At 31.3% G+C, this 72,089-nt stretch overlaps 1 protein-coding gene across 1 annotated transcript; it reads left to right on the top strand.

Moving 5' to 3' along the window:
- The first annotated feature begins 47,176 nt into the window (after positions 1-47,176).
- LOC139873435 (methyltransferase FGSG_00040) lies at positions 47,177-48,854 on the top strand. Its single transcript, XM_071861363.1, has one exon. The coding sequence runs from the start codon at positions 47,178-47,180 to the stop codon at positions 48,786-48,788; it is 1,611 nt and encodes a 536-aa protein (XP_071717464.1). The 5' UTR covers position 47,177; the 3' UTR covers positions 48,789-48,854.
- Positions 48,855-72,089: the final 23,235 nt, after the last annotated feature.

Raw genomic sequence — 72,089 nt, 5'->3', positions numbered from 1 at the left:
AATTACCCCCACGATGTATTGTATACGTATTGTCTTTGCATCAATCCAGAGACGTATTGTATACGTATTATCTTAGAATTTATCAAAACGTATTGTATACTTATTGTCTTAGGATTTATCAAAACGTATTGTATACTTATTGTCATGGAATGTACCAAGATTATTATATAAATATATATATATATATATATATATATATATATATATATATATATATATATATATATATATATATATATATATATATATATATATATATATATACAATCTCGGAATTAACTAAGATTATAATATTTTGTTATACTAATGATAACATGTCCAAATATATATAGGATATAGGAAAAGTTAGCAAGGATATGATTAATATAGTTTTTACAATATAAATTTCGTCCATACAACGTTAATTTTAGCAGATTTTGTTTTGCTCGCCAAATATTCATTACAACTCCGTTTAAAGTGAATCAAATTGATATGGATTCCTTAAGAAGTTAAGTTTTCAAAAACAATTCGAAAAGTTCAGCCCATGTATTAATATTCAGAGTTTTACCCTCTTTTTGTGCCGGTGGACAGATTTGGAAGAATCCCGGCACCCACCCAATATATGATTTTTGATAAAATACTTCCACTTTGTCTAAAATCATGAAACAAATACTGGAAGTCTTATTTACATATATTAACATATTTCCAAAGTCTTAGCCTTGAACTCAAATTCTAAGATAGGTTTTTAATTCCCAACCCAAAATAACCCGCTTTTTACCGAATGGAGATTAAACAATATATGTTAAGTTTCAAGGTGTTCTTCATATGTACAAGTTATAAGTTCTTATATTAACTTAATATAACATCATAATACATATAAATAAGTGTTATTAGAGTTAAGTTAGAAAGATTAGATTAGTTCTTCAAACAAGTTTAGAATCAACTAAACTATGTTCTAGTTTATAAACTCTTATATAGATAGCTATAAACATATGAATTGAACAAGAGTTGAAGTAGAGTTTTTACCTCAAGTTTAGAATGTAAAGTTGCTAGAAAGAAGTAGTAGAACAAAACTTGAGAGAGTTCTTGCAAGTGTGTGTGAAAATTGGAAGTAAAATTTGAAAAATGAATGTGTAAAAATGAGTTAGAAATGGTGCTTATTTATAGGCTTGAAAATTTGGCTTTTAGTGAAAATATCTAGTATAAGTTAAAAACCATTAGGTCATGCATGACGTATTATTCCATTATTGAAAATTTCTATTGGTATATACCAATTGTAAGTACTTCTAAAAGCTGCGTATAATACAGGTAAAAATACCGTATGAATGCGAGTAGAATTCTTGAGGAAATTGAACAGAAATACGAGTATAACTATCCTTTATATGTATTGGTATATTATAAAGTATATTCAATACTTGTAAGGATGTATTTACACTCGTAATACATTATATTTAAATACATTTTAACATAAGTTAATTACGTCGTTTAAATAGTAACATATATATTGTTCAAAAACTCTTTAAATTAGTAGTATGAATATATATATATATATATATATATATATATATATATATATATATATATATATATATATATATATATATATATATATATATATATATATATATATAATACTTTGTTAATATACTTAATGAGATATTTAATTATCATATTTTCAAGTTAAATATATATAAATCCATATATATACACAATAATTAAACAATTAAACAATTAAATCAAGTTATGACATTCGTGAATCGTCGGAATAAAAGGGTGACCAAAAGCTTGTGTAAAACTCTTTCCGGAGGTTCAAGACTTATCAAAATTTATCGCTTATCATGTCGAAATAATGTTATCATATAAAGATTAAGTTTAAATTTTGGTCGGAAATTTCCGGGTCGTCACAATAATATTAACAACAACGTTCTTGGCGAGTGCAAGACGAACCACACCCAAAGCTTGACGATCCAAGAGCATCCAATCGGCATCGTTCATGCCTTCGAGTTTGGTCTCCAACAAAGGTTGGTGAAGTTTCTTTTGATACAAGTAGTCTTCTATTTGCATCTTCTAAAAGGCGAAGTCTTTACCCTCAAACCGTTCAATCTTCAATTTACCGTCTTCCGCTATCGATCCCAACTCGAACCTTGAGCTCTAGATACCAATTATAAGGATTATAGGACCCAAACAATAAAGTAATTCCAGAGAATTACCCTTCCACAATCGACAAACGAAAGAACAATAATGAAAAATTAAAGAACGCGAGATTTAACGTGGTTATATGTAATCGAATGTCGATTACTTTAATCCACTGACCAACTAAGGAGATTTTATTGATATAATTCGTGCATGCACATGAGGGTTACAATAGGATGCTTATATAGGCCAAAAACAACAAGGAAACACTTTGGAGAACAAGAAAAATGTCAATATGGAAACTCCCCGTCAGACGAGCCGCGCCGCGGCTATATAGGGCCGCGTCGCGTCGTCAAGGCAAAATTTCGGACAGAAGTTTCTCGAATTTGATGCTTTATTTATGTATCGCGCCTCTCAAGGGCCGCGGCGCGCCTCTTCCTTCGAAACATTTTCTTCGACTTGTTTTGTTATCCTTTACATCCAACATTTTTGTGAGATCTTAAGAAGAATATAGCTATCTACACAAATGTGATATGAGGATCGGATTGACTAATCATTAACCTTGACTCACGAGCGAACAAATGGTGATTTATAACTCTTGACCAAACTAATCCAACTAATCCAAAGACATGGCAAGTTATTATTTAAAGGATTTTCTTAGAGCAATAGAAGTTATGATACTAAAAATAATATTTTTCAAGACACTAAAATTTGACACTGAAGTTTAAAGTGAGAAAATAATTCACTGTCTCATGCAATTTTAATATTTATTTTAATTATTATTATTATTATTTAATACTTTTTATTGTTATTTACCTATTGTTATTCAATTCATTTAAAATCATATTATTATTATTATTATTATTATTATTATTATTATTATTATTATTATTATTATTATTATTATTATTATTATTATTATTATTATTATTATTATTATTATTATTATTATTATGTACTTTATTCAAATATATAAAATAAATGAATAAAAGTATATTAGATGAATAAGAAAAGCTATAGCCTAATTTGTTTTAAATTAAACCAGCCCATGACCCCATGTTTAACCCAGGTATTTAATTTAGGTTCTTTTATCTTCTAACTTAATCTCCTTCATCTTATTTTCCCGCATATGTGTAATAACTAAAAAATCATCTAATCAACGTCGCGTATGCACGGAGGATGGCAAAAGCGAGAGTCAATGACCATTTAACGTTAGAAGGGAGTCGACAACGCACGATCCCGATGTCAGATTTTGTGGATGGTAAAAAACATGAATGACCCCAAGTGCTCTTAGAGGAGACACATGCATTTGATTTATTATAGTTTGATTTCTTATTATTTTATCTAATATTATATATAAACAATATATATATACATATATATATATATATATATATATATATATATATATATATATATATATATATATATATATATATATAATATTATAGTTTAAGTTGTTTATACTTTAAGGGAATCAGGTACCATTAATATTACGTACTTTTATCATCTCATAAAAAGTGTTCTGTTAAGTATTTGTTAAATTTAAAATATATTAATAAATTATCTAATTTGTTCTTCATTTAATGTTTTTATAAAAAGTAACTAAAAAATTAATTGTTATATTATATGTTAAATTTCCAATAATAAAAGCATCATACATGAACTTTAAGAATTTGTTATTGTTATTTAGAATAATTGTTAGAATATATATATATATATATATATATATATATATATATATATATATATATATATATATATATATATATATATATATATATATATATATATATATATATATATATAGTATTATAGTTTAAGTTGTTTATACTTTAAGGGAATCAGGTACCATTAATATTACGTACTCCTATCATCTCATAAAAAGTGTTCTGTTTAAATCTTTGTTAAATTTAAAATATATTAATAAATTATCTAATTTGTTATTCATTTAGTGTTTTTATAAAAAGTAACTAAAAAAATAAATTGTTATATTATATGTTAAGTTCCCAATAATAAAAGCATCATACATGAACTATAAGGGTTTGTTATTGTTATTTAGATTAGTGAGAACAATAATTTTGAGACAAACAAAAATAGTAAAGTGGACATCTTTTATGGATTGGATGGAGTAATATTTAATTTAATCTAATATGATTAGACGAATTGTCCAACTAAACAATATATACTCCCTTCGTCCCATAATAAGTGTCATGTTTGACTTTTCAAGGTACTGTTTTAAAATTTTGACTTCAAATATTTTTACTTTATGTTATGTAGTATTTGATTAAACTTATATGAATGGATTCGATTCTACAATGTGTATTCATTGATATAAGTTTCATAAAATATTAAATAACACAAACAAAAATATTGAAAGTGCAATTATATAAATAAGGTCTTGAAAAATAAAACAGGAAAGTTATTACGGGATGATCAAACATATTTCAGTCAACCCTTAATAGAATGGGTTGCCGTTAATAAGCTTGAGTGCAAAGATAAGTTGGCTGAAGTTGGGGGTGACTAGGTGTTCGCTCTTCGGTCCGGATACCGTGAATAACCCAGTTGGAGATGAGGATCTCTAAGGGGTAGCGGACAACTAGTTAATGTGTAAGTGAACTCTACTCGATTTGGACTGAGTGCTGAGTTGATAAGTGAGTGATGAGGAGATATTTTTAGAGAGATAAAGTATCTGGACTCATTGTTGGTGATGTGTCATTTCTTATTGGGCTTCAGCCAACATTGGGAGTTAGGCCCAAGCCATATTGTCTGTGATGAGCTTATGTGGAATACGCGTGTCCTGCGTGTGCACTATCATGTAGCTGGATTTGTACGTGCCAGTGTCCTTGTACCAGACAAACAGTGTCCTTGGGCTGGCATGTGTACAGACTTTGTCGGGTGATGGGCTTACATATGTACATTGCCATAAGATGGTCCGAAATGTACAAGTTGCCTATTGATGGGCTTATGTACGTACACTGCTGGGTGATGGCTCACGCGCGCGTTGATCATATACATACATATGTAAATGTATATTTTTAGTGAGAAAAGCTATTTAAAGTCAAAAGACACAAGATATTAAACCACGGTAAGTATAAATGTACGCAGTGGGACTGCGCGGAATATTAAAGAGTGCGTAGGCTTCTCGCAGTACTTGTGCGGAATGCCTAAGTGCGCGTGCATCTTACTTCCGCGCAGGTCTCAAACCTATAAATAGGGAGCTTGGCCTCTCATTTGAGGTTGTTGATTCTGGAAGGATTGCCCTAGCCATATTGATCTCTCTTGTGAATTTGCCCGAGACTTGATCTTTGTTGGCTAAGGTAATTTATGAAGACCGGAAAATGGTTGATGATCATTTAGCACTTAACGAAATATGACAATAAGGTCCCAAAATCCTAATCGACATCCATTATACCCCCTCATTGCAATCAATCCTTGATTAGCCTTAATTGGATAATCTAGGATTGATCAATTGGCGCCATCCGTGGGACACGAATAGAATTGAAATGAGAAATTCACGTTCGTTTTAATCGAGCTATTAAACTCATTTCTTAATTCTAATCATGTTATTCTCTTTGTTACATTGCAGGAAAACATAATCTCCTTGACAAAAGCTATAGACTACAACGAAATGAAAAAGCAACAAAAGCTTTTAGCCACAAAAAATATTGTGAAGATAACAAATACGAATTTGAAGGTGCATAAGACGCACAAATCTTTTGCAGCCAAAAATTCAACTAAAGTGCTTCAAAACGTGCGAGATGCGAAAATAATAAGCACAATTCACAAGAAGAAAGGGCTTAAAAAGCGAAAAGCAGCAGAAATGCTTGAAAAATGGCAACTCGCGCCCATAACTTTCCCATTTGAGCTAAACTGTGATATGTTCGATAAGCCGTTAGTCATATCATGTAAGGTCGCGAATACTGGAATGACAATTATGAAAATACATGTCTACACGGGTAGTAGCATAGACTTGATATACGAGCAATGCTTTTGCAAATTGCCAGAATGCATTAAAACTGAACTAAAGGCAACTGCGATATCTCTGTCTGGTTTCGCGGGTGAATCTGCATGGCCTATGGGGCAATTATCACTAAAAATTGAGTTTCACGATGAAACATACATCAAATTGACAAGACAAGCGCAACTAGACTTTTATGTCATACGATTAGCTTCGCATTATAACATGTTGTTGGGAAGATCCACATTGCGTAAATTCGACATAGTACCATCTATAATACACGGAATGGTTAAATTCAACACCTGTAAAGGTGTGGCAACAATCAACTCCATGACTGTGCAGCCAATTTGTGCGGCTATAAGCACGTAAGGCGCATTTGTTGAACATAATATCGCAGAAGATAATATGGTTGTTATAAACCGTAAATATCCTGATCAAAAAATAAAAATTGGCAATGAATTGGATTAAGAAATAAGAAAGAAGATTATACACTTACATGTCGCGTATATGGATGTGTTTGCTTGGAGTGAGCAAGATACGACCGGAGTTCCGCGTGAAATTGCGAAACACAGATTAAACGCCAATCAGGCGCTAAAGCCCATCGTGCAAAAACGCAGAGGAATGGCTTCTTATCGCATGAAATGGTTATGTGCGAAAGTTACCAAGTTAGTCAAGGCAGGCATTTTGCGCGAAGTAAAATATCAAACATGGGTTACGAACCAGTATTGGTAAAAAAGCCTGATCATCCGTGGAGGATGTGCATAGACTTTAAAGACATAAACAAAGCTTATCCAAAGGACAACTATCCATTACCTGAAATAGATCTAAAAGTGGAATCTCTGCACGCTTACCCTTACAAATGCTTTTTAGACGCCGCAAAGGGGTATCATCAAATCCCAATGGCGCAAGAGGATGAGGACAAAACCACTTTCCATACTGGAAAGGGCATTTATTGCTATATTAAAATGCCTTTTGGACTCAAGAATGTGGGAGCAACCTATCAGCGATTAATTGACAAGGCATTTGAAAGCCAAATAGGCCGCAACCTTGAAGCGTATGTTGATGACCTTGTCATAAAAAGCAAAATGCAAGAGCAAATTTTGCTTGACATGGAAGAAACATTTGAAAGTTTGCAAAAGATTAATATGAAGTTGAATTCGTCTAAATGCAGTTTTGGAGAAAGAGAAGGCAAATTTCTAGGATACTATGTCACTGAGCAAGGCATTCAAGCCAATCCTAAGAAAATAGCTGCAATTGAAAATATAACAGCGCCTAAGACTGTTAAAGAGGTGCAAAGTTTGACTGGAAAGTTAGCGGCTTTGACTAGATTCTTGTCCAAAGCTACGGAAAGGCAGTTGCCTTTTTTCCGCACACTTAAAGGGTGTTTGAAGCAGAAGAACTTTGTATGGACAGAAGAGGCAGATAAGGCATTTCAAGAAATGAAGCAACTGCTTGTTACGTTACCTACATTAATTGCGCCTATAGATAGTGAAATATTATACCTTTATATTTTGATAGCGAATGAAGCATTTGGTTCAATGCTTGTTGCGGAACGGAACAAAATCCAGAAGCCAGTTTACTTTGTTAGCAAGGCTCTCGCGAGAAGTGAAATAAACTATGCGCCTATTGAAAAATTTATTTACGTGTTGGTTTTAACATCAAGAAGGTTATGCAGATACTTTCAAGGTCATCCAATTCATGGTTTAACCGATTTACTGGTCAAACAAGTTTTGGTTACACCTGCAGTATCCGGAAGACTTGCCAAATGGGCAATTGAGTTAGGGGCATTTGAAATAACATACTTGCCGCGCACATCAGTGAAAGGCCATGTCTTGGCGGATTACCTTACAGAAATGACGGGTGAGCTTGAAGTAATCCATGAAAGAACGCAACTAAAGCCTCTTCAACATGAAATCTGGGACTTGTATACAGATGGTGCGTCGTGTGTTGAAGGTGCGGGTGCAGGATTAGTATTAAAAGCCCAAATGGTGAAGAACATACATACGCGTTGCGTTTTAATTTTGATGTAACGAATAATGAGGCTGAATATGAAGCACTTCTCGCGGGATTAAACATGGCGCACAAAATGAATATTTTACAGTTTTGCGCATATGTAGATTCGCAGTTAGTAGCAAATCAATTTAATGGCTCATTTAAAGCTCACAAGTTGTCCAGGCAAAAATACTTGAAGCTAGTGCAGGAAGCTGCGGAAAGATTTGAATTTTTCGAATTAACACAAGTATCAAGAAGTCAAAATAAAAATGCGGACGCACTGAGTAAGCTTGCTGCATTGACTTTTTCGCATTTCCAAAAACAAGTCTGGGTAGAAGAACTTCCTAATAAGTCCATCGAGGGTAATCTGATTGTTGCGGCTTTAGAAGAAGTTCAAAATATATGGATCCTATAGTGAATTATTTGCGCAACAATACATTACCAGAGGGTAAGAAAGAAGCTCTATTAGTGCGTGAAAGATCCCCTATGTATGTGATTGAAAATGATATGTTATATCGTAAATCATATTTGGGACCATTAATGCATTGCGTAGGACCCGCAGAGGCTGCAACGATTATTGAGGATGTGACAACCCTGAAATTTCCGACCAAATTTAAACTTAATCCTTATATGTTTCCGACACGATAAGCAAAGTCTGTAATGTTAAAATCTCAAAAACTTTGAACTAGGTTTATGTATTCACTTACCCTTCGACCAAATTCCGAAAATTCACGAACCATCATATAATATATATATATATATATATATATATATATATATATATATATAACTTGAAAATGTTAACAACGTATTAAATATATAATACCTTACTTGAACATATTTGTTTCAATGTGTTTATCGATGGAATTAGAAGATAATATCAAATGATTGAAAAATCTGATACATTGTGATATGATTAAGGGTCTCTGTTGTGAGGTCCACGTTGATTTGAGAAATCTTTCCATTTTAACAATATTCGGAAAATGGTAAAGTGATTTGCATGTAAGAACAAATGTGTCAATTAACGATAACTGGACAAAGGTTATTAGAAATTCCTACTTAACTTTTAATGCAATGATTGCCTCGTGTCTTTTGATAAGATATTATTTAGTTCAAAATATTGAAAACATTTTATGTTATAGATGAAACCTTTTAAAGAATAAATTTGGATATATACAATAAGTCAGAATGTTAATTGATAGAACTAAATATATAAATGATTTGCTAACATATATTTAAAACGTGTTTATTAAATATATATGATTTCAAATTAGTTAAGCAAATGATAGTAACACTCTCTTAGTGATTTAATTGATTTATAGATAGGTTAATTAGAACGTTTGAGAAGTTAAATTAATTGATGACATATAAATAAATCATAAATTAAGTTCTAGAGAGTAAACCGTTAGGTGATATAATAATGTCTATTATTTAAACAATTTTAAATATATTAAACTTTGAAATATAATTAGTTTTTGAAAAACTAAATATTATATTAGTAAATAAATATTTCTAAAATATATAGGTTTATATTTTTAAATGATAATAAAATTATTTTACAAAGTAATATAAATAAAATATTAACTTACTCGTAAAACGTTTTGGATTTAAAATAGTATTATTGGTAAATAACGAGACGTCGAGTTATAGAAGCAAATGACCAAAACACTCGAATATTCAAGTTACACTTTGAGTGGGATAGTTTTTCATTGATTTAAGTCTATATTTTGAGAAGGGTACGAGTCACGAAACGCAAAATGCTAGTTTTCTTAGTGTACGAAATGTCGTTCGAGAAACCGGAACCAGGACATTAGTTGAGTGACAACGTACAAGTCTTTGGAACTAAGATTACAATTTAACTGCGCACGTAAATATAATATATTATATATATATAATTATATAAATTAAATATATTATATATAAAATAATAATAAAACTGTCGCCAGCCCATTTGAATTTCGTGTATGAGCTGGATGAGAGGGGGCCGCAATCGCGGCACTTGCAAGTAGAAAACCTCCGCAATCGCGGAGCTCAAGGGACCAGGTCGAGGACTATAAAACTCGAGCGTAATCTGGTTTCAATTTAATTCATTTATCTCTCTATACTCCGTAATATATATTTAATTATTATTATTATTATTATTATTATTATTATTATTATTATTATTATTATTATTATTATCCTTTTTATTGTTATTAGTATTATTGTTATTATTATACATAAAATATTACGACGAGGTCATGAGCGAGTTATTTCAAAACGAGTTTTTCGAGCGGGATAAGGCTAAGGAAATTACGGGTTATGGCTATGGAGGTTATGGGTAATGTTCGGGGGTATGCTCGTGAGGTCAAATTAGTGTTTATCATCTCTGTTGCGTATACGTACTTTCCTGCAATATTGAATTACAATATTGATACGTGAGCACTCATAACTTAACTTTTATATATTAATAGTGTATCCTTGACTAGTGCTCGAGTATATATGATTATGCATACTTGTATGTTTAATTTCGTCATTTAATAGTTTATGATAGACCATGAATTTAATACATATATTACTAAGATAAGGTATATGACATGCATGTCGTTAGAAAGCTGGCGAAAAATTAATAACTTTTCATTTAGAAGTCGTGTGATTTCGATGAACGGGTTAAAAGATATAGACAACTGAATTATTATTAATTCTATTATTATTATTATTATTATTATTATTATTATTATTATTATTATTATTATTATTATTATTATTATTATTATTATTATTATTATTATTATTATTATTATTATTATTATTATTATTATTATTATTATTATTATTATTATTATTATTATTATTATTATTATCGTCCTTATTGTTATCGTCATTATTATTATCATATAAAAGTTATTATTGTTATTATCATTATCGTTATCAATATAAGTATCATCATTAAAATTGTTATTGTTATTATTAATACTATCGTTATTATCACTGAAGGTTATTATAAATATTAATTATTAACATTGATTTTATGACTGAAATTATCGTTATTATTAAAAATTAACATTTTATAAAAACTATTATTTTATTATTTTTATAATTATTGTTATTATTAAAAGTATCATAAATATTAAAATTATCACTTTTATTTAAATTATCATTTATAATAAAAATATCATTTTTATTATAAAATATTATCATTATTATCATATTGGGATTATTATTATTAAGGATTATCATTTTTGATAGAATTATAGTTATAAAATATTATTATTACTATTTTTATTATGGTAATTATTATATATAGTAAATATTATTATTATTAAGATAATTATATTTTTACTAATATTAAAGTATCGATACTATCAATTACCATTTAAAATTTATCATTGTTATTAAAACTATCATTCTATTAAAATTATTATTATTATTATCGTTACTACTAATTTTATTAGTATTATTAATGTCATAATTATTATTACCATTATAATTAAAATTAAAATACTTTTAATAACATTATCGTTATTATTATTATCATTATTATTATTACAAAATAATATAACTTTTACTCATTATTATTATCAATAGTATTTTACGTAATACAAAGATATTTTTACCACACGTAATAGAATTACATTAATAAAACATACCACTATATTTTTATAATATTAAATGAACTTTATAAATTTTATTACTTGAGATATATAAAAAGTATATTTTTATCATATATAAACTTTAATATAAATTTTTTATTTATTAATAAATGGTTTGTATTATTTACTATAATAAAATCTGATAAATATATTTATATATATATAAACGACTACATTTAAGTTATATAATAAACATGTATAGTTTTTTGAAAGTTATTTTGGGTCAAATTGATTTTTGTTGACTTTTGCATGTCGATCTCGAGCATTAGGATTGTGATACATTACGACTTGACCTTCGTAATCTACGAAATCTTTTGCTCTATATATATAGATATTCTATGTAATTAGAATATCATCCGATAGCCGGAAATCATTTCATATCAAAAAATCCTTTATTCAATCGTACGAAATAGAACTCACCACTAGTTCAAGTTCCTTGGATTCCGATATGGAGTTTTACTCGAGCTCCGAGAGCAGTGTGACCGGAATGGACCAACCAATTGAAAGGACCCGTTCATATACATTATAAACAATTCACAATAGTTGATTTCATTGCGAGGTATTTGACCTCTATATGATACATTTTACAAACATTGCATTCGTTTTTAAAAGACAAACTTTCTTTACATCGAAAATTGACAGGCATGCATACCATTTCATAATATCCACTATCCAACTATAAATTGATTTAATAATAATCTTTGATGAACTCAATGACTCGAATGCAACGTTCTTCGAAATATGCTATGAAAGACTCCAAGTAATATCTTTAAAATGAGCAAATGCACAGCGGAAGATTTCTTTAACACCTGAGAATAAACATGCTTTAAAGTGTCAACCAAAAGGTGGGTGAGTTCATTAGTTTATCTTAATCATTTATTTCCATCATTTTAATAGACCACAAGAATTTCATTTCCAGTTCTCATAAATATACGTCCCATGCATAGAGACAAAAAAAATCATTCATATGGTGAACACCTGGTAACCGACATTAACTATATACATATAAGAATATCCCCAATCATTCCGGGATCCTCCTTCGGACATGATATAAATTTCGAAGTACTAAAGCATCCGGTACTTTATATGGGGTTTGTTAGGCCCAATAGATCTATCTTTAGGATTCGCGTCAATTAGGGTGTGTGTTCCTTAATTCTTAGATTACCAGATTTTAATAAAAAGGGGCATATTCGATTTCGATAATTCAACCATAGAATGTAGTTTTAATTACTTGTGTCTATTTCGTCAAACATTTATAAAAGCGCATGTATTCTCAGTCCCAAAAATATAAAGGGTAAAAAGGCAAATGAAACTCACCATACTGTATTTCGTAGTAAAAATACATATAACGTCATTGAACAAGTGCAATGTTGGCCTCGGATTCACGAACCTAAATTAATTATATATATTTATGTGTTGGTCAATATTTGTCTAACAAATTAGGTCAAGTCATAGTGTACCACAATCCTAATGCTCGAGACTAATATGTAAAAGTCAACAAAAGTAAATTTGACTCAAAATAATTTCCAAAAATCTATACATGATTAATATATAGTTTAAATATCGTCGTTTTATATTTTTAAATATTTTTAAAAGATTTATTAGAGTAAATAATATAATTTATTTATTAATAAATAAAATTTTATATTAAATTTATATAATAAAATATACTTTTATATATATTAAGTAATAAAATTTATAGGGTTCATTTAATATCATAAAGATAATATGATAGGTATTATTAAATAAGTTATTACACATAGTAAAATATGTTTGTATCACATATTTATTTGATAAAATAATATCTATAATGATAGTAAGTAAAAGTTGTATTATTTTGTAATAATAATTATTATTATAAAAATATTAATATTTATAATTACTAAGATGACATTATGATAAAACGATAATTCTAATTATGATAACTTTAATATTTACGATAATTTTTAATATTATCTTTAAAATAATAATTCTATTTAAAATAATAATAATAATGATATTTTATAGTAATAATGACATTTCTATTAAAATGATAATTTTTGTTAAAATGATAGTTTTAATACTAACGATACTTTTAATAATAATAGTAATGATAAAAATAATAAGAACGATAATTTTATCTAAATCAATATCTTATAATATTTTAATTTCATCATGATACTCTTACTCATTATTTCCTAATCGTTTCGTTTAATAGCTTTTAATCGTCTTTTATATCGTGTTCATAATAATGATAATAATAGTAATCAAAATAATTAGGTGTTACAAATATTTGTTTTAATTACACTAATATTAATAATGATAGTTACTATAACATTATTAACGATAATACTAATAATTATCTTAATGATAATATAGTAATAATAATAATAACAATAACAATAACCATTTTTAAATAATGATATATATATTAATAATGATAATAATAATAATAATAATACTAATAATAATAATAATAATAATAATAATAATAATTGGATAATAATAATAATAATACTAATTATAACTTTAACAATAATAACGACAGTAATAATAAAAAAATAACAATTTTTAATGATAAATCCCTTTTATTGATAAAGATAATAATAATGATAATAATAAGATAAAACTTAGAACGACGATAAAAATGACAATAATAATAATCATTTTTAATAAAAAGATCGAAAATTCAATTGATTATAACTTCTAATCCGTTCATCAAAACCATTCGATATCTAAAGGGAAAGTTCTTAATTTTTCGCTAGCTTTCCAAGGACATGCATATCTTATACCTTATCTCAACCGCAAGTGTAACTAATTCAAGATTCAACCTAACATGTCTAAGGGCAATATCAAAAGTACAAGCATGCATAATCCTAAATACTCGAGCACTAGTCAGGGATACACTATTAGTATGTAAAAGTTAAATTATGAGTACTCACGTATCAATATTGAGATTCAATATTGCAGGAAAGGTACGTAGACGCAACAGAAATGATAAACACTATATTGACCTCACGAGCATACCCATGAACCATACTCAATCACCTCCATAGCTATAACTCATAATTTCCTTAATCCTATCCTACTCGAAAAACAATTTCGAAATCACTCGGACAGCACTCCGTCGTAATATTTTATGTATACTAATAATATCTTGAAATAATACTGAGTAAATATATATATGTAAATCGATTGAGAGAGTTTAGAGAAAAATATTTTCAAGTTTCTATGAAATAATGAAACATATTGAATTCTATTGATAATAGATTTTTGAATTATTAAAGTGAATTATTAAAGTATAAATTATTAAAGTGAATTATTAAAGTATGAATTATTAAAGTGAATTATTAAAGTATGAATTATTAAAGTGAATTATTAAAATATGAATTATTAAAGTGAATTATTAAAGTATGAATTATTAAAGTGAATTATTAAAGTTAAAGTAAAGTAAAGGTAAAGTTTAAGTATAGTAAAAGTATAAAACTATGTACGTATAATACGCGTATAAATATATATAATATTAATTTAAATCGTTATATATATTTAATAAAATAAAATATAAATATCGTTATCTTTATCATACTAGTTAAGTAATGAGTTGTCAAAAGTGGTTCTAGATATTTATAAAAGTTATATACGTTTTAATAATAAAGTTCTTTTTAAACTGAAAACGTTTTTGTACGTTTGAAACTAAATAGATCAATCGAGTCTTTATGAGATTCAATCTTCCACTATCCTTTGTCTAGTTCTCAATGATTGATAATTTATTCTTATTTATAAATCACTTTACCATTTTCTGAATATTGTTAAAATGAAAAGATTTCTCAAATCAACGTGGGCCTTTCAACAGAGACTTGTAATCATAATTCAATATATCTGAAAATTTAATCATTTGATCTTATCTTCTAATTCCATTGATAAACATTTTGAAACAGATACAATCATATAAAGTATTTAATCTAATATTTTATTTACGTTTCAAGTTATAATATATATACACATATACATATATAATCATATTCGTTTAATGGTTCGTGAAACGTTGGAACTTGGTCGAGGTTGAATGAATGTATGAACATAGTTTAAAATTCTTGAAATATAACTTAACAAATATTGCTTATCGTGTCGGAAACATATAAAGATTAAAGTTTAAATTTGGTTGGAAATTTCCGGGTTGTCGCAGTACCTACCCGTTAAAGAAATTTCTTCCCGAAATTTGAGTGGAAATGTCGTGAATGATAATAAGTATGTTTTCATGATGCATACGGGCTGAAAATTAGAGTTTTATCATCAGCGAATAATATGGATAAACAATCCATTTATATGAAGAGTGCCAATGAAGCTAACATCGAAGAGTGAAATGAGTAAGTGTAGATTCATCTTATCATTTGACGTAGATATGATTGATTCCCAGATTTCAAGGGATTTGAAGAAAATCTTCTTAATAAGATTTGACTCTCCGGTAATCAAGGGAATTAGGATCCGCTTTAAATGCGATCGTCCATTTTAATTGTTCTGTCGGAGATTTTCTTATAAATTCACCTCCTTCGTTTCCTTACAACTCACACCTTCTGTTGATACATTTTATACAAGTCCCTCGACATTTACCCACGTCCATTGCAGGTACAACAGTTTACAGGCCACCATGATTGCTCGTTATTATCCTATCCGTGTTTGTATGTGGTTACAGGAACTGCAGGAACGAGATTTAGATGTTTGACTATGTTAGACTTAGTCAGACGTACGAGTGAAGCCTCACTAGTATGGCTGACAGGCTCATATGCATGGTTGATGCTGAGCTAAGTCACAATTACAACCTAAATGAGAAGACACGAGTGAGTGATCACCCGTACGGCTGATGAAGCCAACTCGTACGTGTGATGAATGAATCGTATGGGTGAGTCAACAGCAGGGGTATATAAAGTCTTATGTTCTTCATTTTAGGTTAAGCCTCTCATTTGTTACACACACTCAGATCTAGTGAGCTCTTCCGATTCTCTCTCATTCCAAATCACCCAGGTGGTGAATAATAGCTCTAGGTGTTGATCTAATCACACTTGATTTAGTTGTGGTTTGACTAAATTAATAAAAAAAAAATTTAACCTATTCACTAGAGGGTTTGATTCACTTATTCCGCCATTGTGTGAGTTAAATCTATTGATTTCTAAGTTCCTAGTCATGTTTTATCACCTTCTATTCTTTCCCCATCAACTCATATTTTAAAGTATTCATCAATATGCTCCATCCAGTTCTGATTCTCGATATACTTCTAACTTTCATATCGGTCATTCTTCTTTTTCATCTACCGCCGGAAGAATCTATTTACTTCTACTATACTCTTGGGTTTATAGTGTTTCTTGTTTTCCCGTGTCTTTATATTGCTATATGCATCGATATATATGGTTTATAATTTCTGGTTTGTCGTTGGGCTTTATATGTTCCCTTATATTTCAAAGTCTCTGCTTTTGTCTTCTATAATCATTATCATTCACAGTTAATGCTCTCTTTTATTTGCTGCAATTTATACCCCAATTTCTATTTCAGAGTTTTGTCCTTTCGTTTCTTCTTCTTGCGATTAAGCACCGCTTGTAATGGTCCAGAATTCACAGATATGAATTTCGGAATGAACATTGTTAATGTTCTAGGAAGGAAATTGTGATGGCACGATCTTGACTTGTCAAATTACTAGAATACCTTGAAAAAGGCCGAATCATCAAGAAATATTTTCTTGATATTTTAGAGGATAAATAGAACACAAGAGTCGTATAACATGGCACATGATGATGTTATGATCTGTGAATCATCACATTCCATTTAGAAACTCAGCATGACTTACTATAATATAATAACATTGATCAAGTGTCATTATATTATACTAATTCATGCTTCAGTTCCCAACACTACTTCAAAATATTCCTATTTTAAACTTGAATGTTTCAGAATTTAGAAACTAAAATAGTTTCTTTTATGATGTAATACAGATAGCGCGAAGAGGTAAATGATTTCAAATAAGAAAAATTAAGAAAATATCTTCAGAAATATGGAGGATATTTATAATGAAAGATATGATAATATTTTAGAATTTCTAATATCAGAGGATGATGAAGAATATTGTCCGCAGGGGTTTAGAGTCAGGAGCAAGGTATTCGTTAATGACTTCAGCAGGTACTGAATCATTTGGATCCTTTGAAGTCAGGTTCAGTCTTTGTAATTTCTCCACAGCCTCCTTCCTACTTTGCTCAATCCGTTTTCCAGTTCCAAAACTTCTCTTTTTCTGCGCTTTGCCAGCACACTTCATCATTATCATCCAGCTTTTACCGTTTAAAGTCGTTTATAGTTTTTGCTGCTTCATCAGCATTTTTTCCGTTTTTGGAGTACCAATTCGTAGTTCGGAATGTTTTTCAGAAACTTCACATTCAAATTAAGTCCAGAAGATAACGTTATATATACACATATAACTGTTGGCGTAGACATGCTGCGAGATTTTAAAATACTGATTGCTAATTCCCAATTATTCGTATGGCAATTCTCATTACAAGATGCGAATGAGTAAATGATGGGGTTTCATGAATAATTATAATGACTTTTTGGAGAGGATAAAGTCAAAGGGTAATGAAGTTGTTGGTACATCTGCTAATAATGTGGTGGAATGTAAAAGGTTTCCTGGTAACGATGGTGTATATCTCAAGGTTATAATAAGGTTAGTCTGACTAAAAAGTCGAAGTTGACTTGCTGGAGCTGTGACAAAACTGGCTACTTTGAATAGGAGTCGCAAAGTTATTTTTACTAATAAATGCCAAAGAATCTGACGCGGATATGTTGTTTAAACTTTTACTTTGGTTTCAAGAGTTTTTCTGGTACATAACTGTCGGTAACATGTGGTTGGATCATCATCTCGATTGCTCATCATTCGAAGTGTCTTCAGAAATTTTTGAAGGGTTTGAACACAGATTGTAATCGTTAACATACATTTGATATTCTAACACAGTTTTGAAGTCAAAATATAGCTTGTGAAAGATGTAAGGATCTAAGAGTGATGATTTTGGTCATATCTCAAGTTGAATTTTGAGATTTCAAAATAAGAATATGTAATTAAATTTTGAATGAGTATGGTTGTTTTGATTTCTATAAAAGAATGTATATTGTTGTGAAAGTGGGGAGTATAATAGATGATTTGCTGAATCAGATTCGAAGAATGTAACATATTAATTGTGAATTTATATATCTCTCGGGTATTACCTACCCGTTAAAAAAAATTTCACAATTAATATTTTGTACAAAAGAATTTTATTACAGTCTTTATGAAAATATATATATGTATATTTTCTTCAGATGTAACATAGATTTAATGAGTTAATGTTAAATTAAACTCATTTGATTTACAGTTGAAACTAGAATTGAATAATCCCTAAAGGCTTTAAAAAGTACATAACTTTTACGCAGTATTTCTTTAATGACATTGAAATTATGAATCAATACTTCGTTATTTGTTGATGTATGATGTTCGGTTCGTGGAATTCTTGTGAATTTCGCAAAGTACGAATGATGTTATCTGAAAAGTTTCGGGTACATCGATGATGAAAGTGTAAAATCAAATATATACTTGATTTATTATGAATTGGAATTTGTTGAATTGACAGAGATTGTAGTTAACGCTGGTTAAGTTGCGGTCGAAGGACGTACATTATTGCATATTTGTAATATGAATTAACCTAGTAGTTAAGATTCACACACAATAGCTTAGCACGGAAAGATTTATTTCAAAATATATATATATATATATATATAATATACTTATAATTTCTTCATAGGGAATGAGTTAATTCTTCATAACTCGTTGATACAATATACACGTTATTGATTCGTAATGATGTCCACATTGATTCTTGAACTGACGGAGTTTGTGATGTTATCGGTGTTGTTGATTCGGATGTTGACTGTACTGACGATGCTGGTAACGCTGATGGTATTGTTGATGCTGTTGGTAAAGTAAGTTTAGCTTGTTAATCACACACCATTTTTGTCAGGGTTTCTACTCTTCCTTCTATCATTTTGGTTCGCTTAACTGATTTATGGTTAGGGTTAGATTAGATAATCTCAATGACTTTAGAGATTACATAATCGCCGCGGAATGTTTCTCCAATGAAGTTATGAATTAATACTTCGTCAGTTATTGTTGTTGGTACTCCTTGGTATCTATGGTGCGTATGACGTTGATGCTCGTGGGACAGATTGTGAAGTTGAGGTTTACGACGCGGTTGTGGTTGGAGGTAGTAATGGTACTGTTGGCGTTGATGATGGTGGTACTGGTTATGCTGCTGATGCTGCTGCTGGTGTTTGTAATCTCTGCACCATATTCTCCAAAGCCACTACCCGAGCGCGAAGCTCGTTGACTTCTTCTATTACACCGGGGTGATTGTCGGTTCGGACGAGCGGATAAATAAAATCTAAAATTTGATGTAATATATAATCGTGACGAGATACTCTGGAAATGAGCGAGAAAATGGTGTTTCGGACAGGTTCGCTGGTAAGTGCTTCAGGTTCTTCGTCAAGAGGGCAATTTGGTGGATGGAAGGGATCACCTTCTTCTTGTCTCCAATGATTGAGGAGGCTATGAACCCATCCCCAATTCATCCAGAATAGGTGATGACTGATTGGTTGATCTATTCCGGTCACACTACTTTCGAAGCTTGAATGGGATTCCATTTCGGAATCTGAGTGACTTGATCTGATGACGAATTCCATTTCGTACGATTGGATAAAGGATTTTTTTTTTTTTTTTTGATATGAAATGATTTTGGCTAACGGATGGTATTCTAATTACATAGAATATATATATATATATATATATATATATATATATATATATATATATATATATATATATATATATATATATATATATATAAGATTTCGTAGATTACGGAGGACTTTGCGGGATATGTCAGGCAAAGTTTAAAGTAACAGATACGATAAGATATGATTTAGCAGATATGCTAAGATATAAATTTTTGTCTATACACTATTCATGCAATCAATGCAGCAAGACGTGTCTTAGACTAAAAATGATAAGCAGGTAATTTGCTGAGGATGATAAGTAGTTAATTTTTGACATTGAATGATAAGCAAAACTTTTGACATGCAGACACGGTCGAAGTCCAGACTCACTAATGCATCCTATCGACTTATCAGTTAGACACACTAATGCAGACCTGGTTCGCTAAGACCACCGCTCTGATACCAACTGAAAGGACCCGTTCATATACATTATAAACGATTCACAATAGTTGATTTCATTGTGAGGTATTTGACCTCTATATGATACATTTTACAAACATTGCATTCATTTTTAAAAGACAAACTTTCTTTACATCAAAAATTGACAGGCATGCATACCATTTCATAATATCCACTATCCAGCTATAAATTGATTTAATAATAATCTTTGATGAACTCAATGACTCGAATGCAACGTTCTTCGAAATATGCTATGAAAGACTCCAAGTAATATCTTTAAAATGAGCAAATGTACAGCGGAAGATTTCTTTAACACCTGAGAATAAACATGCTTTAAAGTGTCAACCAAAAGGTTGGTGAGTTCATTAGTTTATCATAATCATTTATTTCCATCATTTTAATAGACCACAAGAATTTCATTTCCAGTTCTCATAAATATACGTCCCATGCATAGAGACAAAAATAATCATTCATATGGTGAACACCTGGTAACCGACATTAACTATATACATATAAGAATATCCCCTATCATTCCGGGATCCTCCTTCGGACATGATATAAATTTCGAAGTTCTAAAGTATCCGGTACTTTGGATGGGGTTTGTTAGGCCCAATAGATCTATCTTTAGGATTCGCGTCAATTAGGGTGTCTGTTCCCTAATTCTTAGATTACCAGACTTTAATAAAAAGGGGCATATTCGATTTTGATAATTCAACCATAGAATGTAGTTTCAATTACTTGTGTCTATTTCATCAAACATTTATAAAAGCGCATGTATTCTCAGTCCCAAAAATATAAAGGGTAAAAAGGCAAATGAAACTCACCATACTGTATTTCGTAGTAAAAATACATATAACGTCATTGAACAAGTGCAAGGTTGGCCTCGGATTCACGAACCTAAATTAATTATATATATTTATGTGTTGGTCAATATTTGTCAAACAAATTAGGTCAAGTCATAGTGTACCACAATCCTAAAGCTCGAGACTAATATGCAAAAGTCAACAAAAGTAAATTTGACTCAAAATAATTTCCAAAAATCTATACATGATTAATATATAGTTTAAATATCGTCATTTTATATTTTTAAATATTTTTAAAAGATTTATTAGAGTAAATAATATAATTTATTTATTAATAAATAAAATTTTATATTAAATTTATATAATAAAATATACTTTTATATATATTAAGTAATAAAATTTATAGGGTTCATTTAATATCATAAAGATAATATGATAGGTATTATTAAAGTAAGTTATTACACGTAGTAAAATATGTTTGTATCACATATTTATTTGATAAAATAATATCTATAATGATAGTAAGTAAAAGTTGTATTATTTTGTAATAATAATTATTATTATAAAAATATTAATATTTATAATTACTAAGATGACATTATGATAAAACGATAATTCTAATTATGATAACTTTAATATTTACGATAATTTTTAATATTATCTTTAAAATAATAATTCTATTTAAAATAATAATAATAATGATATTTTATAGTAACAATGACATTTCTATTAAAATGATAATTTTTGTTAAAATGATAGTTTTAATACTAACGATACTTTTAATAATAATAGTAATGATAAAAATAATAAGAACGATAATTTTATCTAAATCAATATCTTATAATATTTTAATTTCATCATGATACTCTTACTCGTTATTTCCTAATCGTTTCGTTTAATAGCTTTTAATCGTCTTTTATATCGTGTTCATAATAATGATAATAATAGTAATCAAAATAATTAGGTGTTACAAATATTTGTTTTAATTACACTAATATTAATAATGATAGTTACTATAACATTATTAACGATAATACTAATAATTATCTTAATGATAATATAGTAATAATAATAATAACAATAACAATAACCATTTTTAAATAATGATATATATATTAATAATGATAATAATAATAATAATAATAATACTAATAATAATAATAATAATAATAATAATAATAATAATAATAATTGGATAATAATAATAATAATACTAATCATAACTTTAACGATAATAACGATAGTAATAATAAAAAAATAACAATTTTTAATGATAAATCCCTTTTATTGATAAAGATAATAATAATGATAATAATAAGATAAAACTTAGAACGACGATAAAAATGAAGATAATAATAATCATTTTTAATAAAAAGATCAAAAATTCAATTGATTATAACTTCTAATCCGTTCATCAAAACCATTCGATATCTAAAGGAAAAGTTCTTAATTTTTCGCTAGCTTTCCAAGGACATGCATATCTTATACCTTATCTCAACCGCAAGTGTAACTAATTCAAGATTCAACCTAACCTGTCTAAGGGCAATATCAAAAGTACAAGCATGCATAATCCTAAATACTCGAGCACTAGTCAGGGATACACTATTAGTATGTAAAAGTTAAATTATGAGTACTCACGTATCAATATTGAGATTCAATATTGCAGGAAAGGTACGTAGACGCAACAGAAATGATAAACACTATATTGACCTCACGAGCATACCCATGAACCATACTCAATCACCTCCATAGCTATAACCCATAATTTCCTTAATCCTATCCTACTCGAAAAACAATTTCGAAATCACTCGGACAGCACTCCGTCGTAATATTTTATGTATACTAATAATATCTTGAAATAATACAGAGTAAATATATATATGTAAATCGATTGAGAGAGTTTAGAGAAAAATATTTTCAAGTTTCTATGAAATAATGAAACCTATTGAATTCTATTTATAATAGATTTTTGAATTATTAAAGTGAATTATTAAAGTATAAATTATTAAAGTGAATTATTAAAGTATGAATTATTAAAGTGAATTATTAAAGTATGAATTATTAAAGTGAATTATTAAAGTATGAATTATTAAAGTGAATTATTAAAGTATGAATTATTAAAGTGAATTATTAAAGTTAAAGTAAAGTAAAGGTAAAGTTTAAGTATAGTAAAAGTATAAAACTATGTACGTATAATACGCGTATAAATATTTATAATATTAATTTAAATCGTTATATATATTTAATAAAATAAAATATAAATATCGTTATCTTTATCATACTAGTTAAGTAATGAGTTGTTAAAAGTGGTTCTAGATATTTATAAAAGTTATATACATTTTAATAATAAAGTTCTTTTTAAACTGAAAACGTTTTTGTACGTTTAAAACTAAATAGATCAATCGAGTCTTTATGAGATTCAATCTTCCACTATCCTTTGTCTAGTTCTCAATGATTGACAATTTATTCTTATTTATAAATCACTTTACCATTTTCTGAATATTGTTAAAATGGAAAGATTTCTCAAATCAACGTGGGCCTTTCAACAGAGACTTGTAATCATAATTCAATATATCTGATAATTCAATCATTTGATCTTATCTTCTAATTCCATTGATAAACATTTTGAAACAGATACAATCATATAAAGTATTTAATCTAATATTTTGTTTACGTTTCAAGTTATAATATATATACACATATACATATATAATCATATTCGTTTAATGGTTCGTGAATCGTTGGAACTTGGTCGAGGTTGAATGAATGTATGAACATAGTTTAAAATTCTTGAAATTTAACTTAACAAATATTGCTTATCGTGTCAGAAACATATAAAGATTAAAGTTTAAATTTGGTTGGAAATTTCCGGGTTGTCACACCAATCAGCCATCATCTATTCTGGATGAATTGGGGATGGGTTCGTAGTCTACTTAATCATTGGAGACAAGAAGAAGGCGATCCCTTCCATCCACCACATTGCCCTCTTGGCGATGAACCTGAAGCACTTACCGGCGAACCTGTCCGAGACAACATTTTCTCTCTCATTTCCAGAGTGTCTCATCACGACTACATATTATCTCAAATTCTAGATCTTATTCATCTGCTCGTTCGAACCGCCAATCATCCCGGTGAAATAGAAGAAGTTAACGAGCTTCGCGCTCGGGTAGTGACTTTGGAGGATATGGTGCAAAGGTTACCTTCACCAGCAGCAGCACCGGCAACAACAGTACCACCATCAGCAACACCAACAGTACCATCACCACCACCGACAGCAACATCCGCATCACACACCTTAACATCACAATCTGTACCTCAAGCATCAACATTACATGCACCATAGATACCAAGGAGTACCAACAACAATAACTGATGATGTATTAATCTATAATTTCATTGGAGAAACATTCTGTAGCGATTATGTAATCTCTAAAGTCTCAGAGATTATCTATTCTAGGCTTAATCATAAATCAGATGAGTGAACTGAAATGATAGAAGGAAGAGTAGAAACCCTGATAGGATGGTGCGTGATTTACAAGCTAGACTTGTTTTACCAACAGCATCAATAGTACCGTCAACATCACCAGCACCGTCAGTACCGTCAGCATCAGCAGCGCTTACAACATCACAAGCTCCATCAGATCTATAATCACCGTAAACATCATCACTAATCAACAATGCGTATATTGTATCAATGATTTATGGAGTATTAACTCATTTTTGCTGAAGAATTTATATGTATATTTTATATATATAAATCTTGAAACCATAATATATATTTTCGTACGAAGCTATTATGTATGAATTAAAAAGGGGTAGATACTACTCGGTTAAATTCATATTATTAATATGCTATGATGTACATCCTTCGTTAACAACTTAACCATCGTTAATTACAATTTCTGTTTCAATTCAATGAATTCCATTTCATAATAAACTAAGTGTATTATTAAATTATATATTTGATTTTACACTTTCGATATACTCGAAACTTTCTAGAGAACATCATTCGTACCTTTCGAAGTTCACAAGAATTCCACGAACACCAACATCGTTCACCGAGTAAATATCAATAAAAATGAATGATGAAGTATTGATTCATAATTTCATTTACGATGAAGTGATAATCCACAAAATTTATGAAATTTCTAAAGTTTTAGAAATTATTCATTTCTAATTCCAGCCGAAAATCAAATGAGTTTAATTTAATATTAACTTATTAAATCTATATTACATCTGAAGAAAATATACATACATATATATTTTTATAAATAAAGACTGTAATAAAATTTATTTGTACAAAAATGTTATTTGTGAAAAAAAATTTCACGGGTAGGTAATACCCGAGAGATATATACATTCACAATTAATATGTTACATTCTTCGAATCTGATTCCGCAATCATCAACTCTACTCACTACTTTCACAACAATGTACATCCTTTCACAGAAATCAAAACAACGTTTCTCATCCAAATTTGATTACATATTCTGATTTTGACAAATCAAAATCCAAGTCAAAGTTTAACAGAAGACATCACTCTCAGATTCTTACATCTTTCAAAGCTATACTTTGACTTCGAAACTGTGCTAGAACATCATTTCTATTCATAGAACCCAGAAAAAAATATATTTGTATCATTCAAAATCCTAGAACATCATATGTATATTAACAATTACAATCTGTGTTCAAATCCTTCGAAATTCCTTAAGACACTTCAAATAATGAACAATCGAGATGATAATGCAACCATATATTAACCACAGTCTTGCACCTGAAAAGCTCTCGAAACCAAAGTCATAGTTTAACACGTATCCGTGTCAGACCCTTTGGCATTTATTAGTAAAAAAAAATATAACTTTGCGATTCCTTTTTAAATTAATCAGTTTTGTCACAGCTCCAGCAAGTCAACTTTGACTTTTCAGTTGAAACAGTCTTATTATAACCTCGATATAGACGTTGCCCTTTTGTCACCGTTACCGGAGAACCTTTTATATCTCACGACAATATCAATAAACTTACCAACAACTTCACTGATCTTTGACTTTCTGAAAAATCATTATATTTATCGAAACCCCGTCATTTACTCATCCGCATTTTGTAATAAGAATTGTCATGCCAATTACTGGGAATCAGCAATCAGTATTTTGAAATTTTACAGCATGTCTACGCCAACAGTTATATGTGTACATATAACGTCTATCTTCTATACTTATATACTTAGAATGTGAAGTTTCTGAAAAACACCCCAAACTGCGAACTAGTTCTTCGAATTTTGGAAAAATGCTGATGAAGTAACAAAAACTGTAAACGACCTTAACAATCGAGAGTTTAATGATAAACAATAAGATGTTGGAAAAGCTCAGAAAAAGAGAAGGTTTGGAACTGGAAAATGGATTGAGCAAACTATGAAGGAGGCTGTGGACAAATCACAAAGACTAAACCTGCCTTCAAAGAATCCAAATGATCCAGTATCTGCTGAAGTCATTAACGAAATCCTTGCTCCTGACTCTAAATCCTTGCGGACAATATTCTTCATCATCCTCCGATCTTAGATATTATAAGATATCATCATATCTTTCATTATAAACGTCTTGGGTATTTCTGGAGATATTTTCATAGCTATTCTTATCTGAAATCAATCATCTCTTCGCGCTGTCTGTATTTTATAAGAAAGGAAACCACTTTAAGTTTCTAAATTCTGAAAAATTCAAACTTAAAATATGAATGTTATGGAAGTAGTTTTGGGAACTGAAGTATGAGTTAGTATAATATAATGACACTTGATCAACATGATTGTATTACAGTAAGTCATGTTGAGTTTCTAAATGGAACGTGATGATTCACATATCATAACGACATCATGTGCCATGTTACACGACTCTTGTATTCTACTTAACCTCTAAATATATTAAGAAAATAATTTTCTTGATGATTCGACCTTTTCCAAGGTATTCTGGTAATTTAACAATTCAAGATCGTGCCATCATAATTTCAATCTTAGAACATTAACTATGTTCATTCCGAAATTCATATCTGCGAATTCTGGACCATTACATGCGGTGCTTAATGGATAGAAGAGAAAACACAACATGAAGCTCCGGAATAGAAATGGGGGTATAAATCACAGCATATAGGAGAAAGCATTAACTGTAAATGTCGATGATTATAGAAAGACAGAAGCAGGGACTCTGAAAAATAAGGGAAGATATAAAGCCCGACGACAACACATAAATTACAAACTGTGTATATTAATAAGTATTGCAACGTAAAGACATGGAGAACTAAAAATACTATAAAGCCAAGAGTATAGTAAAAGTGAATAGATTCCTCTGGCGGCAGATGAAAAAGAAGAATGATAGATATGAAAGTTAGAAGTATATCAAGAATCAGAACTGGATGAAGCATATTGATGAATACTATAAAGTATGAGTTGAGGGAGGAAGAATAGAAGGTGAGCTGTGGAAATAAAGAAATAAAGGGAGTGGATTTATAGCAAAAAATCTGACAGAGCAAACGTGACAGGTTATCACATTTAATCAAAGAAAATCCTAATTTTCTTAATTACTGAAGAATCAAATCTTATTACGAAGATTTTCTCTAAATCCATTAAACTCCGGAAATCAATCCTATCTACGTCAAAAGATATGACGAATCTACATTTATTCTTTTTACTCTTTTGTGATAACTTCACTCGTACTCTTCACAAAAATCAAATTGTTTTATCTATATTACTCAATGATGATAAAACCCTAATTTTCAGCTCATAAACGTCAAGAAAACATACTTATTGTCAGCCATAACCATCCTAATCAAATTTCGGGATGAAATTCCTTTAACGGGTAGGTACTGTGATAACCCGTAAATTTCCGACCAAATTTAAACTTAATCCTTATATGTTTTCGACACGATAAGCAAAGTCTGTAATGTTGAAATCTCAAAAAAATTTGAACTAGGTTTATGTATTCACTTACCCTTCGACCAAATTCTGACGATTCACGAACCATTATATAAATGGATATGATTATATATATATATATATATATATATATATATATATATATATATATATATATATATATATATATATATATATATATATATATTTATATATATTTATATATATATATATATATATATATATATATATATATATATATATATATATATTATAACTTGAAAATGTTAACAAAGTATTAAATGTATAATACCTTACTTGAACATATTTGTTTCAATGTGTTTATCGATGGAATTAGAAGATAATATCAAATGATTGAATTATCTGATACATTGTGATATGATTAAGGGTCTCTGTTGTGAGGTCCACGTTGATTTGAGAAATCTTTCCATATTAACAATATTCGAAAAATGGTAAAGTGATTTGCATGTAAGAACAAATGTGTTAATTAACGATAACTGGACAAAGGTTATTAGAAATTTATGCTTAACTTTTAATGCAATGATTGCCTCGTGTCTTTGATAAGATATTATTTAGTTCATAATATTGAAAACATTTTATGTTATAGATGAAACCTTTTAAAGAATAAATTTGGATATATACAATAAGTCGGAATGTTAATTATTAGAACTAAATATATAAATGATTTACAAACGTATATTTAAAACGTGTTTATTAAATATATATGATTTCAAATTAGTTAAGCAAACGATAGTAACACTCGCTTAGTGATTCAATTGATTTATAGATAGGTTAATTAGAACATTTGAGAAGTTAAATTAATCGATGGCGTATAAATAAATCATATCAAATTAAATTCTAAAGCGTATACCGTTAGGTGATATAATAATGTCTATTATTTAAACAATTTTAAATATATTAAACTTTGAAATATAATTAGTTTTTGAAAAACTAAATATTATATTAGTAAATAAATATTTCTAAAATATATAGGTTTATATTTTTAAATGATAATAAAATTATTTTACAAAGTAATAAAAATAAAATATTAACTTACTCGTAAAACTTTTTGGATTTAAAATAGTGTTATTGGTAAATAACGAGACGCCGAGTTATAGAAGCAAATGACCAAAACACTCGAATATTGAAGTTACACTTTGAGTGGGATAGTTTTTCATTGATTTAAGTCTATATTTTGACAAGGGTATGAGTCACGAAACGCAAAATGCTAGTTTTCTTAGTGTACGAAATGTTGTTCGAGAAACCAGAACCAGGACATTAGTCGAGTGACAACGTACAAGTCTTTGGAACTAAGATTACAATTTAACTGCGCACGTAAATATTATATATTATATATATAATTATATAAATTAAATATATTATATATAAAATAATAATAAAACTGTCGGCAGCCCATGTGAATTTTGTGTATAAGCTGGATGAGAGGGGGTCGCAATCACGGCACTTGCAAGTAGAAAACCTCCGCAATTGCGGAGCTCAAGGGACCAGGTCGGAGACTATAAAACTCGAGCGTAATATTGTTTCAATTTAATTCATTTATCTCTCTATACTCCGTAATATATATTTAATTATTATTATTATTATTATTATTATTAAAAGATTATTATTATTATTATCCTTATTATTGTTATTATCATTATTATTATTATTATTATTATTATTATTATTATTATTATTATTATTATTATTATTATTATTATTATTATTATTATTATACATAAAATATTACGACGAGGTCATGAGCGAGTTATTTCAAAACGAGTTTTTCGAGCGGGATAAGGCTAAGGAAATTACGGGTTATGGCTATGGAGGTTATGGGTAATGTTCGGAGGTATGCTCGTGAGGTCAAACTAGTGTTTATCATCTCCGTTGCGTCTACGTACTTTCCTGTAATATTGAATCATAATATTGATAAGTGAGCATTCATAACTTAACTTTTATATATTAATAGTGTATCCCTAATTAGTGCTCGAGTATATATGATTATGCATGCTTGTATGTTTAATTTTGTCGTTAAATAGTTTATGATAGATCATGAATTTAATACATATATTACTAAGATAAGGTATATGACATGCATGTCGTTGGAAAGCTGGCAAAAAATTAATAACTTTTCATTTAGAAGTCGTGTGATTTTGATGAATGAGTTAAAAGATATGGCCAACTAAATTATTATTAATTCTAATATTATTATTATTATTATTATTATTATTATTATTATTATTATTATTATTATTATTATTATTATTATTATTATTATTATCGTCGTTATTGTTATCGTCGTTATTATTATTATATAATAGTTATTATTGTTCTTATCATTATCGTTATCAATATAAGTGTTATCATTAAAATTGTTTTTGTTATTATTAATACTATCGTTATTATCACTAAAGGTTATTATTAATATTAATTATTAACATTGATTTTATGACTGAAATTATCGTTATTATTATAAATTAAAATTTTATAAAAACTATTATTTTATTATTTTTATCATTATTGTTATTATTAAAAGTATCATAAATATTAAAATTAGCACTTTTATTAAAATTATCATTTAGAATAAAAATATCATTTTTATTATAAAATATTATCATTATTATCATATTGGGATTATTATTATTAAGGATTATCATTTTTGATAGAATTATTGTTATAAAATATTATTATTACTATTTTTATTATGGTAATTATTATATATAGTAAATATTATTATTAAGATAATTATATTTTTACTAATATTAAAGTATCGATACTATCAATTATCATTCAAAATTTATCATTGTTATTAAAACTATCATTCTATTAAAATTATTATTATTATTATCGTTACTACCAATTTTATTAGTATTTTTAATGTCATAATTATTATTACCATTATTATTAAAATACTTTTAATAACATTATCGTTATTATTATTATCATTATTATTATTACAAAATAATACAACTTTTACTCATTATTATTATTATCAATAGTATTTTACGTAATACAAAGATATTTTTACCACACGTAATAGAATTACATTAATAAAACATACCACTATATTTTTATAATATTAAATGAACTTTATAAATTTTATTACTTGAGATATATAAAAAGTATATTTTTATCATATATAAGCTTTAATATAAATTTTTATTTATTAATAAATGGTTTGTATTATTTACTATAGTAAAATCTGATAAATATAAATATATATATATATATATATATATATATATATATATATATATATATAAACGACTACATTTAAGTTATATAATAAACATGTATAGTTTTTTGAAAGTTATTTTGGGTCAAATTAATTTTTGTTGACTTTTGCATGTCGATCTCGAGCATTAGGATTGTGATACACTACGACTTGACCTAAATTTTAGATAGATATTGACCAACATATAAAAATATATACTTACTATAGGTTCGTGAATCCGAGGCCAATCCTGCGCTTGTTCAGTGCCGTCATATGCATAATGGCTACGAAATACAGTATAGTGAGTTTCATTTGCTCCCTTTTTAAATGCTTTTGCAATATATATTTTTGGGACTGAGAATACATGCGCTGATTTTATAGATGTTTGACAAAATAGACACAAGTACTCAAAAATTACATTCTATGGTTGGATTATCGAAATCGAATATCACCCTTTTAGCTTGGTAACCTAAGAATTAGGGAACAGTACCCCTAATTGACGTGAATCTTAAAGATAGATCTATGGGCCTAACAAACCTCATCCGAGGTACGGATGCTTTAGTACTTTGACTTATTAATATACAGACGAGAGGATTCTGTTTTGGGGATATTCTATATGCATCTTGTTAATGTCAGTTACCAGGTGTTCACCATATAAATGATTTTACCTTAATGCAGACGAGAGGATTCTGCTTGAGGATTATGTTATAAAAAGAAAATCTTGTGGTCTATTAAATTATAGAAATGATTATTATGATAAACCTATGAACTCACCAACCTTTTGGTTGACACTTTTAAGCATGTTTATTCTCAGGTATTAAAGAAATCTTCCGCTGTGCATTAGCTCATTTTAAAGATATTACTTCAAGTCATTCATGGCATATTTCAAAAGACGTTGCATTCAAGTCGTTGAGTTCAATAAAGATTATAATTAAGTAAATGATAGATTAGGTCAATTAAAGTTTGGATATTATGAAATGGTATGCATGCCTGTCAACTTTCGATGAAATGAAAGTTTATCTTTTAAAAACGAATGCAATGTTTGTAAAATATATCATATAGAGGTCAAATACCTCGCGATTTAATCATATGTTATTGTATTCGTCCTTATGGATTAGAACGGGTCATCTCAGAGGAGGTGCACAGTGGATCTTGTGCTCTTCATTCAGGCTACAAAACTATTGCGGCGAAAATAATGTGAATGGGTTATTTTTGGCCTACCTTGTATCGTGATGTTGCTCAAATTGTTAGACGATGTAAAAGTTGCCAAAGGCATGCGCCGCAGAATAGAAAGCCAAGGCATGACATGATCCCAATTAATTCACCATGGCCGTTCTACAAATGGGCCATTGATATTGTGGGACCATTCCCTCCAGGAGCGGGAAATGTGAAATTTCTAATTGTAGCAATTGATTATTTTACTAAGTGGGTAGAAGCTAAAGCTTTGCGCACAATAACTGGAGTGCAAGTGCGGAACATCGTGTGGGAATATATTATTTGTAGATTTGGCATCCCACGAGAACTTGTAAGTGATAATGGGGCACAGATTGCGAAGGACCCAATTCTAAGTTGGTGTGAGGAATTGAATATAATCCAAAAATTCACATCAGTTGTGCATCCTCAAGTAAATGGGCTATGAGAAGTAACTAACCGCGATATTGTTAGCGGAATTCGAAAGTGCTTGAATGAAAAACGAAATGGATGGGTTGATGAACTATCAAATGTATTATGTGAAATGTCCCGTTCATATTGATTATAAACGTTCCATATTAATTGATTTCGTCGCGAGGTTTTGACCTCTATATGAGACGTTTTTCAAAGACTGCATTCATTTTTAAAACAACCATAACCTTTATTTTATCGATAAAGGTTTAAAAAGCATTACGTAGATTATCAAATAATGATAATCTAAAATATACCGTTTACACACGACCATTACATAATGGTTTACAATAAGAATATATTACATCAAAAATAAGTTTCTTGAATGCAGTTTTTTACATAATATCATACAAGCATGGACTCCAAATCTTGTCCTTATTTTAGTATGCAACAGCGGAAGCTCTTAATAATCACCTGAGAATAAACATGCTTAAAACGTCAACAAAAATGTTGGTGAGTTATAGGTTTAGCCTATATATTATCAAATCATAATAATAGACCACAAGATTTCATATTTCAATATACATCCCATACATAGAGATAAAATTCATTCTTATGGTGAACACCTGGTAACCGACATTAACAAGATGCATATAAGAATATCCCCTATCATTCCGGGAAATCCTTCGGACATGATAAAAACAAATTCGAAGTACTAAATCATCCGGTACTTTGGATGGGGTTCGTTAGGCCCAATAGATCTATCTTTAGGATTCGCGTCAATTAGTAGATCGGTTTACTAATTCTTAGGTTACCAAGCAAAAGGGGCATATTCGGCTTCGATCATTCACCTAATGTAGTTTCATTTACTTGTGTCTATTTAGTAAAACATTTATAAAACTGCATGTATTCTCATCCCAAAATATTAGATTTTAAAAGTGGGACTATAACTCACTTTCACAGATTTTTGCTTCGTTGAGAAGTAAGACTTGGCCACTGGTCTATTCACGAACCTATAACAAATATGTACATATATATCAAAGTATGTTCAAAATGTATTTACAACATTTTTAATACGTTTTAATGTTTTAAGTTTATTAAGTCAGCTGTCCTCGTTAATAACCTACAACTAGTTGTCCACAATTAGATGTACAGAAATAAATTGATATATATTATCTTGAATCAATCCATGACCCAATGTATACACGTCTCAGGCTAGATCACAACTCAAAGTATATATATTTTTGGAATCAACCTCAACCCTGTATAGCTAACTCCAACATTACTGCATATAGAGTGTCTATGGTTGTTCCAAATAATATATATAGATGGGTCGATATGATATGTCAAAACATTTGCATACGTGTCTATGGTATCCCAAGATTACATAATATATTAGAATACATGTATAATACAATATAAGTTAGCTAGGATATGATTAATATAAATTTGTTACCAATTTTCACGTAGCTACAACAAGCAAAAATATCCAATCTTGTTTTACCCATAACTTCTTCGTTTTAAATCTGTTTTGAGTGTTTCAAGTTGCTATGGTTTCATATTGAACTTAAGTTTATGAATCTAAGTAGAAAAAGTATAAGTTTATAGTCAAAAATACAGGTTACAAGTCATTTTTGTAAAGATAGTCATTTTAGTCGAAAGAACGACGTCCAGATGACCATTTTGGAAAACATACTTCCACTTTGAGTTTAACCATGATTTTTGGATATAGTTTCATGTTCATAAAAAAAATCATTTTCCCAGAAGAACAACTTTTAAATCAAAGTTTATCATAGTTTTTAATTAACTAACCCAAAACAGCCTGCGGTGTTACTACGACGGCGTATATCCGGTTTTACGGTGTTTTTCTTGTTTTTCGGTTTTAAATCATTAAATTAGCATATCATATAGATATAGAACATGTGTTTAGTAGATTTTAAAATTCAAGTTAGAAGGATTAACTTTTGTTTGCGAACAAGTTTAGAATTAACTAAACTATGTTCTAGTGATTACATGTTCAAATCTTCGAATAAGATAGTTTTATATTTATGAATCGAATGATGTTATGAACATCATTACTACCTCAAGTTTAGTAGGTAAACCTACTGGAAGTGACAAGAAATGATCTAGCTTTAAAGGATCTTGGATAGCTTGAAAGTTCTTGAAGTAGAATCATGACACAAAAACAAGTTCAAGTAAGATTATCACTCGAATTAAGATAGTTATAGTTATAGGAATTGAATCAAAGTTTGTATATGAGTATTACCTTGATTTAGAATGATATCTTACTGTAAACAACAAGGATTTCTTGAGGTTGGATGATCACTTTACAAGATTGGAAGTGAGCTAGTAAACTTGGAAGTATTCTTGATTTTATGAAATTAGAACTTGTAGAATTTATGAAGAACACTTAGAACTTGAGAGAGATCAATTAGATGAATAAAATTGAAGAATGAAAGTGTTTGTAGATGTTTTTGGTCGTTGGTATATGGATTAGATATAAAGGATGTGTAATTTTGTTTACATGTAAATAAGTCATGAATGATTACTAATATTTTTGTAATTTTATGAGATATTTCATGCTAGTTGCCAAATGATAGTTCCCACATGTGTTAGGTGACTCACATGGGCTGCTAAGAGCTGATCATTGGAGTGTATATACCAATAGTACATACATCTAAAGGCTGTGTATTGTACGAGTACGAATACGGGTGCATACGAATAGAATTGTTGATGAAACTGAACGAGGATGTAATTGTAAGCATTTTTGTTAAGTAGAAGTATTTTGATAAGTGTCTTTAAGTCTTTCAAAAGTGTATAAATACATATTAAAACACTACATGTATATACATTTTAACTGAGTCGTTAAGTCATCGTTAGTCGTTACATGTAAGTGTTGTTTTGAAACCTTTAGGTTAACGATCATGTTAAATGTTGTTAATCCATTGTTTATTATATCTAAATAGATGTTAAATTATTACATTATCATGATATTATGATGTATTAATATATCTTAATATGATATATATACAATTAAATGTCGTTACAACGATAATCGTTACATATATGCCTCGTTTCGAAATCATTAAGTTAGTAGTCTTGTTTTACATATGTAGTTCATTGTTAACATACTTAATGATATACTTAATTATAATTTTATAATGTTAAACATAGTGTATCAATATCTTAATATGATTCATATTTAATTAGTAAGACGTTGATATAACGATAATCGTTATATATATCGTTTTCGAGTTTCTTAATTCAGTAGACTCATTTTTATGTATATAACTCATTGTTAAAATACCTAATAAGATACATACTTATCATAATATCATGTTAACTATATATATCCATATATATGTCATCATATAGTTTTTACAAGTGTTAACTTTCGTGAATCACCAGTCAACTTGGGTAGTCAATTGTCTACATGAAACCTATTTCAATTAATCAAGTCTTAACAAGTTTGATTGCTTAACATGTTAGAAACACTTAATCATGTAAATATCAATTTCATTTAATATATATAAACATGGAAAAGTTCGGGTCACTACAGTACCTACTCGTTAAATAAATTTTGTCCTAAAATTTTAAGCAGTTGGAGGTGTTGAAGTATCTTCTGGAAATAAGTGCGGGTATTTATTCTTCATCTGATCTTCTCATTCCCAGGTGAACTTGGGTCCTCTACGGGCCTTCCATCGAACCTTAACAATTGGTATCTTGTTTTGCTTAATTCTTTTAACCTCACGATCCATTATTTAGACGGGTTCCTCGATGAATTGAAGTTTTTCGTTGATTTGGATTTCGTCTAACGGAATAGTGAGATCTTCTTTAGCAAAACATTTCTTCAAATTCGAAACGTGGAAAGTGTTATCTACAGCCGCGAGTTATTGAGGTAACTCAAGTCGGTAAGCTACTGGTCCGACACGATCAATAATCTTGAATGGTCCAATATACCTTGGATTTAATTTCCCTCGTTTACCAAATCGAACAACGCCTTTCCAAGGTGCAACTTTAAGCATGACCATCTCTCCAATTTCAAATTCTATATCTTTTCTTTTAATGTCAGCGTAGCTCTTTTGTCGACTTTGGGCGGTTTTCAACCGTTGTTGAATTTGGATGATCTTCTCGGTAGTTTCTTGTATTATCTCCTGACCCGTAATCTGTCTATCCCCCACTTCACTCCAATAAATTGGAGACCTGCACTTTCTACCATAAAGTGCTTCAAACGGCGCCATCTCAATGCTTGAATGGTAGCTGTTGTTATAGGAAAATTCTGCTAACGGAAGGTGTCGATCCCAACTGTTTTCGAAATCAATAACACATGCTCGTAGCATATCTTCAAGCGTTTGTATCGTCCTTTTGCTCTGCCCATCAGTTTGTGGATGATAAGCAGTACTCATGTCTAGACGAGTTCCTAATGCTTGCTGTAATATCTGCCAGAATCTTGAAATAAATCTGCAATCCCTATCAGAGATAATAGAGATTGGTATTCCATGTCTGAAGATGACTTCCTTCAAATACAGACGTGCTAACTTCTCCATCTTGTCATCTTCTCTTATTGGCAGTAAGTGTGATTATTTGGTGAGACGATCAACTATTACCCAAATAGTATCAAAACCACTTGCAGTCCTTGGCAATTTAGTGATGAAATCCATGGTAATGTTTTCCCATTTCCATTCCGGGATTTCAGGTTGTTGAAGTAGACCTGATGGTTTCTGATGCGCAGCTTTGACCTTAGAACACGTCAAACATTCTCCTACGTATTTAGCAACATCGGCTTTCATACCCGGCCACCAAAAATTTTCCTTGAGATCCTTGTACATCTTCCCCGTTCCAGGATGTATTGAGTATCTAGTTTTATGAGCTTCTCTAAGTACCATTTCTCTCATATCTCCAAATTTTAGTACCCAAATCCTTTCAGCCCTATACCGGGCTCCGTCTTCCCGAATATTAAGGTTCTTCTCCAATCCTTTGGGTATTTCATCCCTTAAATTTCCCTCTTTTAAAACTCATTGTTGCGCCTCCTTTATTTGAGTAGTAAGGTTAGTGTGAATCATTATATTCATAGCTTTTACTAGAATTGGTTCTCTATCCTTTCTGCTCAAGGCGTCGGCTACCACATTTGCCTTCCCCGGGTGGTAACGAATCTCAAAGTCGTAATCATTCAACAATTCAATCCATCTGCTGCCTCATATTCAGTTGTTTCTGATTAAATATGTGTTGAAGACTTTTGTGGCCGGTATATATAATACTTTTGACCCCATATAAGTAGTGCCTCCAAGTCTTTAATGCAAAAACAACCGCGCCTAATTCCAAATCATGCGTCGTATAATTCTGCTAGTGAATCTTCAATTGTCAAGATGCATAAGCAATTACTTTCGTTTGTTGCATTAATACACAACCGAGACCTTGCTTTGAGGTGTCACAATATATCACAAAATCATCATTCCCTTCAGGTAATGACAATATAGGTGCCGTAGTTAACTTTTTCTTCAACAATTGAAACGTTTTTTCATGTTCATCCTTCCATTCAAATTTCCTCCCTTTATGCGTTAATGCAGTCAAGGGTTTTGCTATTTTGGAAAAATCTTGGATGAATCTCCTGTAATAACCAGCTAGCCCTAAAAATTGGCGTATGTGTTTTGGAGTTTTCGGGGTTTCGCACTTTTCAACGATTTCAATCTTTGCTGGATCCACCTGAATACCTTCTTTGTTCACTATATGACCGAGGAATTGAACTTCTTCCAACCAAAATGCACACTTTGAAAACTTAGCGTACAGTTTTTCTTTTCTCAGCAACTCTAGCACTTTTCTCAAATGTTCTTCATGCTGTTGATCATTCTTCGAGTAAATAAGTATGTAATCGATGAAAACAATGACAAACTTGTCAAGATATGGCCCACACACTCGGTTCATGATGTCCATGAACACAGCTGGTGCGTTAGTCAATCCAAACGGCATAACCATAAACTCGTAATGACCGTAACGCGTCCTAAAAGGAGTCTTCAGAATGTCATCCTCTTTCACCCGCATTTGGTGATATCCAGAATGTAAATCGATCTTCGAATAAACCGACGAGCCTTGTAGTTGATCAAATAAGTCATCGATTCTCGGTAATGGGTAACGGTTCTTGATGGTAAGTTTATTCAACTCTCGGTAGTCGATACACAACCTGAATGTACCATCTTTCTTCTTGACAAACAAAAAAGGAGCTCCCCATGGTGATGTACTTGGTCGAATGAAACCACGTTCTAAAAGTTCCTGTAACTGACTTTGTAATTCTTTCATTTCGCTGGGTGCGAGTCTGTATGGAGCACGAGCTATTGGTGCAGCTCCTGGTACAAGGTCTATTTGAAATTTAACAGATCGATGTGGGGGTAATCTCGGTAATTCTTTCGGAAATACATCGGAAAATTCTTTTGCGACGGGAACATCACTGATGTTCTTTTCTTTAGGTTTAACTTCCTCGATGTGTGCTAGAATAACGTAACAACCTTTTCTTATTAGTTTTTGCGCCTTCAAACTACTAATAAGTTTTAACTTCACGTTGTTCTTTTCTCCGTACACCATTAAAGGCTTTCCTTTTTCACGCATAATGCGAATCGCATTTTTGTAACAAACGACCTCTGCTCTCACCTTTTTCAACCAGTCCATGCCAATTATTACATCAAAATTCCCTAACTCGACTAGTATTAAATCACTTTTAAACGTTTCAACCCCCAGTTTAATTTCTCTCTCCCGACATATATTATCTGCTGAAATTAATTTACCGTTTGCTAATTCGAGTAAAAATTTACTATCCAAAGGCGTCAATAGAAAACTTAATTTAGCACAAAATTCTCTACTCATATAGCTTCTATCCGCACCCAAATCAAATAAAACATAAGCAGATTTATCATCAATAAGAAACGTAATCGTAACAAGCTCCGGGTCTTCCTGTGCTTCTGCCGCATTAATATTGAAAACTCTTCCACGGCCCTGCTCATTAGTATTCCCCTGATTCGGGCAATTTCTAATAATGTGGCCCGGTTTTCCACATTTATAACAAACAGCGTTGGTATTACTTGCTCCGACACTATTCGTTTCGGCATTACTTGTTCCGACATTATTTGTTCCTTTAGTTCTATTAAAGTTTGGTCCGTAGACCTCACACTTTGTCGCGCTATGACCATTTCTTTTACACCTGTTGCAAAATGTCGTGCAAAACCCCTGATGATTTTCTTCACACCTATGACATGGCTGTTTTTGGTTTTTATTGCCATTGTTGTTATTGAGGTTGTTGTTGGGATTGTTATTATTGTTGAAACGGTTGTTGTAGTTGTTGTTGATGTTGGGATGTTTGTTGTAGTTATTGTTAGGATTGCGGTTATTGTTGCGATTGTTATTGCGGTTGTTGGGATAGTTGTTGCGATTGTGGTTGTAATTGTTGTTGTTGTTGTACTGGTGACTCTTGTCACCGTTTTCCTCCCACTTCCTCTTGAGTTGTTTCGTGTTGACTTCTTCGGCCGCCTGCTCTTTAATTCTTCCCTCAATCTGATTTATGAGTTTATGAGCCATTCGACTTGCCTTCTGTATAGAAGCGGGCTCGTGTGAACTCATATCTTCTTGAATCCTTACTGGTAACCCTTTTACAAACGCGTCGATATTCTCTTCTTCATCTTTGAATGCTCTCAGATACAATAGGCACAACTCTGTGAATCATCGTTCATATATGGTAACATCGAACCCTTGTGTTCGTAACTCTCTAAGTTCTGCCTTGAGTTTATTGACTTCGTTTCTAGGACGGTACTGCTCGTTCATCAATTGCTTGAATGCTGACCACGGTAGTGCGTAAGCAGCATTTTGTCCTACCTGTTCAAGATAGGTGTTCCACCACGTTAATGCAGTACCTGTGAAGGTATGCGTAGCGTACTTAACTTTGTCCTCTTCAGTACACTTACTTATGGCAAACACCGATTCGACTTTCTCGGTCCACCGTTTCAATCCAATTGGTCCTTCGGCTCCATCAAATTCTAAAGGTTTGCAGGCAGTGAATTCTTTGTAGGAGCATCCTACACGATTTCTTGCACCGTTAGCTGCATTGCTAGATTCAGAGTTATTGTTGGTATGTAGCGCAGCCTGTACTGCGACTATGTTTGCAGCAAGAAAGGTACGGAATTCCTCTTCGCTCATATTCATGGTGTGTCGAGTAGTCAGTGCCATTTCCTTCAAAATATCCAACTGAATCGAGTTAATCATACAGAATATTAAGAGTAGTCAATAGTATTTCGTATCATAATATGAACTCATTTATAAAAGCTTTTTCTTCATATTAGCGTTTTATAAGTTTAAATTCGGGTACTACCTACCCATTAAGTTCATACTTAGTAGCTAATATACAATTCAACTACTACAATTCCATATGAAAAACTGATTATAATAATATATCACATACAAATATTCTTCAAACTTACAACTTCGCTATAATACATATAACATGAAATATAGTACACTTTGATACAGGACAGTTTTGAAGATAAACCTAGTTAATACGCAAGTTGTTCAGCAAAGGAAATAAAGACACGTAATTCATAAGTCCAAAAACAAGTCATGCATTCTGGTTTTACTAAGACGACTTCCCATGCTTGGTCTTGTGGAAAATAACCGTTATGACCATTGGCTAGGCAGCATGTTGTAATGTCGTTAAAAGGACGAGGGTTTCGTAATGTCCAACAGCCGCATAATAATCTAAAAACCTTGTTTCTCACCCCAACTACTGAATCCGTCACTTGTGGGAAGGTTTTATTTAAAAGTTGCAATCCGATGTTCTTTTTTTCACATTGGTAAGAAGCGAACATCACTAACCCGTAAGCATAACATGCTTCTTTATGTTGCATGTTAGAAGCTCTTTCTAAAGAACGGAGTCCTATGTTGGGATATGTTGAGTCAAAATAGGTTCGTAACCCGTAGTGTAAAATTGCATCTGGGTTTCCCGCACTAAATGCCTTAAAGAAAACTTGGCGTAACTTAAAGTCTCCCCAATGTGATATACCCCATCTTTCAAAGGAAAGCCTTTTATATACTAAGGCATGCCTGAAATGTCTTTCAAACATTTGACAAACTAATTTTGCCGTAACTAATTATGCTGATGAATTCTGCACGACTCTAGACAAGATTTCATCAATCATATCTTCTGGTAGGTCTTCTAAAATTTTTGGTTGTCTATCCTTAACGTCCATTTTGTGTTTTTATACTATAAAATAGACAAGGATTAGATTCGTAAAAGATAATTAACAAACAATACAAGCAATTTTTTTACATAGAACATAAAAGTACAAGCACACTACAATACATATAATACACAACATGATTACAACCCTCTACTCTGAATCAATGGTTTCTTTTTCTTCGGATTTGGTTCGTTTTCCTAATTTTCTAGGGATATATAATGATCCTCTAATACGAGCCGTCGTTTTCCATAATGGTTTAGAAAAACCTGGTGGTTTAGAGGTTCCCGGGTCATTGTTACATTTTAGGAAATACGGATGTTGTCGATACATATAAAGTTCATCGGGGTTGGAATCGGGTTTCTCTATTTTTATACCTTTTCCCTTATTATTTTCTTTCGCTTTATTAAATTGGGTCGAGGTAATTTCTATAACATCATCGGAAACATGGCATAAGTAACAAGCTTGCAATTGTACAAGTGATGGTAAAGACCACTTGATAGTTAATAAAATAATTCAAAGTGTTTGCGAAAAGAATGAGACTTGAAAATTTTTGCCCAACGTATTTGATCTAGCCATACTTGGATGCTTCGTACAAAACACACATTTGTTCCTAAGGATCATTTTGGTGGACTTAGAAGATTCATAATGTGCATAAAGCACATGCATATAGGTTGTTTCGCATAAAGTAATTGTTTGTTATGTGCACAATAATGAACAATGAAATTGCAAAGGACAATGCTAGTAATTATGGATATTATTCTTAAGTGCCATATAAATAATAACAATTGCAATTGATAAATAGAAAATTTTATTAAAATGCCGCGGAAGTTACTGGGAAAGTACAACAAATATGATAAATGCGCTTATTGTTGCGCTTGCGTTGTGAAATCCTATTCCTAACTGTCTAAGTCTAGTTTAATGATGTCTTTGACGGGAGCATTTTTATCTTGACTTATGGCGTTCAGTTTTGGAATAAGAATTTCACGAATTCCTTCTTTCGCCAAAACGAGCATTTCCTCTGCTTCTTCAAGAGGGCAAATGAGCTTTTCAATGTATTCCGGCATCGGCTCCGGTTGACCCGCTTAAGTTGCTGTAACGCTGTAACATATGTTTCAAATCGCTGAGAAACAGGGCGTGAATCCATAATTTTTTACCCAAACACGGGCAAATGTTCGCGAAGTTTGGCGAAATTAGATTCCACAGTTGTTTTTGTGGTTATGGCTGCATTCAAGTCAGCTTGAGATTGAACAAGTTTGTTTTTCATGATATCATGTGCCACTTGAAGATTGTCCTTTTCAATGGATTTTTCGGACAATTCTTTTTTCAAATCCTCCCCAGACTGTTTAGTTGTTTGCAGATCCGCAGTGACGTATGATAGTTGTTTTTCTTTGGCGAAAATTTTGGATTGAGCAGTCGCAAGTTTGGATTGCTCCTTTTTCAAAAAATCAAGAAATTTATCTTGACGAGACATTGCATCAAACGCAGATGCAAATGTCATGAATTTTTTTTGCACAAAACAGTTAACGCATCACCATGCGAAAGTTTGCTGAATTCAGTGCTGAATTCATGGGGGAGGGCTAATTTCATATGCTGCCTTTGATCTAGAGCAACTTCTGGAGATGCGCACAGGTAGCCTTGAAGGCCATCCACTTTTATGGATTTTAATGTGCTGGGTGGAGTGTGCCAGAGATCTTCATATTTGGAAAGATCAAATATCGGAGGTGAACTTAATTGTGTTGACGGCGGCGGAGTTACAGTTGTTTCCGCTGAAAATGAATAATAAACAGATACGTTAGGATAAGTATACTATAGGTATTGCTCAATGCGAAAATAACAAAATGAAAAATGTACAAAATTACCAATCTCGGGTTCAGTAGGGGTAACTGAGCTGGATCGAGTAATCCTTTTTGCAGTAGAACCAATTAGAGGAGATGTAGCTTTACGCTTGTTTGGGGTTTCAGTTACTGCGCCAGTAACAGGATACTTAAGCGCAGATTTTGACGTTCTTGATTCTGGACTTTTTAGTCTTTCAGCAAGAAATTGTTTTGTGTCATCTTTCTTCTCAATTTCTGAAACCTTCATAGTGGTGATTAATGCAAGTGTAAACTACTTGTGAAAAGAGTAAGATGATAAGGGAAGAAAGTGTTGAAGAGTAATGCAAACGAGAAAGAAAAATGAATGTGATAAAGTGTGTTTGATGAAATGGTGATTGAAACCTATATAGAGTGAAGATTAAAATCTTAAACAACTCAATGTAATGGTTATAAACGCAATGATGTTTAGTCAACGAATATAAAAGTAGCCGTTAAGAAAGCATATAGCCGTTGCATTCCGCAAGGTATAATGCAACTGTGCGTGAAGTTGTACGTAAACTTTTGATAGAGACAGACGAACTGCAATTTTTTATTTTTTGGAGTTTACTGTCTTACAATTTTTTGCAAAAATGTAACACAATAAACGGGGGGACTTGATCATATACATACACATGTATATGTATATTTTTAGTGCGAAAAGCTATTTAAAGGCAAAAGACACAAGATATTAAACCGCGGTAAGTATAAATGTACGCGGTGGGACTGCGCGGAATATTAAAGAGTGCGTAGGCTTCTCGCAGTACTTGTGCGGAATGCCTAAGTGCGCGTGCATCTTACTTCCTATAAATAGGGAGCTTGGCCTCTCATTTGAGGTTGTTGATTCTGGAAGGATTGCCCTGGCCATATTGATCTCTCTTGTGAATTCGCCCGAGACTTGATCTTTGTTGGCTAAGGTAATTTACGAAGACCGGGACATGGTTGTTGATCGTTTAACACTTAACGAAATATGACAATAAGGTCTCAAAATCCTAATCGACATCCATTATACCCCCTCATTGCACTCAATCCTTGATTAGCCTTAATTGGATAATCTAGGATTGATCACGCGTACTACCGGATGTTGCGTCTTATGTGCACGCACTGCCTATAAGCGGGCTTACATCAGTACATCGCCTTCGTCCAGGGTCGTTGACAGTCATGGACGATAATTCCGGTCTTACGAACGGCTAGGTTAATGACGTTGCGTAAAACGTCATCTGACTTCCGTCTGCCGTTAGTAGTATACTTATGTGATTTACGTTTAACAGTTTGAGGTATTCGTTATGCGTATCATTAAGTCCCTCCAGTTCGGTTGTGCTGGTTTGCAAAAAGTAGTGATGCCGAACTAAGAAATCATTACTCTAGCCCTTATGTCTATAAGTTACCACTCCTGATTGGACGTATATTTATTGATGAACATAATTCATGAATTTAATGATGAACACAAACAGTTGACTTTTTTCTCGAATCTTTTACCTTGAAATTCGAATTCGTTTCTTCGATTTAGGAACTGAGATTTTATAGATAGTTTCACGATGAGATTGTGAACACTTCTACATTTTCACATTTCCTCATATCGTTCCTAATTGATCCGGAGACCTAATCGCCTTGACTTTTTGAAGAACGAAAAATACGAATCAAATAGCTTCAAATCTGTTGATGTTAATTCAATTTGATGATGAACGAGGTTTAGGATTATGATATAGGTCATGTACATGGGTGGCTTTATGTAGGGGAAGGGGGCGCCCGGCTCCAGTGAATTTGCAGTTTTCAGCAATTTTTAGTGTCAAAATATCGAATGTTTCAACTTTACCCCAAGTTGATTTGTTTTTACCTCAAAACCTACATATTTTGCCCCAAAATCTTCAAAATATTCTCAAAAAAAACATCCAAATTTTGCCCAAAAACCTCCATATTTCACCAAAAAAATTCGTACGTTTTAAACAAAAATTTCACCCCCGTTGAAAAAAAAAATAATTCTTCCGCCACCGATCATGTATTTCAGCTCAATTCATTGTAAGAATCATCATGAAAAGAATTCACAATTTGAAGGTGATGAACGTACTGTTGAACCACAATCTGAAGGTGATGAAGAACATGAACGTACTATTGCAGTTCCCCACAATTTGAAGGTGACGAGAAATCATGTGCAATTGATTTAAAAACTGAAATTTATCCATTAGATCTCAACTTAAATTAAGAATTCAAATGAATATTTCTCTTTAAAAAATTACATATTCATTAAATTCACCTTTTTTTAACTTATATAAAAACTTACATGTTTGCAAAACACATGATTACGTCGTACATATTGATTTAAAAAACGTGATTATAATCATACGAATACTTTACTAAAATAAATATAAAACCAAACACAATTGAATATAAGAGTAGAATTTCCTAAATCCTGCGGAATAATATCTAACTTATAAAGTTAGATATAAATGAGATCATATTAACTCGACCGTTTTGGATCTACAGAAAAGCATCTTTATTTTTTTACTCCGTATTTAATATTTGAAATTGAAATTTTTATAACAGAAGCAGTATTGACTAGTAGTTAACTAATATGACCGTTACTCTTCTTTCTTTATTTCAAATATACGAACACCCAAAACACAAAAGCACACAAACAAAATATTTGAACCACATATGAACATGAAAGAATCAGAAAAACAACAAAACACAAATGATGAAATAATGCAAAATCTCAGATACGTAGCCAATGATTTCCTTCTTAGAGAAGAATGGGAACAATCAATTCAAACATATTCTCAATTCATCTCACTCTGCCAAACCCACATTTCAAATCTTCAAACCCGACCCGACCCAAAACTCCAAAGATCTCTCTGTTTAGCCTTTTCAAATCGAGCCGAAGCAAGGTCTAGAACTCGCGATTTCGATGGAGCTTTACGAGATTGTGATGAAGCGTTGAAGATTGACAACACCCATTTTAAAACCCTAATGTGTAAAGGTAAGATCCTGCTTAATTTGGATGGATACAGTATGGCTTTAAATTGTTTCAAGATTGCAAATCTTGATAACCCCAATAATGTAGATTCTGAAACCTTAAATGGGTATTTAGAAAAATGTAAAAAGCTTGAATTTTTATCAAGATCTGGGGCATTTGATTTCTCAAATTGGATATCAAATGGGTTTAAGGGTAAGCTTCCTGAGTTAGCAGAGTATATTGGTGCTATAGAAATCAAGAAATCTGAAATTAGTGGCAGGGGATTGGTTGCAACAAAGAACATTGATTCTGGTACTTTGTTGGTTGTTACTAAAGCTATTGCAACTGAAAGAGGGATACTGCCCGAATCGAATAAAGATGATTCAGGTAAAAATTCTCAATTGGTAATGTGGAAGAATTTTGTCGATAAAGTTGTCGAATCAACGTCGAATTGCCAAAGAACGCGTTGTTTAATTTCAAAGTTATCATCTGGCGAAAATGAGGAAGCTCTTGAGGTTCCTGATATAAGTTATTTTAGGCCTGAATCAGAGAAAGATTGTAGTTATTCGACTGAAAAGATTGATATGAATGTTATGTTAAGTGTATTGGATGTGAATTCACTTGTTGAAGAAACATTTTCTAGTAAATTTTCGGGTAAAAAAGGTGATTATCATGGTGTTGGGATATGGATTTTAGCATCTTTCATTAATCATTCGTGTCATCCTAATGTCAAGAGATTTCATGTTGGTGACCATGTTATTATTCATGCTTCTAGGAATATAAAAGAAGGTGAAGAGATCACATTGGGCTATTTTGATGTGTTTTCGCCATTAAAAGCCCGAAAAGAAATGGCAAAGAATTGGGGGTTTGATTGTCATTGCAAGAGGTGCAAATTCGAGAGCGAAATGTCTTTACAACATGAGATGAGTGAGATTGAGATGGGATATGAAATAGGGGCGGATGTCGGTACAATGGTGTATAAACTAGAAGAAAGTATGAAGAGATGGATGGTGAGAGGTAAACTAAAGGGATACTTAAGAGCTTCATTTTGGAAGGTTTATTCGGAACTTTTTGTATCCGAAAAGTTCATGATGAAGTGGGCGAGAAGGGTTCCGACAATGGACGTGGTGGTTGAGAGTGTCGTTGAGGCGGTCGGCGGCGATGAGCGGGTTTTAAGTGTGGTTATTGAAGGGTTGAAGAGGAGTAGTGGTGGTGGTGGTGGAATGATGGAGATGGAGAAAGCAATGAAGTTAGGAAGAGGAGTTTATGGGAAGGTAATGAAGAAACAAGCAATGAGAAGCCTACTTTGTTGATCATATTGGAGAATATGATAATTTAATTTTATGCAATTGTTGTTCTTTATGTTTTTCTAGAGTAAATCCTCATTGCAATAGGTAGTTAACTTTAGAGTTTAAGCAGTTTACAGTTTCTTAGTGATTTTTATTGTGTTCTAATCGAAATTTAAGATTGGATTATAATAAGAAAGGGTTATTGTTATCATCAAAAATGTTAGTTACTTGCATTTTCACATGTTTGATAAAAAGTTTATTTTGAAATATAAAATGTTGCTCCATGTATATCTTTATCCTCACACACTACATTTTTTTTATCAATATACACATAATTATCTATTTTACCCTTAATTATACTTAAAATAATAATATAAACTCACTAGATTAATCTAGAAGCATAACTGTAAATGTATAAGGTAAATGTGTACTTGGATCAAAAAATAGTGCGTGAAGATCTCCCATATTTTATGGTATTAATAAAAGTTGTTTGTTTTAAAAAAAATGTTTGGTACGAGTCACTTTTGTATGATGATATGCAAGAGATGCAATGTTATTGCAAGTTTGTTCACTTTTTTATTCATCATTATTATGAGCACCTTAGATGTTTTTGAAACTTTTGATTATATTATGTTACGGAGTAATATAAGTAAATAGATAAGGTCATTTTAATTCTTATTATCTACTGTATAACTAAATCTATCGTTTCTTTTTTGAGTAAAACTTCTATTGACATATTTCTTTATCATTCTTTAATTAGCATTCACTACGAAACCTAGTTAACTTTAAGTGATAGTCCACATCAACATAAATTCGCCTTTACTCAACCACATTTTTAAAGGGAATAAAAGGAAATAATTCCGTGAATATTAGATGTTGCATTTGATGATGGAGATGAATTAGCTTTAAGACTTTCCTTGATTGCTATATTGGACTCTAGTGAAAATATCTCTTCTCATGGCGATATGTAGAAATGAGAACAATGGAAACAAAAACATAAGAAACATAAGAAACAAATATATCACATTCTTAAACTTTTATAATTTGTCATTTTTCAATATTAAAGATAAATTGGAACCTCAATAATTAAAGCATTTGCATTGATGTATACATATAGGATAAAATTAAAATAAGTTCATTGAACAAGAACTTAACATTTCTCTTTCTCATGTTATCTATCCTTTTGAAATGTAGATGTCATAGAAAAAGACTTCATGTCAATCATGGAATAATGCCCATATTATGTAAGATACATGACTATGTTATACGGTGTACAAGTGAATGGAATCGATAAAGAAATTGAGGACAACTACACATATTTCAGAGTAGTAGTTCCTTAAATATGATTTTAGAAAAGATTAAGGTAATTGGTCAGCCTGGTGCGGGTTGGGGCGGTTTTAGGTCAAAACTACATCCATGACCATTATTGCGATTAACTATTTTCCCTAACCATTGGGTGCGGTTAAAAGCGGTTTGGTTAATATGGTTAAATTGGTTAACGATTAATTATAAAACGGTTAATGTGGTTAACCATTTACGGAACAAAATTAATTTAATAAGTTTGTTTCTATACTACATAAATAACATTTTAATATGAGACTAGGTCATTGTCTCATATTTCTAATCGAAAATAAAAGTAGATCAATGTCGTTTTTACACTCTAAATTGATGCAAAAGACCATAAATTAGACAAAGCATAAGTTCACGTAAAGTTATTAATAAATAAACATTCCTTCAAACTGTATTCTCTCTCCATCCGAGAGTCATAGATCAAAGTGTTTTTCATTAGTATGTTTCCCTTTGGTATAATCAATATGTATGCTTAACTTTTTCCAACTTAAAAGTCAAAATAATGTTACACATTATTCTATAAGGTTTAATATTTCAACATGTTGATCATCTTCCATAAAATGATCATATATAAAATACTAAATGGTGCGGGTGCGGTTAAATCGGTGCGGGTACCTATTACTTTCATAACCGACCCATAAAGTGCGGTTAATTCAAAAGTGTTAACCAAACATGCGGTTATCCATTTGGTTTGGTTAATTTGGTGCGGTTTGATCGGTTAACATGGTTACGATTCGGTTAATACGGTTTTTTGCTCACCCCTATTGGTCCATATGCTTTACCTTAAATTACGTGGTTGATTCCTGTACCGTTTTTCACCATTGATCAATGTGGTTTGCAAATATTGTAGTGACCCGGACTTTTTCATGATTATCCCATGATTATATATTAAATGAAATTGATATTTACATGATTAAATGTTTCCAACATGTTAAGCAATCAAACTTGTTAAGACTTGATTATTTGAAATGAGCTTTATATAGACAATTGACCACCCAAGTTGACCGGCGATTCACGAACGTTAAAACTTGTAAAAACTATATGATGATATATATATATATATATATATATATATATATATATATATATATATATATGGATATGTATATAGCTAACATGATATTATGAAAAGTATGTATCTCACTAGGTATATTAACAATGAGTTATATACATAAAATGAGACTATTAAATTATGAAACTCGAAACGATATATGTAACGATTATCGTTGTAACGACATTTTAATGTATATATATATATATATATATATATATATATATATATATATATATATATATATATATATATATATATATATATATATCATATTAAGATATATTCATTATTGGTGATTTGTGTCACCAATATGATTTAAGTGTAATGGGGTTAATTTGTTAACCAAAATAACCCTTGATAAATATCGAACAAGTTTGGGAAAGTGTGGAGTGCACACTTGTTTGAACTTATCTTGATTATGACGGGGGTTCGGGGGCAGCGCCCCCGATAGCGGGGTCCAAGGGGTGGCAACCCCTGGCGGAGTCCAAGGGGCAGAGCTTTCAACAACTTTTGATTTAAAAATGTATATTCATTTTTTTGTTTAGGGCAGAGCTTTCAACTACATGTATATTCATTTTTTTGTTTGGGTTAATATCGCTTTATTAAAAATGTGTTAAAATTTGATTTAAAGCTTTCAACAACATTAAATGAGATCGTTAACTTAAAGCTTTCAAAAACAATACTTACATGTAACGACTAACGATGACTTAACGACTTAGTTAAAATGAATATACATGTAGTGTATTAAGATGTATTAGTACACTTTTGAAAAACTTCAAGACACATATCAAAGTACTTCTACTTAACAAAAATGCTTACAATTACGTTCTCATTCATTTTCATCAACAATTCTACTCGTACGCACCCGTATTCGTACTCGTATAATACACAACTTTTAGGTGTACTTACTATTGATACATACACTCAATAATCTGATCTTAGCAGCCCTAAATGACTCATCATCCATTATAGAAACATGTAGGGATTAACCTTTGTCATTTACCATGAATGATTAAGCTAAATAACAAAACTAGAAAAGCCTTTGTTGACTAACTAAAAAAAACGTGGGATTAGCATGGATATATACATCCATTTCATGCTAGATTACTACATCATATTACTCTCTAAACACACACACTTTCACCTCTTCTAACTCTCATCATATTCAGTAAGTTTTGATCTCATAATCAAAGCTTAGATCACCATAAAAAGAATCATTCAAGAACACATCAAGAATACTTCAAGAAACCTTTCAAGATTGCAAGATTACTTTCAATCTTTCTAATCCATTCAAAGTAATCATCTAAGATCAAGAAACCTTTGTTATTTACAGTAGGTTATCTCTCTAATTCAAGGTAAAACTCATATTCAAACTTTGATTCAATTTCTATAACTATAACAATCTTATTTCGAGTAGAAATCTTACTTGAACTTGTTTTCGTGTCATGATTCTACTTCAAGAACTTTCAAGCCATCCAAGAATTCTTTGAAGCTAGATCAATTTTTGTCACTTCTAGTAGGTTTACATACTAAACTTAAGGTAGTAATGATGTTCATAACATCATTCGATTCATATATATATATATATATATATATATATATATATATATATATATATATATATATATATATATATATATATATATAACTATCTTATTCGAAGATTTGAATATGTAATCACTAGAACATAGTTTAGTTAATTCTAAACTTGTTCGCAAACAAAGTTAATCCTTCTAACATGACTTTTAAAATCAACTAAACACATGTTCTATATCTATATGATATGCTAACTTAATAATTTAAAACCTGGAAACACGAAGAACACCGTAAAATTGGACATACGCCGTCATAGTAAAACCGGGGGCTGTTTTGGATTAGATAATTAAAAACTATGATAAACTTTGATTTAAAAGTTGTTCTTCTGGGAAAATGATTTTTATTATGAACATGAAACTATATCCAAAAATCATGGTTAAACACAAAGTGGAAGTATGTTTTCCAAAACAGTCATCAAGACGTCGTTCTTTCGACTGAAATGACTATCTCTTACAATATTGACTTATAACCGGTATTTCTGACTATAAACTTATACTTTTTCTGTTTCCTTTCATAAATTTCAGTTCATTATAAAACCATAGCAACTTGAATCACTCAAAACGGATTTAAAACGAAGAAGTTATGGGTAAAACAAGATTGGATAATTTTGCTTGTTGTAGCTACGTGAAATTTGTAACAAATCTATACAAATCATAACTTAACTAACTTATATTGTATTATACATGTATTCTAATATATATTATGTAATTTTGGGATACCATAGACACGTATACAATGTTTTGACATATCATATCGACCCATCTATATATATTATTTGGGAACAACCATAGACACTCTATATGCAGTAATGCTTGAGTTAGCTATACAGGGTTGAGGATGATTCCAAAATAATATATATACTTTGAGTTGTGATTGATAATGCTAAAAACGAACATATATTTCATAGCATTATTCCTCAAGAAAGACAAGCTTTTAGTTGCAATTGTTCTATTTACAAGTGATATTCGTTTAAATAATAAAAGGTGAAGACAGAAGACAGATTCGACGAATTGAAGACACAAACGACCAAAAAGCTCAAAAGAACAAAAGACAATCAAAAAGGTTCCAATTATTGATAAGAAACGTCTCGAAATCACAAGAGTACAAGATTCAAAACGCAAAGTACAAGATATTAAATTGTACGCGAGGACGTTCGAAAATCCGGAATCGGGACCAGATTCAACCCGAATTCTGATCAAAAAAAAAACATCCTTTTTCTCTTCCTCTTCAACGTAAATATATTTATATTTATAATTTATATTTTAATTTTAAATTATAATTCTAATAATAAGGGTATGTTAGCAAATGTTGTAAGGGTGTAAGTCGAAATTCTGTCCGTGTAACGCTACGCTATTTTTAATCATTGTAAGTTATGTTCAACCTTTTTATATTAATGTCTCGTAGCTAAGTTATTATTATGCTTGTTTAAAACGAAGTAATCATGATGTTAGGCTAATTATTAAAATTGGGTAATTGGGCTTTGTACCATAATTGGGGTTTGGACAAAAGAACGACACTTGTGGAAACTAGACTATGGGCTATTAATGGGCTTTATATTTGTTTAACTAAATGAAAGTTTGTTAATGTTAATATAAAGATTTACAATTGGGCGTCCTTATAAATTACCATATACACTCGATCGGACACGATGGGCGGGGTATTTATATGTACGAATAATCGTTCATTTAACCGGACACGGGAATGGATTAATAGCCACTAGAATAATTAAAACAGGGGTGAAATTACATTCAAGGGTAATTGGTGTAATTGTTAACAAAGTAGTAAAACCTTGGTTTACACGCAGTCGATAACCTGGTGTATTCATTAAACAAAGTATTAAAACCTTGTTACAATTCGAATCCCCAATTAGTTGGAATATTTATCTTCGGGTATAATAATAATTTGACAAGGACACTTGCAATTTATATTTATGACTGATGGACTGTTATGGACAAAAACCAGACGGACATATTGAATAATCCAGGACAAAGGACAATTAACCCATGGGCATAAAACTAAAATTAACACGTCAAACATCATGATTACGGAAGTTTAAATAAGCATAATCCTTTTATTTCATATTTAATTTCCTTTATTTTATATTTAATTGCACTTCTAATTGTCGCACTTTTATTTATTGTTATTTTATCGCACTTTTAATTATCGTACTTTTTAATTATCGCAATTTTATTTTATCGCATTTTTATTATTCGCAATTTCATTATCGTTATTTACTTTACGCTTTAATTTAAGTCTTGTATTTATTTTATATTTTACATTAGGTTTTAACTGCGACTAAAGTTTTAAAATCGACAAACCGGTCATTAAACGGTAAAAACCCCCCTTTATAATAATAATATTACCTATATATATATTTGTATTTTTATAAAAGTAAACTAATATAGCGTTGAGCTTTGTTTAAAGATTTCCCTGTGGAACGAACCGGACTTACTAAAAACTACACTACTGTACGATTAGGTACACTGCCTATAAGTGTTGTAGCAAGGTTTAAGTATATCCATTCTATAAATAAATAAATATCTTGTGTAAAATTGTATCGTATTTAATAGTATTTCCTGCTAAAATTTAATAGTATTTTATACCCCTCTGCTTTGACATCAAGTATTTTTGGCGCCGCTGCCGGGGACTATCTTAAAAGCCGGAAGCGCAACGCTAATAAAAAAAAAAAAAATTTTTAGTTACTTTTATTAAAAGTCGCTTTTGTAAAAATACGTTTTAATTATTCAAAAATATAAAAAGAAGAAAAAAAAAAAAACAAAAATATTAGTATTTTTAAGATTTTGTTAAATAGTTAAGTTTTATAATTTCCTTTATTTCTATTTTAGTTTATAAAAATATAAATTTTATTAAACATCTTTTATTTATTTAAAAAAAACAGAAAACAAAATAAAAAGAAAAAAAAAAATAAAAAGAAAAACGCGTAAAAAGACAAAGCTGTCAACTGAATTCCTGAACCCCGCGACTTGCGGGGTTTTCCTCTTTATTTGCCGCGACTCGCGGAGACCCTCTGACACACGGACAAAAAACCCTAATCACGGGTTATTTTTAATTATTATTATTATTAAAACCTAAATATTATTATTATTATTAATTTTAGTTTTATTTTTACTTTTTACTTTATATTTATGTATTTAGTATTAATTAAGTTTTTATTAAATTGTAAAATTAATAGTTTAGTAAAATAAATAAAATAAAATAATATTTTTATAAAAATTGTACTTTTTACAACTTTTTGTATATTTTTATATTTTTGTACCTTTTTAATCGTTGTAGCGTAACTTTTGTATTTTTTAGCTCATAATTAATTTTAAACTTAGTTTTTGCTATAGTTATTTTTACTCCTATATTTTTAGGCTTTGCCGTAGAATTCCTTAAGTGCTTTTTCTTTAGACTAAGATTTAGGTGCTTTAGAATTTTGCGACGCCTTTTTAAGTTTTAGTTTCTTTTTAAGTTATTTCCATTTGGGATTTAGTTTTTCCTGTAAGCTTTAATATTTTTAGACACCTTTTACTATGTATCAATTATCATTCCAATTAGTAATTTCAATTTGCGATTATAATTTTAAGTTAGTTGTAGTAATAAGGTTAAATTAGTTAAGTATTTTTAAGTTTTTATAAGTTTCTTTTATTTTTCCGTCGTCTTTTATTTTTCAACCATTTTTTTTTCTTTTTCAACCTTTATCGACGAACTCTTTTTCTCTCTTATTTCTCGCTATTCTAGTTTTAGGACTTAGAATTTTATTCTACTTCTTATCTAAATTTCTTAAAATTACGAAAATTTATTTTGAGTGGTTAAATTAATAGACATCAAAATTTTCTGGTTCGTAGTAATAGTTGGATTTGTACGTGGACCGGGTTATTGGAGCCAAACAGTCCTCAATTATATTGAGACCAAACGAATCCTGCCCCTCTGCTGCATCTTTTGGCTATTCGAAACGTGGGCAAAATCAGAAAAGTCTATTAATTGAATAACTTATATAATTTTTCTTTCCTTTTAAAAACTAATAGGATATTCAGTGAATGCACCGAGTAAAACGTTCACCACCTTTCATACGTTCACCACCTGTAACTCGATCAAGACATCGTTTAACAAATATAACCGCCGTTGATTTTTCTTTAGAATCGTCATCCAGTCGACCAAGTACTTCAGTTCAAATTTCCGATAATCCATTTTTTGAACCCAACCTCACAATTGAGAATCCAGAAAATATTCAGGAACGGTTCATAGATCCTGAACCATTAAACTTTCCTCCGGAACCACCAATCATTCAAACAGAGATTGTTGAGGAACGAACTATTAAATCAGAATCATTCAGTGATACCGATTCAACAAATTCAATTATGGAGAATCTGGAACCTTTAAGTATGGAAGACCGAATGAGAGCTAAACGCACTGGCCAAGGTCACGCAATTACTCATCCAGACATTAATGCGCCAGATTATGAAATCAAAGGACAAATTTTACACATGGTGACTAATCAATGCCAATTTAGTGGTGCGCCGAAGGAAGATCCAAATGAACATCTACGTACCTTTAATAGGATCTGCACACTATTTAAAATCCGAGAAGTGGAGGATGAACAGATATATCTCATGTTATTTCCCTGGACTTTAAAGGGAGAAGCCAAAGATTGGTTGGAATCGTTACCTGAAGGGGCGATTGATACATGGGATGTTTTAATTGACAAATTTCTTAAACAATTCTTTCCTGCATCTAAAGCAGTAAGACTTCAAGCAGAAATTGTTACGTTCACACAGAAGCCAAATGAAACTCTATATGAGGCGTGGACAAGATATGGAAAGTTACTAAGAGGATGTCCGCAACATGGTTTAGACACCTGTCAAATAGTACAAATATTCTACCAAGGATGCGACATCACTACAAGAAAAGACATAGATATAGCAGCTGGTGGTTCTATTATGAAGAAAACCGAAACTGATGCTTACAAAATTATTGATAACACTGCTTCCCACTCGCATGAGTGGCACCAAGAAAAAGATATCATTAGATCATCTAAAGCAGCTAGAGCCGATTCTAGCCATGACTTAGATTCCATTTCCGCAAAGATAGATGCTTTCGAGAGACGAATGGAAAAGATGACTAAGGATATTCATGCTATACGAATTAGTTGTGAGCAGTGTGGAGGACCACATTTGACAAAAGATTGTCTAAGTATTGAATTAACAATGGAACAAAGAGAGAATATTTCATACATAAACCAAAGGTCTGGAAATAATTATCAGAATAATTATCAACCGCCAAGACCGATTTACAATCAAAACCAGAACTATAACCGAAATATTCCATACAACAACCAACAAGGTCCTAGCAATCAACAAGTATCCAATAACACTTATAATCAGCAAAGACCTAATTTTCAAAACAAACCACCACAACAAACCGATGATAAAAAGCCGAATTTAGAAGATATGATGACGAAGCTAGTTGAAACTCAAACGCAGTTTTTCACATCTCAAAAACAAACCAATGAACAAAATGCTCAAGCATTTAGAAATCAACAAGCTTCTATTCAAAATCTGGAACAAGAAGTAAGTAACCTAGCAAGGTTAATAGGTGAAAGAAAACCGGGAAGTCTACCGAGCGATACAAACGCTAACCCCCGGAATGAAACAGCTAAAGCTATTACCACAAGAAGTGGTATAACACTTAAACCACCTAAAATACCTGTAACTTCTGATGAAACTATTCCTACTCCACAAGAACCACAACCAGATCAAGATAAGGAAAAAGAACCGGTAGTTGAAAAGGTTAATGAAGATAACACAGTTAAGGATAAACCTTATGTTAAACCATACCAACCACCACTTCCTTACCCAAGTAAAATGAAGAAAGAAAAACTTGAAGCCGAGCAATCCAAATTCTTGGATATGTTTAAACAGATAAATGTAAATCTTCCTTTCATTGACGTAATTTCAGGAATGCCAAGGTATGCTAAATTCTTGAAAGATCTAATCACGAATAGAAAGAAAATGGAAGAACTCTCGGCTGTTACTATGAATGCTAATTGTTCAGCAGTGCTGTTGAATAAGATACCAGAAAAACTATCTGATCCAGGAAGTTTCACAATTCCATGTTTTCTGGGTAGTCTTAGTTCAATAGAAGCATTGGCAGACTTAGGTGCTAGTATAAATCTAATGCCGTATTCACTATACGCTAAACTAGACCTTGGAGAATTGAAACCAACCAGAATAAGCATACAACTAGCCGATAGATCAATAAAATATCCTAGAGGGATAATGGAGAACATGCTAGTTAAAGTTGGTACTTTAGTATTTCCAGTAGATTTTGTTGTTTTAGACATGGAAGAAGATTCTCAAGTTCCTCTCATATTAGGAAGACCATTCTTAAACACGGCTAAAGCAATGATAGACGTGTTCGGTAAGAAACTGACCCTAAGTATAGAGGATGAGAGTGTTACCTTTTCAGTTGATAGAGCAATGCAACAACCACAATCTGCAGATGATACATGTTATTATATTCAAACTATAGATGCACATGCAGAATTATTAGAAGAATTTCCAGAATTACAAGGAACAGGAGAATGTTCTTTAGGAGAAAGTAATGAACCAATTGATGAAGCTGAAATGTTAGCTACACTTATAGCTAATGGATATGAACCAACAACAGAAGAAATTCAAATGCTAAAAGAAGAAGACAGATATCGATATAAATCATCGATAGAAGAACCTCCGAAATTAGAATTAAAGCCACTTCCAAACCATTTGGAATACGCTTATTTACATGGTGAATCTGAATTACCTGTAATAATATCGTCTTCTCTTACTGAAAATGAGAAATCACAACTCATTTCTGTGTTGAAAGCTCATAAACCAGCCATTGCATGGAAGATTCATGATATTAAAGGAATAAGTCCTTCGTATTGCACACATAAAATCCTTATGGAAGAAGGTCATAAAACGTATGTGCAACGCCAACGAAGACTAAATCCTAATATGCAAGATGTAGTTAAGAAAGAAATTATTAAACTGCTAGATGCAGGTTTGATATATCCAATTTCTGATAGTCCATGGGTAAGCCCAGTTCAATGCGTGCCTAAGAAGGGTGGCATGACTGTCATTACAAATGAGAAAAATGAGCTTATTCCTACTAGGACTGTAACAGGATGGCGTGTGTGTATTGATTATAGAAAATTAAATGACGCCACCAGAAAAGATCACTTTCCCTTACCTTTCATAGATCAAATGTTAGAAAGATTAGCCGGAAATAGTTACTATTGTTTTCTAGATGGATTTTCCGGATATTTTCAAATTCCAATAGCACCCGAAGATCAAGAGAAAACCACATTCACGTGCCCTTATGGTACTTTTGCTTACAAACGCATGCCATTTGGACTTTGTAACGCCCCTGCAACCTTTCAAAGGTGTATGATGGCGATTTTTCACGACATGATAGAAGAATGCATGGAAGTATTCATGGATGACTTTTCAGTCTTCGGTGATACATTTAAATCATGTCTAGTTAATCTGGAACGAATGCTAATTAGATGCGAAAAATCAAATCTAGTACTTAATTGGGAGAAATGCCATTTCATGGTTAAAGAAGGCATCGTTCTTGGACATAAAATTTCAAAAGAAGGAATTGAAGTGGATAGAGCTAAAGTAGATGTAATTGCTAAACTTCCACATCCCACAAATGTTAGAGGAGTTAGGAGTTTTCTAGGGCATGCCGGTTTTTACCGACGTTTCATAAAAGATTTTTCTAAAATTGCCACTCCTATGAATAAACTCCTAGAAAAGGATGCGCCATTCATCTTTTCAGATGAGTGTATCAAATCTTTTAATATTCTAAAAGAAAAACTCACTAATGCACCGATCATGATAACACCAAATTGGAATCTACCATTTGAACTAATGTGCGATGCAAGTGATTTTGCAATGGGAGCCGTTTTAGGACAAAGGATTGAAAAACGATTTCAACCTATATATTATGCTAGTAAGACATTACAAGGAGCACAAACAAACTATACAACTACGGAAAAAGAACTCCTTGCTATTGTCTTTGCTTTTGACAAATTTCGATCATATCTCGTTCTAGCAAAAACGGTGGTCTATACCGACCATTCTGCTCTTAGATACCTATTTTCAAAACAAGATGCTAAACCAAGATTAATCCGTTGGATCTTACTCTTACAAGAGTTTGATATTGAAATCCGAGATAAAAAGGGAGCAGAAAATCTCGCCGCTGATCATCTTTCTCGTCTTGAAAATCCCGAATTAGAAGTTCTGAATGAATCGGCCATACAAGACAACTTTCCTGATGAATATCTATTGAAGATAGATTATAAAGAAATCCCATGGTTTGCAGACTATGCAAACTACTTAGTTTGTGGATTCCTTGAAAAAGGATTATCGTACCAAAGACGAAAGAAATTCTTCAGTGATATAAAACACTATTTCTGGGAAGATCCACATCTGTTTAAAAGTTGTCCCGATGGAATAATACGCCGATGTGTATTTGGAGATGAAGCTAGTAAAATTTTAAACCATTGTCACACAGGACCAACAGGAGGGCATTATGGGCCTCAACTAACAGCAAGAAAAGTTTATGAAGCTGGATTCTATTGGCCTACAATTTACAAAGACGCACACCTTCTTTGCAAATCCTGTGATGCATGTCAAAGGGCCGGAAGAATAAGTCAACGTGATGAAATGCCACAAAATGTCATCCAAGTATGTGAAGTATTTGACATTTGGGGTATTGACTTTATGGGTCCATTTCCAAAATCTCATAATAATCTATATATACTCGTAGCCATTGATTATGTATCTAAATGGGCGGAAGCACAAGCTCTCCCAACTAACGATGCACGAGTTGTAGTCAACTTTTTAAAACGTCTTTTTGCAAGGTTTGGAACACCGAAAGCTTTAATAAGTGATCGGGGTACTCATTTCTGTAATAATCAACTTGAGAAAGTTCTTAAAAGATATGGAGTAACTCATAAAATCTCCACCGCATATCATCCACAAACAAGTGGACAAGTTGAAAATACAAACCGAGCTTTAAAACGTATTCTAGAGAAAACCGTAGGATCAAATCCGAAGGAATGGTCCATTAAATTGGAGGATGCACTCTGGGCTTTTAGAACAGCCTACAAAACTCCAATTGGAACCACACCTTTTAGACTTGTTTATGGAAAAGCATGTCATCTTCCAGTAGAAATTGAACACAAAGCATTTTGGGCTTTGAAGACATGTAATCTTGATTTACATGAAGCCGGACGTCTACGATTAAGTCAACTAAACGAATTAGAAGAATTAAGACATGAAGCATACGAAAATTCGTTAATCTATAAAGAAAGAACGAAGAAATGGCATGATAAAAGAATCAGAAGTTCAAAAGAATTTAAAGAAGGAGACAGAGTTCTTCTTTTCAATTCACGATTCAAGCTATTTCCTGGAAAATTGAAATCAAGATGGTCTGGACCATTCATAGTCAAAAGAGTTTTCCCATACGGAACGATAGAATTAATAAATTCAAATGGGATTGAATTTAAAGTTAATGGTCACAGAGTTAAACATTACATACATGGTCCGATGGAAGTCGACAACGAAGTTAATCACAATTTCGACACCACAGCTAACTAAGTGTGGGGAGAATCAAGTCTTTAAAGGATAATATGTATTTCTGTTAGAGTTAGATTGTCTGTTTTCGTGTAGTTCTCGAAAATGGAACACGTATGGTCTTTCCCTAGCAGACCCTAAAGAACTAGTCTTCTCCCCCCATTCTGAATTTTTATTTTTTTAGGTTTTTACGAAATGAAGACTGCCTGTGAACTAAACCATGGTCTAATGCTACACGCTTTGATCACTAAAAGAAATAATGACATACTACCGAGTGAATTAGTATCAGTAATCAGAGAAAGAATGGACGGAGTTAGAAAAGGATCCAGATGCGAAGATAATAAGTTACAATTTGGTAAAGGAAAATCAAAATCCGCAGCGAAAAGAAGAGCACGACACCTAGAAAAATGTCACAAATGCGGAAAATGGTCACATGGAGGTAAATGTTCAAATAATCAAACCTATTCAAATACCGAATTTGTTACTTTATGCAGAGACGGACCGTTCATATGTTTAGAAGAAAAGACAATGAATGCTCGAGGTTACGCCTATGCAGCCATGGAAAACCAATTAAACCGACTATCTTATGAATATAATAGATCATATAACTAAGAAATCTATTTCACAGGTATGTCTGTATAGTTTTTATTTTTATTTTTATTTTTAACCTTTTGATAATAAACGCTAATTTGTTCGCTAAAAAGTATTAAATTGGTATTAAATAAAATTAGGTTTGGCGACCGAAATTATTGATATCGTTCAAAAATTTATTACATCACTGCGAAATTTAACGTTTATTCTTAAGGTATAAATATCTTTAAACAATCAAACCAAAATATTTCAAAAATTCGTCATGAGTCAAATTAGGTCTTGGAACCGAAATTACTTTACCGAAAAGAGGGGCGCATATTTTTGATAATATTTGATTGATTAAAGTGGGATAAAAAGACAAAAAGATTTTCAATTTTATTTTTATCATGTTTTTAAAAATTAATATTTAAATCTTAAATTAATATTGTAAACTTTGTAAAAACAATATTTTTAAAATTGTAAATATTTGAAAAATTAATATAAGTTTGGTGTGAATTTTTAATTTTTAAAATATTAATTTTTAATTTTATGCATTTCAAATTTTAAGTTTGGTGTGAATTTTTTAATTTTTAATTTTGAATTTTATATTTATGTTGTGTGAATTTAAAAACAAAAATTTACTTTATCTCATTAAGTTAAGAATATGATTTTTAAAATTCGTCGTAAGTTGAAGACTAGGTCTTTGAACCGAAATTGCTTTACCCGAGGGAGGGACGAGAACTTTTATTATCATTATTTTTAATCTTATTGATTTAAAGTATGCAAAAACATTAAAAAACCCAAAAATCTTAGCTTTTAAAACAATCGCTACAAAAAGACAAATTTTAAAATTTTGTCGAGGGACGGACTAGGACATCGATCCGAAACGACCTCGTCCTAAATAACAAGGGAAACAAAATTTTAAAATTAATTTCTTAATTGTTTTATAAGTTAAAGATTATATAAAAAAAAAAAAAAAAAAAAAAAAAAAGGTAAACTCCGCGACTCGCGGAGTTTGCAGGGCAAAACCTCCGCGACTCGCGGAGGGACAAAATTACAGAAAAAAAATATAACCAGCTGCACGATCAGTTCACTCACCCACACACATAAACACCCAAATACTGCGAAAAAAGACCCCGAAATACTGCGAAAATCACCTCCAAAAATCTCAATTTTTAACCGTTAATCACCAAATTTTTTGCTAAAATCATGTTGAGAAGGATGATATCTAGGAACTACTCAAGAAAAACGGTAAATTTCTACACCTAAACACCATTTAATTCGAATTTTAGTGTTCTTGAGCTATTTTTCCCCAATTTGATTTTGATGCTTTTTAGTGTAATTAGACTTAAATTGTTTATGTATTATGCTTGTATAACCTAGATTGATGCTGTTTAACATGATTAGAAGCCTTAAACTTCAAATTTTGAATAATCTAGGGTTTGTGTTCTTGAGCAATTTGGGGCTTTTTAATATAAACAGGTTATGGCCGATTTTTGTCATGAATTGTTGCTAAATTGAGTAGTGTAACATGTCTAGGTAGTTAAATGATCCAAACTTTGAGCCTAAACATGATTTTGAGAATTAAAGTGGACTTTTTCAAGTCCAAAATTCATGAACTTGATTTTTGAAAGATAATGCCATTTGAGACTTGTTTATTTGCTAGTAATGATTATTTTGACATGTTATTTGAGTTGAATGTTTATGAACTTGGCGAAAATTTTCGTATATGCTTATTTGAAAAAGTGTAGATTTGATAAAAATGTGGAAATAAGCTTAAGTTTGATATAAATTGATAATGTCATTGTAATTATTTTGATTGATGATTTTGCTGACACTAATGCATATTTGGATGCACAAAATTTGTGTTTGATGTGTTTTGCAGAATGAAAGGGGTGAATCTTCATCCCAAGCCCGCCATGCTCCTGCTGAGAACTTGGAACAACAGGAGGTAGATAACTACTACAAGCAGGATGTACCTCATCCAGTCATGACCTTTTCAGATATGCACTTGGAACAGTTGCACCCGAACCTGCGATTTGACAGACTTTGGATAGATTATCCAAAATATCAACGGGGTTTGCATACTCTTCACTCTAAGGTTGTTGAGGTACCGAGGGTCATAGAATGGGGACCCTTGGAAGCTGTAGAATTGGCCGGGCCAATTAGGGAATTACTGGTACAGAGGTATGGTAATTCTTCTTTTAATGACTGGATATGTTTATTCACCATACGCAGACCTGTATATAAAGTATGGTGTGAAGAGTTGTTATGTAGTATAGAGTTGAATGATCGGGTAGCTAGTTTAACCGATCGTTCTTTTATTAGATTTTTGTTAGGCGGTTCGATGCGCCACATGTCTTTACTGGACATGGCTCAGGCTTTACGTATATACACGCCTGAGGAATTAGCGTCTGCCGATTGTAGAGGATTGATACTAAACGGTAGGAAAATAGATGAAAATTTTGATACACACGGTGTGTGGAGTCAAATGACAAGCCATCACCGTTTTAAAGGGGGAAACTACTCTTATTTGGATATAGATAGAGCCGAATTAAGAGTAATACATAGGTTTTTAGCTAATTCGATTACACAAAGGGGTAAAAACAAAGAAAAGGTAAATGAACAAGATTTGTTTTACCATATGTGTATTCGAGACCCACACAGCGCTGTAAGTATACCATATTGTGTGGGTTATTATTTATCAGCTATGGTTCGAGGGATGCGTCCACATAGCATAATAGGAGGTGGTATTTTTATTACTTTGATTGGTGAATATCTCGGTGTGGATATAAGTCGGGGGGGATTATTAGTAGAAGAGCCGGAACCCCGCGACACTATAGGTTTAAATGTATACCATGGTGCTAAAGTTTTGAAGCGGCGAAATAACGCCGCAGTACGATACAATGGTAGACATCCACAGGTAGAGAGAAACCAGGAACAAGGTAATGTAGGAGGGGGGAATGAGATGCAAGAAATGCATAGGTTTATAGCTTCTCAGGAATACGAAAATGCTAGACAGAGAGCATTTGAAGATTGGCAAGTTCATCAGAACCAGATCATAGCGCATTGCCAACATATAGGTAGAAACTATATTCCTACACCGAAACCCGTCTTCCCTCCTTGGTCGATAGAGATGCAGCCACCATATCCTACGTATGATCCTGCCGAAGCATTCTATAGCACGTATGGGTATGCCTGGAACCCCTATTGGTACCAATATCATCCTTAGTTTACTTATTATTTATTTTTTTTTTTATTATTATTATTTTGTAATTTGTAATTATTGATATATTTAATATTTTTGTTAATATTGTAATCATTTTTATAATTATCTAACTTTTATTCATAGATTTTAATAATTTTTGAATGTGGGGTAATAAACCAAACTTCAAAAATATGTATATATGTTTGCAGTTTATCTTATGTACACAACAGGGTAAAACAACGCATTTTCAAAGACTGGCATTAAGTTCAGCAAAAGCAACTAATTTTGACGACAAGATGCAAAATACATGTGAAATAACAACAAGACGGAATGAACAAATGATGTGCACCATTTATCATTCAGCAAACAAACGCCAATATATTTGGAAACTTTGGTAAAAATTTAATCATTTTCACACAAATCACCCTCAATAATTTAAATTGTTACTGATTTCTTGCAAATGAGGGCATTGCAAGATCTTAAGTGTGGGAAGGGATTAAATTCTTTCGGATTTTAAAATTTTTATATTAAACACTTGGTTACCATTAAAAATACTAGTAAAGCAGTAGTTGTATTAGAATCTAGTGCTCTCTGATAAAAAAGAACAGCCCTAGTCTTATATACTGACTACCCAATTCTAGTAAAATTTTTCAAAATTTTCAATTAAATGAATTAAAATCATGTTTATACATATTTATGAACGATAAAACTAGGTTTTAACACCGAAATTATTGTTACCTCGGAAAGGACATAAATTGAGAAACAAACTAAAATGTTAAAATTCATTTAAAATGGAATAGAGGACGATAAAAAGAAAAATAAAAAGCCAAGTGTGGGAAAATTTACCAAGTTATTTTAAACATATGTCACATATATTTGTAACAAATAACTGAAAATACTTTTGCTTTGGACTAAACTAAACTATTTTACCCGATGAAAGAAAAGAAAAGATGGATCTACACGATGAATCAATTCCATCATTAAAAGGAAGTAAAGTCTTCCGAAAAAGACACGCGCTTCTTGATTTAGGTCATGAAGTTGTCGTCCAGACCAGCTGTAGGTTGACGAAAAATCTAGAAAAATCATCTCTAAAATCAGCAGGAAATCCACGGACCTCAGCATTAAACAGGGTCGCCAAGTGGTCAGATTTATCCTAACCATGAGAAGGATTTATCTCGTACAATGGGGGGGCACCATGCAAATTAGCTGGATAAGACTAATGAATCAGATCCCCAGAAAGGATAATCTCCTTAAAGATTAAAAATCAGCTTTTAAGACTGATATTACTCAATCCTAGAGATTGACCTTAAAGATTGAGAATTACAAACTCATGGAATTCGATGATATCTAAACTCGAGCTTAAACGAGAAAATATTTTGATCAAAATTATAAACCGATTTGTTTTCTGAAAACCCTATTTTCAATGCGTTCATTACCATTGAACGTAAAATCCTAGGAATTCACCTGGAATTCATTAGGTCACCTGAACTAAATCGGGTGTCAACCGTAAGAACGGTGGTTGCATAGCATGGTCAAAGACAGGACCTTGTGCCAGACCGACAAATTATAAGGGTGAGCTTTACTATTGCTCCTACCAAGGATAGTAATTGCGTCCGACACGTTATAGACCATAATCAAAAGCATGTCACGGGACATTGCCTTAACAGTTGCTTGTTCAACGCTTTCCTTTACAACCGGACGGTAGTTTACCGAAAGGTAATATACGGAACAAGTAAACTGGACGTGTTGCTTTCCAAATACAAGGTTAGCAAGTGGGTGACACAAAACCGCAAGTTTTGAGCTAAAATTTTCAAATCTGAAACCCACCAAACCCACAAAAATATTTTGCAAACACCGGTAAAGGGTTATTCCGGAAAACTTATCTAGGGTAAAAACTAGATTTAATTTTCAAAAGATCAAATGTTTTCATAAAGATCCAATTTCCTTAATGGATCTAAATTTTTATAGTCATGTGGGACTGTAAACCATATCGTTACTACCATTGTTTATACCGCCATATAGAAATCACTGATGTACAAAGTGTGAAGAATAAAGAAGTGATTCTAGTATTTCAAGACAATATTGCTTGAGGACAAGCAACACTCAAGTGTGGGAATATTTGATAATGCTAAAAACGAACATATATTTCATAGCATTATTCCTCAAGAAAGACAAGCTTTTAGTTGCAATTGTTCTATTTACAAGTGATATTCGTTTAAATAATAAAAGGTGAAGACAGAAGACAGATTCGACGAATTGAAGACACAAACGACCAAAAAGCTCAAAAGAACAAAAGACAATCAAAAAGGTTCCAATTATTGATAAGAAACGTCTCGAAATCACAAGAGTACAAGATTCAAAACGCAAAGTACAAGATATTAAATTGTACGCGAGGACGTTCGAAAATCCGGAATCGGGACCAGAGTCAACTCTTAACGCTCGACGCAACGGACTAAAAATTACAAGTTAACTATGTATATAAATATAATATAATATATAATTAATTATGTTAATTATATATATATTATATATATATATTTAAAACCGTCGGCAGCAGGAAACTCCAAGGGTGTAAAATGTAAATACCTCTCCGCGACTCGCGGAGTTTTAAGGGTATTTGGCCGCGAGTCGCGGAGCCCCAAAAATCAAGTCTGGCTATAAATCAACCCGAATTCTGATCAAAAAAAAAACATCCTTTTTCTCTTCCTCTTCAACGTAAATATATTTATATTTATAATTTATATTTTAATTTTAAATTATAATTCTAATAATAAGGGTATGTTAGCAAATGTTGTAAGGGTGTAAGTCGAAATTCTGTCCGTGTAACGCTACGCTATTTTTAATCATTGTAAGTTATGTTCAACCTTTTTATATTAATGTCTCGTAGCTAAGTTATTATTATGCTTGTTTAAAACGAAGTAATCATGATGTTAGGCTAATTATTAAAATTGGGTAATTGGGCTTTGTACCATAATTGGGGTTTGGACAAAAGAACGACACTTGTGGAAACTAGACTATGGGCTATTAATGGGCTTTATATTTGTTTAACTAAATGAAAGTTTGTTAATGTTAATATAAAGATTTACAATTGGGCGTCCTTATAAATTACCATATACACTCGATCGGACACGATGGGCGGGGTATTTATATGTACGAATAATCGTTCATTTAACCGGACACGGGAATGGATTAATAGCCACTAGAATAATTAAAACAGGGGTGAAATTACATTCAAGGGTAATTGGTGTAATTGTTAACAAAGTAGTAAAACCTTGGTTTACACGCAGTCGATAACCTGGTGTATTCATTAAACAAAGTATTAAAACCTTGTTACAATTCGAATCCCCAATTAGTTGGAATATTTATCTTCGGGTATAATAATAATTTGACAAGGACACTTGCAATTTATATTTATGACTGATGGACTGTTATGGACAAAAACCAGACGGACATATTGAATAATCCAGGACAAAGGACAATTAACCCATGGGCATAAAACTAAAATCAACACGTCAAACATCATGATTACGGAAGTTTAAATAAGCATAATCCTTTTATTTCATATTTAATTTCCTTTATTTTATATTTAATTGCACTTCTAATTGTCGCACTTTTATTTATTGTTATTTTATCGCACTTTTAATTATCGTACTTTTTAATTATCGCAATTTTATTTTATCGCATTTTTATTATTCGCAATTTCATTATCGTTATTTACTTTACGCTTTAATTTAAGTCTTGTATTTATTTTATATTTTACATTAGGTTTTAACTGCGACTAAAGTTTTAAAATCGACAAACCGGTCATTAAACGGTAAAAACCCCCCTTTATAATAATAATATTACCTATATATATATTTGTATTTTTATAAAAGTAAACTAATATAGCGTTGAGCTTTGTTTAAAGATTTCCCTGTGGAACGAACCGGACTTACTAAAAACTACACTACTGTACGATTAGGTACACTGCCTATAAGTGTTGTAGCAAGGTTTAAGTATATCCATTCTATAAATAAATAAATATCTTGTGTAAAATTGTATCGTATTTAATAGTATTTCCTGCTAAAATTTAATAGTATTTTATACCCCTCTGCTTTGACATCAGTGATCTAGCCTGAGACTTGTATACACTGGGTCGTGGATTGATTCGAGATAATATATATTGATTTATTTCTGTACATCTAACTGTGGATAACTAGTTGTAGATTACTAACGTTGGATTGCTAACTTAACAAACTTAAATCGTTAGAACATAATAAAACATATTGTAAATATATTTCGATCATACTTTAATATATATGTATATATGTATATATTTGTTATAGGTTCGTGAATCGACCCGTGGCCAAGTCTTATTTCTGACGAAGGAAAAATCTGTGAAAGTGAGTTATAGTCCCACTTTTAAAATCTAATATTTTTGGGATGAGAATACATGCAGTTTTATAAATGTTTTACAAAATAGATACAAGTACTTGAAACTATATTCTATGATTTAATCATTATACCGGATATCACCCTTTCAGCTTGGTAGCCTAAGAATTTGGGAACAGACCCCCAAATTGACGTGAATCCTGAAGATAGATTATGGGCCTAACGAACCCCATCCATGTTATGGATGCTTTAGTACTTCGATTTTATATACAGATGAGTGTACCTGTATATTGGGGATATTTTAGATGCATTTGTTAATGTCAGTTACCAGGTGTTCATTATATGAATAATTTTTATGCAGATTGCATGTTGTTTATGAGAAATGGAAATATGAAATCTTGTGGTCTATTATTACGAATTGATAAATATATAGGTTAAACCTATAACTCACCAACATTTTTGTTGACGTTTAAAGCATGTTTATTCTCAGGTGATTATTAAGAGCTTCCGCGGTTGCTTGCTAATTTATGAACAAGAGTTGGAGTCAGCATGCTTGTATAATATTGTTTAAAAATTGCATTCGAAGACATATATTGTTGTGTAATATTATTCTAAACCATTATGTAATGGTCGTGTGAAAATGCTATATTTTAGATTATCATTATTTGATAATCGTCGTAATATTTTAAAAGTTATGGTTTGTTTTAAAATCGAATGCAGTCTTTGAAAAACGTCTCATATAGAGGTCAAAACCTCGCAACGAAATCAATTAATATGGAATGTTTATAATCTATATGAACGGGACATTTCAGTTGGTATCCGAGCGTTGGTCTTAGAGAACCAAAAATTGCATTAGTGTGTCTTACTGAGTTTGTTAGGATGCATTAGTGAGTCTGGACTTCGACCGTGTTTTCGTTAAAAACGATTGCTTAACATTTTTTTTGTTGGAAACTATATATTTTTAACATGTAAATATTATGTGATATATTAATCTCTTAACGTATTTGATATTATGTGATAGATGTCTACCTCTAGTACAAATCCCATCGACTCACCTAATAATAATGAAGAGTCGAATATATATTGGAAAGATTCACAAATTCCCGAAGAGGAACCGGAAGAAGAGGAACCGGAAGAAGAGGTTCCAGAGCAGGAAATATTAGGAACCACAGAAAAACAGTTAAATAAAAGAAAATCCTCAATCAATGGATCAAAGTTAAAAATGGTCAATGGTGTTTCCGCCGAGGAAACAAAATATTGGGGAACTTACCAATTTTCTGATGAATCTGATTCCGATGAGGCGCCCGATGATGTTATAGAAATTACCTCGACCCAATTTGAAAAAGCAAAAGAAAATAATAAGGGAAAAGTCATCAAAATAGAGAAACCTAATTCCAACCCCGATGAACTTTACGTTAACATGAAATACCCTGATGGGGTGTACCGTAAACACCCGTATTTCTTAAACTTTCACTATAACCCGGGAACATCTAAGCCACCAGGTTTTTCTAAACCATTTATGAAAACGACGGCTCACATTAGAGGAGCACCAT

This window comes from Rutidosis leptorrhynchoides, chromosome 10 (assembly GCF_046630445.1).
Source record: "Rutidosis leptorrhynchoides isolate AG116_Rl617_1_P2 chromosome 10, CSIRO_AGI_Rlap_v1, whole genome shotgun sequence".
Taxonomy (NCBI): domain Eukaryota; kingdom Viridiplantae; phylum Streptophyta; class Magnoliopsida; order Asterales; family Asteraceae; genus Rutidosis; species Rutidosis leptorrhynchoides.
Note: the sequence above shows the minus strand (reverse complement) of the source record. Positions and strands in the feature narration are given on the sequence as shown.

Excerpts from the sequence above, each read along its gene's own strand:
- LOC139873435 (XM_071861363.1), top strand. The coding sequence starts at position 47,178 with ATGAACATGAAAGAATCAGAAAAACAACAAAACACAAATGATGAAATA.